Genomic DNA, 72089 nt, shown 5'->3' on the forward strand with positions numbered 1-72089 from the left:
TCATTACAATTTATTCTTGCTCCCTTACAACATCCAGGATGGTCTTTCTCAAATGTTTAACAGATTACATCACTCTTCTGTCCAAAAACTCTGACTTCCAATCTTACTCAGACTAAAATCTCCCCATTCTTTGATATTTGGGTATATGTGGCATATTTACTCTAAAAAGATGAACATCCTTCACCTGAGATGGTTACAGGAAAAGTGGTGTTCTTAGAGAGGGAAATTTTCGAGGCAGTAAAAAAAAGTATTCCGTATAGAAGTTTAGGATAGAAATGAATTCTCTGTCAGGCAGAGTAGAAATGATAGATGGGTCAGAGAAGATACTGGGACCTTGCTCTTGGATTGTGACCACAATGTCAAGAATGTAAAATATGGCAGGAGTCTCTACTAGGAGATTCCATATTTACCTCGCGTGTTAGTTTGGATCAAAGCCCCACAGATTTAGATTCAGGCTGAAAGAATCAAGACGAGGCTGTTTGCATGCCAAAGGAGAGTCCTGGCAACCAGCATATTCATGCCAGTGGAATCATAGAGAACCCAAGAAAGAAAATAAACATCAAGGGGACAGAATTGGTGCCATTTGGTTCAACAGCTGTTTTCTATCTGCTGATTCATCAGCCAATGCCAAGGGTTGGAAGTTCTGGGTTTTACTCAATTTAAAGGGATCAATTCACTTCTAAGATCAATTCTTCATTTATTTTCTTGAACTCTTGTCATATCCATGACTCTTCTAAATTTCTTTCTTTATATTAATGTTTCCTTGTAGTTTTTTCATTTTAGAAATAATTTTAGAAGTTAGAAATTAACGAAACCTTCAATAAATGTAAAAAAAGACAATAGGACAGTTTGATGGATTTTCAAGGTCACGATGGCCCCAGGAATTTACAAGGCTGTAGTATTCTTTCACGTGTGCAAGTGTGTATTTTGGTCAGCTCATAAGTTTTTAAGCCATTAGTGATTTGGGCATTTTAATTTCTTATAACTCACATTTACAAAAAAGATCAATTCTTGTGAATATCTTCAACCCTGTCTCCTAGACAGTAAGTTTTTCAGGGCAAAGTCTTTTTGTTAGTGTGTGATACTGTGACATTTAAATATTCTGTCATACAATCTTCATGCAGAGATCTTATTTCACTTGTACCCTTTTCCAATCTATCTTAATTATAATCTTAAATGTATTATAAGGATTCAACCAATAAAACTTTCTGTATCATAACACCTTAGGTCTATGAAGTGTTTTTCTGATGTACAAATCATCTTTTAATTTTTCTAAACATTTATTTGTTTTTGAGAAAGAGAGAGACAGAATGAAAGCAGGGAAGGGGCGGAGAGAGAGAGAGACAGAATCCAAAGCAAGTTCCAGGCTTTGAGCTGTCAGCACAGACACCAATGCGGGGCTCGAACCCACAAACCATGAGGTCATGACCTGAGCCATGCCAGGTGCTCAACTGACTGAGCCACCCAGGCACCCTTGATGTACAAATCATTTGTACACACATTCTCTCCTTGCTGTTCAGAAGAGCACTGTAAGCTACACCCAGATCACCCCTGTCCTCTTACAAAGAAGAAATAAGGCTCAACAACGTTTAGTAGCTTGCTAATAAGTATCAGCAATAGAACTAGTGCCCAGATCTTCTGATTCTTAAAATTCTTTACACTCTGTAATACAATGACCATTAAATGGTTAGCCAGAAAAATCCATGGGGAGATATAATTTAGGATGTAAACTACATTACATTGCAACTATTATGGCATTCATGTTTTTACCCAATGAGGATTCCTTTGCAATTAATTCATACCCAATCAGAAAATTATTCTTTATGCCAAACTTTGACATAACGTGAGGGAGAATAAAATGACTTCTCATAGCAGAAGCACAGAAAGAACGGAGAACACAGGGGCATCTGGCCAAGGAACAGAAAGCAATCAGTAAGTAGAGAAAAGCACAGAGCCGTAACAGCTTGCCGAAAAAGAGCTTACTTGCAAAACTGGCAACAGGCATTTTGCAAAGTGTAGTGAAGAAAATGAAAGCTTCAGAGACAATACAATGAGTAATGACTCTTTACTTGATATGAACTTTCTGTAGTGGTAGAAGTACAAACCAGTCATTTTCTACAGAGAATTACACCTGATTTCTCCACTGTTCTTTAGATCAAAGATTCTCAAGAGAATAGTTGATACCGGCTGTCTCCAGTTCTCTCCTTGGTATAGAACTAACTGATAGACACATGGGTTTATTTAGTTATTCTGCTGGCCTCTAAAGATTTAGAAGCATCCTGTAGCAACTGTCACTCCATCCAGTGCTGGTGATAATCTCTTCAACATCCCGCTGACTCTGCACATGCTCTCCCAAGGCAGTCCGAGGCAGCAAGTAAAAAGAGAGGGCATATCATTACACTGAATACTTCTACAAACACCAGCTTATGGGGAGTACATTGACAGAGATGTAACAAATATAATCCCTAGCGATGCTTATAGCATATATTATCTACACATCTCATAATAGGATGTGGCGATTGTTCCAAAGTAGTCTAGAATGCCAATTCTTTGTTTCCTTTATTTCCTGAGGCCAAGGAGAAATAGGTTTGTTATTTCTATATCTGTAATGAATAGCAACCCATCAAAGTCTGTGTTCAGGTGGTATTTCAATGCTTTCTAAAAAGAATAGCCAGTTAAATGAATTTGTCTTTCCACTAAAGCAAACACAGAGAGCAGTAGCAAATATTCTTCTACCAGAAAAACTAATATTTGCACTTTGTCTCTAAAGATAATGTTGTTTTCCCTTTTTTTTTTTCTATTTCCTCTGTGTGCTTGGTGACCTAAAGCTGTAATTGACTTTAGTCTGAAGGCTTTTTAGTGAGTGTTTGACAATGAGGTATTTATTCTGAGGAGCCACAGGCCCCAACGCTTCATGTCTCAGAGTTAGTATTTACCATTTCTTTCATACTGGAGAATAGAGACAGCAAAAGTACAAAGAAGTCAGACAAGTCAAGCTAAAAGCAAAATGAATACATGGAAAACTACAAGAGAACATGAAAGAAGATGAGGCAATGAGCAAGAAGTGATTCAGCAACATAAAATCCACTGAGGACAAACAAGCACATGACCTCATAGGGCAACTAAATATTTGATAACAATCAGTTATGAGAGCATCTATCTTTTAGGAGAAAATTCCTACTCCTTTTTTCCCTTCCCATCTCTCTATATCTGATGCCTTTCCCTCTTTCTGACCATGTTTTCTTTAAATTTGATGACTTAACATTTTATTCTCAACATTTTACAACACTATATTTATATTTATATACTATATAAATAAATATAAATTTAATTTATAAATTTAAAATAGAATTTATCTCATTAATAGATTTTTTACATGTTAAAGCATCCTTGCATCCCAGGGATAAATCTCACATGGTTATGGTGTACAATTCTTTTAATGTATTGTTACATTCAATTTTCTAGTATTTTGTTGAGAATTTTTGCATATTTATGCATCAAAGATACTAGCTTATAGTTTTCTTTAAGAGTAGTATCCTCGTCTGGCTTTGGTACCAGGGTAATACTGGCCCTCTAAAATGAATTTGGAAAAATTCTGAATTTTTGAAGAGTTTAAGAAGGATTGGTGTTAATTCTTTAAATGCTTGATAGAATTCACCAGTGAAGTCATCCCGTATTGGATTTCTCTTTGTTTGGGTGTTAGTAGTTAACTCAAATTTTCTACTTCTGCATGATTCAGTCCAGTTAAGTCATATGCTTCTAGGAATTTATTTATTATTTCTAAGGTTGTCCATTTTGTTGATCTATAACTGTTTATAGTAGTCTCTTAAGGTCCTTTTTATATACGTGGCACCAGTTGTAATGTCTCTTCTTTACGTTTCGATTTTACTTATTTGAGTCTGCTTTCTTTTTTCTTGCCTTCTTAGGTTGTGAATTTTGTTAATATTTTCAAGAAATCAACTTAGTTTTGTTGATTTTTAAAACTGTTTTTCTAGTCTCTATTTTTTCAAAATGTTGTCAAATGCTTGTTTGGTACCCATTAAGATGATCATAAAATTTTTATTCTTCACTTTTTTAGTGTACTTTATCACATTTATTGATTTGTAAATGGTGAACCAGTTTTGCAGTTGATAAATTCTACTTGATCATGGTGGATGATTCCTTTAATATGCTGTTGAATTCAGTTTGCTAGTGTTGTGTTGAGAATGCTTGCATCTAAATTCACCAGGGATATTGGCCTGTAATTTTTTTTTTTTCTGATAGTGTCCTTCTCTGGTTTTGCTATCAGAGTAAACCTCGCCTCATAAAATGAGTTTGAAAGTGTTCCTGTCCCTTCAACTGTTTGAAGAATTTGAGAGGGATTGGCACTGATTCTTCTTGGAATGTTTGGTAGAACATTTACCAGTGAAGCCATCTGGTCCTGGGCTTTCTTTTGTTGGGATGTTTTTGATTACTGAATCAATGTTCAAACTTCTTATTTCTTTATGGTTCAGTCTTGGTTGGTTGGATGTTTCTAGGAATCTCCCCCTTTCTTGTAAGTTAGTAGTTTTTATGATTCTTATACTATCATTATGTCATTATGTAATAATGTCTCCTTTTTCATTTCTGATATTTATTTGCATCTCCTCTCTTTTATCCATTAGTGAATTTTTCAGTTCCGTTATTATATTCTTCAGTTCCAGTATTTCTATTTGATCTTTTTTGTATCTTCTTTCTGTTTGCTCAAAGTCTTACAGTGCTCACCTGTTTTTCTTCTGCATGTTTAGCATTTTTATGGTGGTTATTTTGAATTCTCAGGCAATTCATATGTCACTGTTTGATTAGGGTTAGTTACTAAGGCTTTATCTTGTTCCTTTGTTTCAGCCATGTTTCCCTGTTTCTTTATTTTCCTTGACTCTGTGTTGGTATATGTGCAGTAGAAAAAAACAGACACCTCTTGTAGTCGTCACACATTGGTCTTGTATAGGATAAGATAGATAGATAGATAGATAGATAGATAGATAGATAGATAGATAAGGCTCCTGTAGATAAGTGTATGCTAGACCAATCAATCTAGCAAGAGATTCAGGATGCCTCTCAAACCTTTTCTGTGTGTATGTTTTCTCTGGACTTGTGTGTCTAAATTCCCAATAAGAGGAGTTTGCTGGTTCTTCCTCCTACCCCGTCAAGAGGTTATAATCTTGCTTCTTTTTGTGTCTATCTGCTGTACTATGTCAGGATTTTCTAAGTTCTTTTTCTGTTCTCAGTGGCCCTCAGACATCTAGAGTATGTTGGGTCCTGTGCATGCTTTGAGACTGGAGAGGCTAAAGGTATTGACTTGGGGGTTCACCTGAAAAGTCTGAACATTGAGTATATGCTTCAGTCTCCTCTTTTCTTCCTTAGAGATAAGCCAGGGGCTGGAGTCTTGCTGGGGGAGGGGCTCCTGTAGATAAGTGTATGCTAGTCCAAGCTGTCTTTGTTCTCAGTGGCTCCCAGTCATCTAGAGTATGCCTTCTTCCATTAGAGCTCTAAGACAAGCAAAACAGAAAATAGCCTCTTGGGTAGCCCTGGAAAAGATGGAATGTTGAACACATGGCCCAACTCTCCTTTCCCAATGAGAAGGTGGGATCTAGTGTTTTTTAGAAACTTGCTCTGTGCTAGACCAGGGAGAGGGATACTGGTGAATGCTTGCCTGCTGGTACAAACTATCATCTTTGTTTTCAGTGACTCTGAGCCATCAAGAGTATACTGGGTCCTGGCAATGATCTGAAACAGAAAAATTAGAAATCGGCATGTTAAGCTTCCTACTCTTGGTCATGGCTCAGGTCATGATCTCATGGTTTGTGAGTTTGAACCTCAAATCGGGCTCCATGCTGGCAGTACACGGCCTGCTTGGGATTCTCTCTCTGTCCCTCCCCCTGCTCTGTCTCTCTCTCTCTCTCTCTCTCAAAATAAATAAATAACCTTAAAAAAAAAGAAATGAGTTCTTTGGGAAGCCCTCTGAAAACTTTAAATGTTGGATGTAATGTCCACTTCTTTTCTTCTCTCTCCAGGGAGAAGCTGGGAGTTGGGGGGGGTTCTTCCCATTCATATGGTTCTGTGTCAAAGAGTGAAATTATGGTAAGAGGGTGTCTCCGCATTTTTGTTTTGTTTTGTTTTGTTTTATGAGCTTTGATGAGGCTGGTTTCACACTGACCTGGGTTGCAAGAGCTTCTGAACTAGTTTCTGGATTTCTCACAAAGGGATGTGATATTGTTGGATATCTGTGAAAGGGAAAGAATGCCTAGGGCTTTCTATCTTGCTACCTTGCTGATGTCTTCTCCTCCTCAAAATTAATTTTAATAATCCTTTCTTAATGGACATTTTGATTATACTTCTTTAATATACACAATTTTTCATGAGTATCCTATAACTAATTTTAAGTAAATTCCTGATTATTTTCTTAATAGAAAATTTCTTAGAATGCAATTTCTGGATAAAAAGTAAGGCTTTTGAAATATATTTGTAAATTATATCCCTGAAAGTCTGCATGGCTTTATAGACTGTTGAGAAGTATGTAAGAGTTATCGGACAATATTTAAATGATCACTATCCTTTAGAGATTAATAAGTTCAGACACAGAAAAGACACCGACATATGGGAGGAAAAAAACTGAGTTGGTGGGAAGGTGGGCAGTGAGTAATAAGCATTACATTAGTAAGGCATCTAATTGGTCTTCATCATAAACAACACAGACCACGCATACTGTTTACGAATTTGTTGTGTTCTTGAATTCCTGTGAAAAGCTGTTTCTCTTAACATTCCTATCTTGTAACATCATAATAATCAAAATGTAATTATCCTAGAAGCAAGGACATGAGCACTCACTCTTAATTTTTACTCTTAATAAATCAAACTCAGAATCTCAGTCCCCTTTTTTCTAATCTATTCCATCAGTACTGAAGCTATTTAGATAAGATGGCGGTTAAGAGTCCATTTAGCTTTTGGGCAAAAGTAATTTGCTGTTGGAATTTGGTGGAGATTTTGCTATAACATAATCCTTTCCTTAGTGTAGGGAAAATTGGACAATTATCACTTTGGGATGATTTATATAAAGAGCTACCAGGGAGCTAGTGCCTGCTAGCTTTGTAATAATACAGCTGTCACAGGGCCCAAAATGTCTCTTTCATCTAGCTGGAATTTTCTTTGTTTGTTTATCTTTTTTCTCTCTCTTGGACCAGACTGAAATTCTATGATAAAGAGAAAAAGAAAGTACTAATAAGAATGATATACAATGTTGAGAAATGGTTCTGCCTTTTCATCAATAGCTCTTTTTGGTCTAATTTTTTGGTATGTTGGTACAGACGTGGGTAAATATTTTTGGCTCCAATCTTAATATGGAAATTGCAGAACATAAAATAAAGGAAAAAAAGTATTAATCCATGATTGGAAACTGTTTGTGGATGGAAAAGCTCATACATGTCAGGGACACAGTACCACAAATGAAGCTCGGGAGAGAGGAGAACACCATATTGTGTTATTTGTGAGTGTGCCTGTGTATAGGCACCATATGTGAGCTTTTGCCTTCTTTAGTAATAATGAACAAAAATAGGCAATGTGTATACTGAGACTGCAACACCATCATTTAATTTGTAACTTCTTACAGGGTAGCACCTATAGTTTTATAAGTTCTCGGGTTACACCTAATTACATTCAGCCTAAATATTTTGACAGTTAATTTTTTTTTAAAAGAAAGATAGCTCATGTTAACCTAATAATTTCTTGCCAAACTACTCTTCTGAGAATAATTAACTGATCTCGCCATTGCACAAAGTACTTTTAGGAAACACTTCTAACACTTTTATTTAAAAGCTGGTATTGTTCACTTTTCACCAGGACAACATGACCAGTTAAGAAATGGTTAGCAATAGGGACGCCTGGGTGGTTTAGTTGGTTGAGCGTCTGACTTCAGCTCAGGTCATAATCTCATGGCTCATGAATGCCAAGTCCCGCATTGGACTCACTGCTGTCAGTGCAGAGGTTGCTTCAGATACTCTGTCCCCTACCCCTGCTTGTGCTCTCTCTCAAAAATAAATAAAATAAAATAAATAAAAAGGGGGGTGCCTGGGGAGCTTAGTCGGTTAAGTGTCCGACTTCAGCTCAGATCATGATCTCACAGTTCCTGAGTTTGAGCCTTGTGTTGGGCTCTGTGCTGACTGACAACTCAGAGCCTGGAGCTTGCTTCAGATTTTGTGTCTCCCTCTCTCTCTGCCCCTTCCCAGCTCATGCTCTGTCTCTCTTTTTCTCCCCAAAAGTAAATGAAACTTTAAAAAATTAAGGAAAAACTATTTTAAAATAAAAAGAAATGTCTAGCAATAATAAGTCCTCCAGATGTTTGCCTTGCTTTATTACATTTCAGGATACATCACTTCCCTCAAAGCAGGTTGCTAGGGTGATATGTGACCTCTTTCTTTAAAAACTTCCTTTAAGCTGAAAAGCCAAAGAAGTGAACTAAAACCAGCAGGGCTGTTTTTAGAAGAGTGAACACACAGAAACAATTTGGAATGAAAGGCAAAGGAACAACAAGAAAACTCTCATAGAGTAATAGTTGATGCTTTCTTTTCCAAACAGACAAAACATCCACACCGAACGAGAGGCCTTGTGGCAAGCAACTGATTTATGTCTTGAACTTTCGAACTAGATAGTTAGTTTTCAGCCATTATATATTAAATTAAAATGTTAGACATTTTAATCATTTGTGGGCATGCACATTCAAACTCCTATCAATTTCCTCAGAAGAAAAATACTGAAAATAATGTAATAAGGGTGATAAAATATTTGTTTTATGAAACATTAAAATGAAGTTCATTTCTGGGAAAGTCACCTGATAACAATAGAAAGGGAACTAAGACATTTATTTAATTTGTTATGAAAAGTGCATATTCCTCAAGTTTTTAATAAAAGCAATAGAATTCAATACATCTGTATGTTCTATGTTTCTTAGAGAAGAAACAATCCGTTAAAATGAATACATTGGGGTTCCTGGGTGGCTCAGTCAGTGAAGCACCCAACTCTTGACTTCACCTCAGGTCATAATGTCTTGGTTGTGAGATGGGGTCCAGCAGCACAGGGCTCCCTACTCTATGTGGAGACCGCTGGAGAGTCTCTCTCTTCCTCCCCATCTAACCGCCCCCCTCAGTTCTTGCTCTCTCTCTAAAAAAAAAAAATAATATTTTTATTCTATTCAACATAAACAAACAAACATGACACCATCCAAATGAACATAAAAATTTGACTTCCAGTCAAAAATTTCCACATGGCCATCTGTACTTTGAAATCACTTGGAAAGAAAAGTTCCTGACTCTAAAGGACACAGCAGTAAGAGAACTTCTGAAAAGACCAGTAAATGAATAATTTATGTCTATTTATTTATTTCAATTTTCACTGAACACTGGGAAGCCCTGTTCTGGCATCTCTATCATGTGGGGCTAGCTGACATGTTTCGATACTGTAGTGCTTTTGGAGTGCTGGTTTAATCGCCAACATCGCCCATTGCCTCCAGGTTGCTGTCCTTCTATTTAAAGGTGAAGGGTCTTCCCGGTCTTGAATTGATCACTGCAGCAGCAAACTGTGAGCAATAATTAAAGTTATGGAAGGGCAGCTGATAAATACTTTCTACTGTGAGATGAACAGAGAAATTTCAGAGCTTCTGGAATTTGTCAAACATTCTAAAAAGGAAATGACCCTTTATGAAGAATTGTTATGATGATAAAACTTTAGCAAAACTGATGAATAAATAGAGGATCCAAAGGAAACCAGAATAGAGAGATTTTCTAGTTATACATTCCTAATGATGTCACTATTTCTCTTGTAAATAGAATTATTGCTCTTTTTATTGTTGTTGAATTTTTTTAAGTTTTAAAAATTAATTTATTTATAAAAAAAGATACAGAGAGCAAGCAGGGGAAGGGCAGAGAGAGAAGACAGAATCCCAAGCAGGCTCCATGCCGTCAGTGCAGAGCCTTATGGGGGGTTCAAACTCAAGAACCGTAAAATCATGACCTGAGCCGAAACCAAGAGTCAGATGCTTAACTCCCTGAGCCACCCAGGTTCCCTCTTGTTATTGAATTTCACACTGAATATGAACTTGGAGTCCACCTAACTCAGGTTTGGTACAAAGTGAGGTTCAAAGCAGTGCAGTCTAGAAATCCAGAGGTAATAAAAAGGAAATGTTAGCATTTACTAAAGTTCTTTAAAGAACACTAAAGGCAATTATTTAATACCAACAATACCTTTCAACGTCTTTGTTTCTACTCTGTGTGTGTCTGTATAGTGTGTATATAATGTGTGTGTGTGCGCGCATGTGTGTGTGAGCGCGCAGGTGCTACTTTGGAATTTCTCAGGTGTTAAACCCTCTAAATGTTCATCTAAACCCACTTGCATGATTTTGCCTCTCATTCTCCTTCTCCCTCTTCGCTGTGTAGGTCACCTTAGCCTATTTGCCTTGCTTCTTCACCGTCTCTTAGCTCTATTTATTCTGCGAGTTCTGCATCATGCACAAAAACCAGGTAAATACATATTATCATGTAAGGTAAAAATTAGGGCACACACGGAATTGAAGAGATTTCCTCTTAGGGTGAAAGGAGTCTCTAAATTAAATTAACTTGCATCACATTTCCTCAGGCATCTAAAACTTATTGTTTTAGCACATTAAATACGACACAACACCTCAGGAGCACACTTGCAGTAACGCACGGTTGGGTATTGTGTGACTATGATTAGGCTCACATCGTTTACCCGGAACCCATGCTCATAGGTTAATGTGTGGGAGTTATTTGGAAGTGACTACTTTGTGATTATTTGGGATAAAAGCTTCTCAGTTCAAGGTAAGGTCATCTTTGCACACCATAGGCTTTACCACCTTTATTTTTTTGCATTTATGATAATATAGTCTAAATGAAAAATAGCATTTTTTACTTACCTTCTCAGTAATGTGGCATACATTTTAAACAATTGAATTTTGTGGAACTCTTTTATATCATTATGGTAGGAGTTACCTTTATATTGGTTATGTCAATAATGCATGTTCCTTCTAAAGAATTCAAGGAGTACAGAGAGGCAAAACAAGAAAGTAAAAACTTCACCCCACATCTTATCATTTAGATGCAGCTGGCATGAACATTGAACACTGTTCCATACTTCTCTCTGTCCAATACATGTGGCTTTATGTTCCAAATAATAAAAAGATTTTGTAAGGAACATCCTCATATATGAAAAAGAACTATCTGAAATCGATATATCCTAGTGAGTCTTACTAGTCCAAAAAGTAATAAACTCTCATCACAGACTGTCATCCTAAGAAGGGCCTTTCTTTCTGTGTGAACATCATATAAAACTAGAGCACTAAGATCTACATTCACACGTCTGCCCAGCTCAATAAATCTTTTATGTTTTGGTTAAAACTTCAAACTAAGGAATGCATCCAGGTTTAATGTCATGTTAGCAGTACTTCTTTTAAAAGCATTTATAGTTTTGGGGTGTCTGGGTGGTTCAGTCAGTTAAGTGTCCAACTCTTGATTTCAGTTCAGGTCATGATCTCAGGTTGTGGGATTGAGCCCTGCATGGGCTGACACTGTGAGCCTGCCCGGGATTCTCTCCCCGCCTCTCTCTTTGCCCCTCTCCAACTTGCACACACATGCATGCTCCCTTTCTCTCTCAAAATAAATAAACTTAAAAAATAAAAATAAGAATACGTATATGTTTCACAGGCCTCAACTGATAATCACCATACCAGCATACCCAGGAATCAAAACATCAGCTTAACTGCAGCCCTTACAAAGTAGAGTTTGAGTTGACTGTCTTTGGCCTGGGTGGTAAACTCTCCAAATAGTCATCTAAACTCATTTGTATGGGTTCTGGCATGTTCCCCCTGGCATGTGGAGCAGAGTTGAGTGGGATAAGGTTTATTCACCCTCTGCCTATAATCTTTACAGAATTTAATTATCCCTTATGGAGGAAGAGGTGGATAAAGTCACATGTTTATTTAGACAAAGAGATGCCAAGTTTTAAAAAAGAAAGGCACTATAGGATGGAACCAAAAGATGGCAGTGACCTTGAATTTAGACAACTAAGTCTCAAATCCTGCTTCTGCTACTAGCCAACTATTGACATGGGTAAATAATTTCATTTTAACCTCACTTTTCTTATCTCTGAAATGGAAGTAAAACCACATAAAGTTGTAATAATTAGAGCAACAAATGCTAACGTTTTTACAAATGTTAAACAACGTTAGACATGTTTAACAAGTGTTAAAATCCCTAGTTCATCTTCATCTGTTTCTTAATCTCTGTCCTTTTCTTCAGATTTCCAATTAATTCCATTATACCAATAAAAAAATAATATGACATATCACCAGTGAGAAACTTAATCAGATTACTCAGATGATCAGGTAGGTTCCAGAAAAATAAACTCTGTCTCCTACCCCCCAGTCCATTTTCTGTGCCCACAATGTTTCTTTTAAGGGCCAGTGATTCTCCTTCAGTCACTCTTAAGAGTACGCTTTCTTTTAATTTATTGGTAAAAAATAAAAGTCCACATTTAGTTTCACAGCATGAAAGATGAAGAAGTCTTTTGCGGTTCTCTCCAATACCAAACCTAGTTGTTTCTTAGGAAAATAATTCAATGTGTCCTCATGGGTAGAATTCATTCATATGTGTCTACTCCTGTTCAGGAAATGAAGGTCCTAGATCATTAAATAAGAGGCAGGGAAGCTTATTGGAGTCCAGACAATACGATTACCAGCAGGTTAAAGCTGCTGAAAAGAAGAAAATGCAGGGGCTTTCAAATTTCCAACCAGTAACAGTCACAGTCTTGCTGTGTTTTGGTAAGTACACCTAGGTAGCCAGTTTTGAACAGCTTTTTGCAGAAAGCCCAAGTTGTATTTCTGAGATGACAAACATATGAGATCTTGTTTCTGTATAGGGGCTTAAAAACAAAAGAAATGCATTTTGAGAAGATAAGCTTATATCAGTGAAGAGTTAATCACCAGGCTACAGGTAAGTGTGCAGAGACTCTGGAAAATTTGGGGAAGTCTTCTGTCTTATTCACATCCTCCACTCATTGTTCTCATCTGTTCAGTTCTCACCGTTAGAAGTTTGGAATTGCAAAGTCGATCTTAGCAGTGGTGGTGGAGGAGGTAGTAATGGTGGCAACTGCAATGAGGACAATTATAACACTTCCGAGCTCAGGCACCCTGTTATGGGCTCTCTGTGCCCTGGCTCAATCATCACAGTGTTTAACCGCAGCGATAATTCAACAGTTACCATTGATGACAGGCATCTCATGTATAGATTTGTGCTGTTCCTTAATACACACAATCTCCTTTAATTTTCTATTTTAATTCTCTGAGGTTAGTATTATTTCCTACTTTATAAATATGGGATCTTATTTTCAGAGGTGTTAACTTAAGTCATTTCTCAAAGGTTTAGATATATACTGTGTATTTACAGCTTGTGATTGGTGCACTTGTTTTTATCATTATATTACATTGCATTAATTCAGACATATTTTATGATTGCCTTTGCTATTAATAATAGATCGTTTTTATTTGGGACCTAGGCATTATGTCAGGCATTATACTAGAAATTTTATTATGTTATGTTGATTAATACTCATATTTACCTATATCATTGCTCTTAGCCCTTAATAGATGAAGACATTGAGGTTCAGAGAAATGAGTCCCTCAGGCTAAGGCTACACATTAGTTGGATGAGATATTGATCCAGGCCTGTACTGGTCAAAACTCTCTAGTTTCCAATGAACGTGAGTGCAGAACAACCCAGGGAAACCAACAAACTAAAATAATAGTGACAGCATCATCTTTAGGTGTACAGATATCTAGTATGAGGGTTAAAATGAGTATGAGATACATGTCTAAGACTGATTAAAATCAGTAAGCTATACTGACATACAAAGATAAAGAAAATACCAAAATCTGGCACTAATACTTTAATCAAGCCCTGTTCAGTTGACACTAGTCATTAAAACCCTTGTCTGAGTATGTTTGAAATACCTCTCAAATCTCATGTTATAATTCAGGTGAAGTGACTAGAACGTAAATTGTATTTTATCAGAATGATACCCTGGACACTAGGATGTAACAACAGAAGTAATATGGCAAGCTTTCATTTATTCATCTAATTTTAGGATTTGTATGTCCAGCATAGAGTTTGCCATGTACATAGAAAGTAAATATGGATTTTTTCCCCTGAGATTGGCAGCAAGACAGGGATGTTTAATCACTAAATCTATTAAAATTATACTGGAGGACTTAGCCCATGTAATAAGTCAAGGACAATAAACAAAATGTATGAGGATGAGAAAAAAAGAAATAAAACTATTGATACTTGCAGATCAAGTGATCATATTTGTAGAAAATTCAAAGTAATTCACCGATAAATCATTAGAATATATATGCCAAATTAGTACATTTACTGATAAGAAAGTTAGTATAAAAATAATATTCTTATATACTAGCAATGAACATTTTAAAAATGAAATGTTTACAATTTGTAATATCTAAAATAACATTGAAAAACACCAAATACTTAGAAATTAATCTAAAAGATATGCAAAACTGCTATTCTGAAAACTACAGTAGCTGAGAAAATTTAAAGACTATCTAATAAATATCTATAAATTTGAAAATGTAATAATGTTATGTTATGTCAATTTTAATTTCTAACTCAACTAACTTATAGATTGATTGCAAGTCTATTCATTATTCAAAATAGCATAATAAAGTATGTTATTATTATTAATTGTTGTTATTATTGTATTCTAGTGTTGAAATTCTAAAATTTATTATATAAATACAAAGGGGAAATACTAATCAAGACAAAGGACAAATCTGAAGAACTTTCAAAACAGCCACTCTTACCAGAGCTATGGGGAAAGTGTCTAAGAGCCTCATGACCTTAATGAGAAATTTCTCAATCAGACCATGAAAAGCAACTTACTAAAAGGAGAAGATTAAATGATTCAAATTAAGTAAATTAAGAGCCTCTATTAAATAAAAGAGTGAAAAGACAAGCCAGAGTGAGAGAATAAAGAAGGTTATATTCATATGAGGAATATATGAAGAACAATCAATCAATAATAAAAGACAGGACATCCAACATAACAACAAAATACTTGGATAAGCTTTTCACAAAAAATAATATCCAAATAACTAATAAATATATTTAAAAATGTGCAACTCAGGGCACCCAAGTGGTTCAGTTGGGTGAGTGTCCCACTCTTGGTTTCAGCTTAGGTCAGGACCTCACTGTTTATGGGATCCAGCCATGCGTCAGGTTCTACGCTGACAGTGCTGAGCCTATTTGGGATTCTCTCTCCTTCTCTGTCTACCCCTCTCCCTGCTTGCACACACTCTCTCTCTCAAAATAAGTAAACATTTTTTTTTTAATGTGTGACTCTACTAATCAGAGAAAGGCAAATTAAAACCACAAGGTGATACTACATGACACTGTGAGGAATGGCTGAACTTTTAAATAAAAACAGGAGCGCCAGAGTGGTTCAGTTGGTTCAGCGTCTGGCTTCGGCCCAGGTCAGGATCTTGCAGTTCATGGAGTCGAGCTCCGCGTCAGGCTCTGTGCTGACGGCCAGCTCAGAGCCTGGAACCTGTCTTTGGATTCTGTGTCTCACTCTCTCTCTGATCCTCCCCTGCTCACACTCTCTCTCTCTCTCTCTCTCTCTCAAAAATAAAAATAAAACATTAAAAAATTAAAACATAAAAATAAAAAGCCTGACAATATCTAATGCAGACAAGGATATGAAGCAAATAGAACTCTCTACACCGCTGGGCTGGTGAGAATGGACACTTGTGTAATCATTTTGGATGGTAAGAATGGACACTTGTGTAAAAAACTTTTTATTGGAGAACTATTCAGCAATATCGGCTAAGGCTGATCATGGGTACAGCCTATAATCCAGCAATTCTATTTCTAAAATATACCCCTCATTTAATATATTCTTAAAAACTAGACATTTTAAAAAATACTTTTGGGACAAAATATGAATAATCTAAAGCCAGGAAAAAATATCAAAGTTTGTAAAAAGTCAACTTCTTCAAGGGGGTAAAAAATCAGCCCCTTTAAGGATCCTTGTTCTAGATGGATGTATGGTTTTATCCAGCTTAAAGGAGCTGTACAAAATTATTCAAAGTATTATAGAAATTATTCAATTTATAGAGTTATTCAAAGTACTATAACTAATTAATCAATAAATTAATAATATAGCTTATATTATTATAAAAATATCATTTTTATCTTTTAAATATGTTTTCACAGTTCTTTTGCCAAAAATCATATTGATTGAAACAAAAATAAAACTAAAATGGAACTAACATGAGTGTGACAAGCCTAATGAAATGTTAGTAAATCACATTTGGCAATATTAATATGCCATGGTAATGCTGGAAGTGGTCACAAGTTAATAATACAAACTGTAAAGATTTTCTCCAAATGTCACATTTGGATCCTACCACTGGGACTTTCTCACTTGCGAACTATTTCTTTCCTCATCTCTGGATTTACCAATTTGGGACCTTAGGGCAAGATGTGACAGGGACCATATGGAGCCAAAGTTCCTGCTTTTGAGGAAGAGTTTTTCCTTTCACTGACAGAGTATCATTCAACAACTACTGCAATCTTTGAACAATTAAATTAGTGAATTCTCCTCATTTGAAAGGGAATAGGGGAGAATGGGAAGGATTTGAGCTGTGGGGTGCTTGGTGTGAGAAAAAGCAAAAGCGAGCCTTACCCTCTGCAGAGTTCAGAAGGGAATTCTTTCTTTAGAACTTCTTAAAAATGTTTATTTATTTTTGAGAGAAAGAGAGAGAGAGAGAGAGCGACAGAGACAGAGACAGAGAACAAGCTGAGGAAGGGCAGAGCCAAAGGGAGACACAGAATCCAAAGCAGGCTTGATGTTCTGAGCTCTCAGCACAGAGACTTGACGTGCGGCTTGAACTCATGAACCGTGAGATGATGACCTGAGCTGAAGTCAGGACACTTAACCAACTGAGCCACTCAGACACCCCCAGAAAAATTCGTATTTCCAGTCTCATAAAAAAAGCTATAGAGGTAAGTTATGGAGTTCAGCCCGCACTGTCTCATGAAAGCTCATTGTCAAATTTCCATGGGAACTTGCAAGTTGGTTGTTAAAACCAGCCATTTTTTTAAAATAATAAACTCATAATTAAGTAAATCATATTAAAAGCAAATGTAATACATATTCCAAATTCATCACTTTCTAATAATTTTACAATTTGTTCTTGAAGTTATTTGTGCCTTTTGTATCTGTATGGTGAAAATACTATATACACAGTGGTGCGCTACTGTACGTCTCTTCTCAAGTCCACACGCTGATAGCCTGAAATTGACCAAGCGGGTGGTGTCTACACTCCCTAAATCACCCCTTGCAGGAAGACACTTGTTAAACATTTACCAGCATGTTCTGAGAGGCTCTGTCAATAACAAAAGTGTTCTGAGCATAATTCTTGACAGCCATATCATTGGCAATCATTTTGTAGACAAAGTAACTTTACATCACATATACATGTATACTTGACATATATGTGTGGGTATGTATTATATATACATATATATTTGCTACCCCAGCCTTATTATTAATGATGCCCTCTTTTCATTCTAAGAAGTGTTCCAGTTTAGAGGATAAATTATGTGGTTATTCTCTTTATGGAGCAGGCTTGCCCAACCTCAGCACTTTTGATATTTTGGGTTGGATAATTCTTTGTTGTGAGGGATTGTCCTGTGTTCTAAAGAATGGTTAGCAGCTCTAGAGGCCTGTACCCTTCTACTCCAGTTATGACTACTAAAAATGCCTCTAGGTATTTTTAAATAACTCAGGGGTGGGGGCAAATTCCCTTCTGCGAATACTGTCATGCATTGTAAAAGTTAAAACAATTACCTCTCCCACCCAGAAAAGAGTCTTCTTTGATGCCAAAAGAAAAAGAGATCTCATTCTTTTTTCTTAGACCATTTCCTTTAAAAATGTCATTTTAGAGGTCATGGGTGGCTCAGTTGGTTAAGCATCCAACTTCGGCTCGGATCATGATCTCATGGTTCATGAGTTCGAGCCCAGCGTTGGGTTCTGTGCTGACAGCTCAGAACCTGGAACTGGCTTTGGATTCTGTGTCTCCCTCTCTCTCAAAGCCTCCTCTCTCCCCCCCCCCTCAAAGATAAATCATAAAAAACATTTAAAAAATTTTAATGTCATAGTAAATTCTTTCTTTATCCCTTTAATTTGTAAGGCTTTTTAAAAACTGAAAACAAAAACAAAAACAAAAGCCCTTGCCAATTCTACAATGCAGGAAAGTGTCTCTTAAAGACTTTGGAACTGCTTCTTTGAATTGAAACCATCAAGGAAGTTGACACCCTATCAACCATCTCTGTAAGAGTTTACCCCAAGTGCCTGGCTCCAAGTAGTCACTACCTGCATTTTATTTTCTCCTGGTTAAAGACAATTAGCTAACACAGATGTCATCCAATACCAAGTTAATTTAAGATGAACTATGTAGGACTAATGGTTCTGTCAAGTTCTCTTACCTATGAGCAAGTTGTCATTTATATTGAAGTCATATAGGTAATGGATTGCATCTGCCTATTTTTATAAAAGGGTGAGATTTCCTTCTGTCTTTACAATCTTTTTACCATATTGCCTGTGATGCTCATTAAGTCTGGTCTAATGCTTATTCAGTAATAAAACCACTAAATTCTTTTCTGCCTTGTAGAAAGGATTCACTGGGTTGACAGGACATTTTATTTTATTTTGCCCAATAAGAGCAACATCAGGAGTAAAGCAGAATGGAGAAAGCTGAAGCAAACTAGGACAAAGGAGTGACTAAAGTTGCATCAGCTGTCAGAGAGAAACACAAGAAGCATGCAGTCTTACGCATAACCTTTACAAGAGTCAATGTCATCTAATATTTTGGGGGGAAATGTTTGCTTCTTCCCAGTCCTGTCTGCTCCCAAGTTAATACACACTGACCATTGCTCTTCCTTACTATTTGTCTTCTTACCAATGTCCTTTGTTCCTGTCACTTCTATTCTCTTTCTACATCTGGGATCCCCTTGACATGGAATATCATTCCACTTCATCTTCCCCTCTGTGAGCACTTAAGCAAGACTAGTGTTTTGTAGATTTTCCTCAGGATATGGCGAGGTGATAACAAGGAAGAAGACAACAGCACAGCACAGCAGAGCTGGCAATAGAAGCCTGAGAATGATGATCGTTAGCCTACAGTTTCTCATTACCGCAGGGGCTTTCCCACTGGCCACTGTTTACTCTTCTCATCTCTTAACTTACCACTTTGGACCTCCTATCTCTACTCCATGGATAATAAAGGATGTCCAAAACATTGTTTTTGTGTGTGTAGTTAAAGTCAGTCCCTACGGTGTCTAAAAATATTGTGTAGCTAGGCAGGTACTACCTTGATCCCAATTATGAAAAAAATGAAGTATTGCTAAGAGAGTGCAATTGAGAGATGCTAAATATTATATGTGTGATCCTCTAGTGAAACTGGGCTGAGAAGAAGGGAGAATCATAGCAAGTTGAATTTGGAGAAAGCAGTAAGGGAATATGTACAGAAACTGAATGTATATAGAGCTTATAGTTATACAGAGAGAAGTAGACACATGAGATACAGTTGAATCAACTCAGTGACAGAACCCTAGATTGAAGATTTATATTGTCTTGAAGAGAACCCCCCACCCCAGTGCTTCATGAAACCTTTCAATTCTCAAAATATGTTTAATTCTTTGTGAGAACTTGCAATATATCTGTTCATAGATTTAGTCTTTCAACATTTATTTATCACCTGTTCTACATCACTGTAATAGACTCTGGGGATATACTGACCAATAATTTATACTGATATAATTTAGAAAAATCTTTATCGTCAAGGAACTTACACTTTGAAGGAATGTTCTCAAGATTCCCTAGCTCATTCTTGTCATATATATCTTCACATTCAACCCTATAGAGCTTAATATAACTTAGATTTTGTATAGTTAATAAACTTAATTAAAACATTAGGCAAATCTAAAAAAATTTAAGAAAATAAAACTTCTTGGAGATTTGGTCTTAAACCTCTATACGTTGCTGATGTTGGACAGCTTCTGGATTTTTATTTATAGGTCAAAGTTAAGGAATTCACTTTTTGGTAGGTCAAAATGACTGCTGGCAATTTTATGGTTAAACAATATATTTTTCCTTATATCTGAAGACTAGTATATGAAAACATTTCATTTTTAAAACATTGTTAACATTAGGGGTTCCTGTATGGCTCAGCTGGTTAAGCATCCAACTTCAGCTCAGGTGATGAGCTCACAGTTCATGAGTTCGAGCCCTGCATCAGACTCTGTGCTGACAGCTCAGAGCCTGGAGACTGTTTCAGATTCTGTGTCTCCCTCTCTCTCTGTCCTTCCCCCTCTCATGCTCTGTCTCTCTCTCAAAAATAAATAAATATTTAAAAAAATTAACTTTCTTAACATTAAAGTTGGTTTTCATTATAATTATATACTTCTGGCTACATAATCAAAATATGTGAATGAAAGTCGAAATTATCTGAGATAATTAACTATGAAAAGAAAGAGTATTCCTTGGGTTGAAGAATATGGTGATATGAATCAAAATTGTCACAACAATATACAGTATGTTCAAATAACATTTTGACATACAAACTTGATGTTAGGGGGGAAAGCTGTGTGAAAAAAATTATAAGGATAGTGAAAAATTATATGGGACAGCATAATAATCCACTGGTTTCTATATAATAATGAAAACAAGCATCCAGTTCTTTGGATATACGGTTTGCTCACACTTATAAGAAAATCAACTGGCTTTGGACATTCTACTGCTCCCTATATTTAATGGTACTGATTATAAGCTGTGGATTTATAAGTCTAAATTTGAATACTGAAATAAGTAGCACTGTTAAAAGTAAATCCAAACATGTGTTTCTGGGTCCTGGGAAATTCCTCCTTCTCTTGGGGTCTCTGGTTGGTTCAAGGCAGTTCTGTCAATTGCACCTGTTCATGACGTGGTTGACACTGAAGCTTGGAAAGAACTATGACGTTGAAAAAGACAGAAGATTATTTTTGTGTTACACGAATGAGACATCTAGAGTTGAGAGACTTATTTAGTTTGCTGTTCCTGACCTTATCATCACACCAGAAAGGGGGGTTCACCCTGAGCAAGAAGTGATCGTGAAGATTGTTTATGATAACCAGAAAAGAGAAAATGATATGCCTTTGTAACACCTAACTTATCTAAAGCATAAATCAAAGAAAATAACAAAAGATTTAAAAACTAACAATTTTGAAAAGCACTCAGAATTTAGCAATAACATTGTTTCCTAATAAAATGAAATAACAAAAACTGGGGAAAATTGCAAATGTATTAAAATACAGAGAAGAATTTCCTAAAACAAATTTATCATAATACCAATATAGGCATAATAGGAGTTCCAAAAAGAGAAGAGAGAGAAAAATATTCATAGGTAAATGCAAGGATCCAAAACAATTTTTAAAAAGTACAAAGTTGGACAACTTACTTTCTGATTTCAAAACTTACTACAAAGCTACGGTAATCAAGATGGTGTAGTACTAAGTCTAGAATTAAAAATCATTGGAATAGAATTCAGAGTCCGGAAATAAACCCTTATATTTATGGTCAATGGATTTTAACAAGAGTAACAGAAACAATTCAATGGAGAAAAATCATCTTTTTGACAAATGTTGCTAGGACAATTGGATGTATGCATGCAAAATCATGAAGAAGGATCTTTGCCTCACAGCCATACGCAACACAAACTCAAAATGGATCACAGAACAAAATGTAAGATCTAAACCCAGCAAACTCTTAAAAGAAAATTTAGGAATAAATCTTCATGGCCTTGGATTATGCAATTACATGTAAAGCCCAAGTGAAAAGAACCAGGTAAATTGTACTTCATCAAAATTAGAAAACTTTGTGCTTCAAAGAACCCCAACAAGAGAGTGAAAAGATAACCTACGAAATGAAAAAAAAAAGTGCAAATCCTATATTTCATGAGGGATCTTTATCTGGAAAATATAAAGAACTCTTAAAAGTCAACTGAAAGACAAATAATGAATAGACATTAATCCTAAGACTGATTTCTAGTGAGCACATGAAAAGATGCTCAACACAATTGGTCATGAGGAAAATGCAAATTAAAATTACAGGAGATACCATTTCATACCAACAACTTAAATGTCCACCAAAAGATGAATTGATAAAGTGTCATAGAGTAATACAAAAGAATATTAATAGAAGTGAATGAAATACCAACACTTGCTACCACATAGACAGATAAACATTGAAAACATATACTAATGAATGAAACCAATCATTAAAGACTACGTGTATGATTCCATTTATATGAAATGACCAGAAAAGACATATTCACAAAAACAAAAAGTAGATTAGTAGTTGCCAGAGGAAGAGAGGAGTGGGAAAATGCAGAGTGACTAATAGGTACAGGGACTTTAGGATAATGAAAATGCTTGCCAATTAGATAGTGGTCATGTTTGCACAATTCTGTGAATATAAGAAAACCCACTGGATTGTACATTTTTAATTATTTATTTATTTAAAATCCAGTTTTATTTCATTAAAAAACACTTTTTTTTTAATTTTAAGTAGGCTCCACACCTGATGTGGAGCTTGAACTGATGACCCTGTGATCAAGAGTCACGTGCTCTACCTCTACTGACTAAGCCAGCCAGGCACACCGGACTGTACACTTTAAAAGGATGAGTTTTATAGCATGTTAATTATATCTCAAAAATGTTGTCATTAAAAAACATATCTTAATTTGGTGTTGGGATAGGAGTAAAATGAGTATAATGCTGATGAGTTGACTATGTTTCTATCAGGTAGCTATAGCTTTCTGCAGCTACGTGAAAATATCAGGGTCTGGTATTAAACACCACAAACCCTTCATCATCCATTTAAGCAGAAGGACTTCACTTTATCGCTCTTTACTGCTACATGGCAGAACTTACTCAAGTTAATAAACATACCTCTTACCCTCTCAGCTCCTGGTTGCTGCAAGCTGGAGCCGAGCTCTCTGTCAAACGGGTCCTGGAAGTCATCAAGCAGGGGGCTGTCGTGCTGCCCAAAGACAGGCTGAAGAAGTTTCCAGAACCGAAATTCAAATATGTGGAAGAGGAGCAGCCTGAGGAGTTTTTTATCCCCTACGTCTGGTCTCTGGTCTACAACTCAGCAGTAGGCCTCTACTGGAACCCACGGGCCATCCAGCTCTTCATGATGGACTCCGACTGAGGGCAGGCCACCACCTCCCCGCCTTCCCGCCTCCCCACCTTCCCGCCTCCAGCCTCCCTGCCTCCCGCCAAGCAGCTCTTCTAGCTGTTTTCTTCCTGGGAAACAGAAGGAGGCAGATTGCCTGGCGCCTCTTCCATCAAAGAGAATCACACCGGCAGTATTTCCCTTACACACTTGGATTTGGAGAATGGGTGCCCAGTTGGCAATAGATCACTCAGCCTAGATTGTAGTGCAAAAAAAAAAAAAAAAAATGGGGAGGGGGTATCTGACAATAATAAATGTAAAAAAACCTGTTAAAAATAATAAATAAACATACCTATTTTATCAAGAATCTAAGTGAATATATTTAAAAAAAAATAAGTTTTCCAAAGTGAAAAAGGCTTAGCAAAGTCAAGCAGACATGATCTTCGGATTATCTCTGTCTCTATGTCATCCTTCCCCCATCCCTATTACTTTTGATTACATATCAAATTACTATAACTGTTAAAATATCTGCAAATTAGATGAGAAAATTCTGGCTGTTTATGCATGTCTGAAATGATCTGTCTTGTTGAAAGACAGGAAGCAAAGACACTTTGGTTTTGGTTACGTGTAGATAGAAAGAGTGGACATAGATCCTTGAAGCAGGGAGAATCTAAGTTCAGGTGTCTGCTGTTTAAACTCTGAGATCATCAGTATGGCCCTCTCAAAAGTGTTACTGTTTTTGACCAAAATCTTCTATGAAAACAGAGTTAGATTCAATACAAACCAAATCTTTTCATTATCATGTTCTAATAAGTCAAAAAAAGGAAACTTTTTCTGGTAAGAATCCTATTCTTTAGGGAAAATCATCAAAATCAAGGCAGGGAGCAGCCTGTCACCGCTTTAATCAGGGTTCACAATAGAATAAGAGGAAAAGATGTAGGAAGAGTAACAGAAAACAATGAGACAAAAGATGCCTGGCTAACTCTAGGAGAAAAGAAAGGTGAGACAGATTAATTAGGGAAGAGGACTTTAAATCAGTTATTATTGAGTGTAGGAGGCCTGAGTCAGTGGACTTGAATGGAGAAAAAAAGCAAATAATCAAAAAGCACAAGATTATAGTGAGCCACTTTGCCCCTTTCTTTCCCATCTCCTGAATTGCCACCAAAACTCTTAGCTCAGCACTATGTACATATACACAACAGAAGTATTTATAGATACTGCCAAAGCTACTGCTCAAGATCACCTTTTATTATTTCATTTTACTTTATGGGAAAGGAGAGTATTGTTTTGGATGACCTTTAACAATACCCACTGAATCTCTAGAGAGATTTAGATTTTTTTAAATATCTAACACGTATTTTAACTTACTTTAAAATAAGTTAGAATAATGTCACAAATTTACAAATGAAAATTATACTTTTAGCGGTAGATAAATATTAATCTGTAGATTTAAATACAACAAAATGTTTGTGAAGTTAATCATATACCAAAAAATCCCTTGCTTTCATAACCTGATGTTTCAAATTGTCTCAAGTTGCACTTCATAAATTCAACATTTTAATAAAAATATTTCTGCATTCTGATTCTAAGTAATTCTACTGAGACCACTTCACTCCAATGCTTTATCATGGCTTTGGGTAATCTTTATCCCCAATAAATCAAATACCAAATAGGCCCGGTTATTTTCTATTTTAGCGATGTTTTTATTAATTATAGAGACATCTTAATTTGCTACATAAAACTTTTAATTAGATAATGCAACTTCTAAAGCTGTTCAATATCATCTTGAGACAAATTTGCAAAATTTATCATGTTCAGCCCTCATTAACTTGTAGTTTAACACCAGTGTTCCTTATGCTTCCTATGAAATAATAGTCCATATGAAATTACTTGAGTCTTAGACTAAAAAGTTACAAACTTTCTAATGGTGAAAAGTACCACTGTGGTTTACAGTGTTCAGCCGAACATTTTATCAACCGACATTGTTTTACTGGATCCTCTGGCTTGCACTGCCTAACATGAAATTTGGCTCAGTATGCATTTGGGATCTCTCAAAGCTGTCTCTTAAAAGAAAAGGGACAGTGTAATAAATACTACTTTAATAGACACTTAAACAGCACCTGTTTATGTCTTTAGTGATTTCTATGGCCCGAAATACTTCCATGAGTTCCAGGAATGACTATAAGTCATAATAAGGATACACTGGGTCAAAGCAATACCTACCAGATAGCACTGTCCTTGAAGGCAAAGCTGCAAATAAGTCCATTCATGTAAAGTGTCTCCAGTGTGTCTGGCAAATAATAAGCATCTATTGTTGTTGATGATAAAGATGATGATAAATGACCTCTCAGTTTTATAATCTTGTGATTTACTAGCACAGTGCTACAGAAGTGTTGCTTCAGTTCAGTATTTTTTAAGCCGTACTAGAGATTGTGCCTGGATCAGAGAATCAGCTGGAGCATGGTCAACAATAATGCTGCTCTCTGCTCTGGTGTCTCTTCCTCTGCGAATGACGCTGATCCCCAGTCCTTGTACCCTCCCTCCAGAGACCAGAGGAGCTTTCACAACTCCTGCTAGGTGGTGTCTGAGCACCCAAGACTAATTTCTGCTCTGCCTGATAAAAGCTATTGTTATTATAGAGGTTTTATCTCAAGAGCTAGAGAGTTTAAGTGGCAGTAGATTACCTGAGCTAGAAAAGGATGTGAAGTTTAGAACTTGAGAGAACTAGGAAACTTAGAATTGTGACAGACCAATGGTGATTCCTTTTATTTATTTATTTTTTATTCTTTTCTCCTCTCTTATTTATTTATTTATTTATTTATTTTTATTTTTTGAGAGACAGAGAGAGACAGTGTGAGCAGGGGAGGGTCAGAGAGAGAGGGAGACAGAATCCGAAGTCAGGTTCCAGGATCTGCGCTAGCTGTCAGCACAGAACCCTACATGGGGCTCGAACCTATGAACCGTGAGATCATGACCTGAGCCGAAGCCAGATGCTTAACTGACTGAGCCACTCAGGTGCCCCCGGCGATTCCTTTTAAATACATACATATATATATAAGGGTTAAAGAGATTATTAAAAGAAATTATTTACTAAATTGTGGCTATTGGGGAATTAATAAGTAGTATGTATACAAATTATATAACCACAAACCTTTATCCAAAACCCTGAAGTCAAGTGTGTTTAGAAAAATATTGGTATTAGGATATCATTCCATCCATTATCTACTGCCTTCAGTATGGTCTGGGATTGCATTCTACAATCAAAAATATAAATATTTCTACAGAAAAATGCATAAAGACAACTACTAAGTGGTATAAATAAACCCTATACACAGCTTTACGTAAGCTTAGATCATATCCATCAGTAATTGTAGATAAGAATTTGTTGACATGTATTTAGGATGGAATACTAAGAATATGATTTTAGTGTACAATATGTAAGAGTAAAATCATAACATCTTGGCATGTTTTTTTTAATGTTTTAAATGTTTTAATTTATTTTTGAGAGAGACAGAGTGCGAGTGGTGGGGGGAGGGGGGAGGGCAGAGAGGGAGACACAGAATCTGAAGCAGGACCCAGACTCTGAGTTGTCAGCACAGAGCCAGACAGCGGCTCAAACTCACAAGCTGCGAGATCATGACCTGGGTCGAAGTCAGACGCTTAGCCATCTAAGCCACCCAGATGCCCCTTGGCATTCTTTTAATACTGTGAAATAATATGAATATAACATAAAATATATATTTGGTCTCTGCCCCCTGGTCGTAGTTAGTGTCAGGATTGAGTTAAATTATTAAACACTGCGTTATCCCAAGAGTTGGAGAACTGGTGGTTGGCGTGAGGGGAAAACCCACACATTTGGTGTCAAAATGTTCTTTGGGTAGAGAAATGGTTTTCCTTAAACCGCTATCCTCAAAAGCACTTCTGTGGTAAATTTGAGAGTGGCGCAGTCCTCTGGCTACTTAACTGTGAAAAAGTTACTTACTAAATGATCTAAGTACTACATTATACTGCTTAGTGCTTGAAATTCAATGCCTTCGTATACCTTCAGAGAGAAAGGAAGAGAGATTTAAAGTCCCATGGTTGAGAAACTCTGTGCTTTCAAATTTCCTCTTGATAATTTATGATTTAGAATGTGCATAATGGAGTTCCACATCTGATGTGGATGGGTAGCTATTGGAACTGATCTTCCCAATATAACAATTATAAATACTAGATGAAAAAAAAGGATGACTCAGAGCCAATTTGAGGAGGCTTCCATTAGCCAAAGATGAAAGAAACTATTTGAGCTTCTTATCTTGGCAATGTATCCAAACCTATCGAATGGGTTTAAATGAATGGGTTGATCACTTTCTGATATCCAGGAAATAAAGAGGTAGTATTAAGCATTCCTCTTATCTTTCTTGAAAGAACTATACCAATGGGTAGTCAAATGATGGATAAAGGAGAATATGTTTTCATTAATGTATTTCACATAAAAAATGTAAAAGAAATTATGAAATTAAAGCACACACATACACATATATATGATTTTAGGAAACAGGAATACTTAATGTCTCTCTCTTTACACATACATAAATAAGCTTAGTGCCTATATATGCACATATACACACACATACTTCTACTTAATGCCTTAATGTGCATAATCTGCATATAGTCAGTTATCAAGCATTCATGTTTGCTGACATCATAAAAAAAAAAGACAAAGGAACATAGTGTCTTCTCAGAGTTAGAGTGATCCTTTCAAAATGTAAACCATATTATATTCTATCTCTTGTCAAAATCCACAATAGCTCTCAATTTTTTGAAAAGTAAAAATCAACATCCTTCCAAATGCCTGTAAGAACCTATAAGAGCTGTCCTCGAATTAGCTCCTGATATACTGTCTTTCTCTTGACTATACTCCTGGTTTAGTGCTTTCCTTCCTGTTCTTTAACACTTGAAGTGTGCTCCAACTTCAAAGCCTTTGCATTGGCCGTATTTTCTGCCTGGAGTGCTCTTTTCCCTTACTGCCACACAGCTAACTCTCTTGCCTTTTTCAAATCTTTGCACAAAAGTTATCTTCTCAATGAGAATGATAGAGGCATCCCATTAGAAATTACACTCAGGGCACCTGGATGGCTCAGTCAGTTAATCATCCAACTTCGGCTCAGGTCATGATCTCACAGTTCATGAGATGGAGCCCTGGGTCAGGCTCTGTGCTCACAACTAGGAGCCTGGAGTCCATTTTGGATTCTCTGTATGTCTCCCTCTCTCGCTGCCCCTCCCGCCCTCATGCTCTATCTCTCTTTCCTCCAAAAATAATTAGAAACATTAAAAAAATTAAAAAAAAAAAAACTACATCCAAATCTCCTGCTTCTCCTTCCAAATGCACACCCCTTCTGACTCTGCTCTTTGTTGTTCTAAGGCTCTTATTATTACTAATATTCCCTACCATATTGCTAGAAGTTACTCTGTACCCCTTCCACACACAGCCCACAAGAGATATGCTGAAACCCTAACCCTAGGACCTCAGAATGTGACCTTATTTGGAAATAAGATCCTTGCAGATGTAATTAGTTAAATTAAGAGGTCTTACTGGAATGGGGACAGGGGTGGGGACTCCAACATGAGTGGTGTCCTCATAGGAAGAAGGAAATTTGAACACAGAGACACAGGGAGAATATTATGTGATGATGAAGGCTGAGATTAGTTGTATGCCTGCAAAACCCCCCAAAGCCCACTGGCTAACCCTGAAGCTAGGAAGAGGCAAGGAAGGATTCCTCTGTGAGCCTTCATCGGAGCGTTACCCTGCAGACACATTGATTTCAGATTTTTAGTCTTCAGAACTGCCAGACAATAATTTTCTGTTGTTCTAAGCCACCCAGTTTGTAACATTCTGTTAAGGCAGCCTTAGGAAATAAACAAATTTATCTATATATTGTATCATTGTTACCTAATTCACTTTGTATTGTTCTTATTATTTATTGTTTGTCCATGTCCTGCCACTGACCCCCTTCTCCCAGAAGGCAAACATAAAACAGCAGGGATCTCTTTCATGGTTATATCCCAAAGCACCTACAAGAGTTCCTGGCGCACAGTAGGTACTCAATACTGTCTGAATGAAACAATCCTCATGTACATTTCATCATCATTTAATCACTTAGTTGTTCTTTGTGCATTTCTCAGTTTTTGTTTTGTTTTAGTGTTTTATTACCCACAGTAATGAACAAGATACTTAGCAGGAATAATTTAAATAACAACTAAAACTCAACATCTCTTTTTGAAATAAATATTTTAAAATAATTGTTCAGAGAAATGAGATTGACTGTTTATAATGTCATCTCTATTTCCCCTAGCCATGCTTTGTGAAGATGCTGTGGAATAAGTAATCAAGTCAGATACCAGACAACAATAGGAGAATTAAGATAATCTGCTCCAAAGCAACAGAGTTGATTGAATACAAATTGTTTAACTCTCTAACCAAGTCTCCATGGCAGAAATTATTCTTCATAGTAAACTTCCCAAACCATTAATCCCTCCCTTAATGACATCTATCCACCAATCCAGTCAAACTTCTCAACTTCCAATTATTAAGAAACATTCAGAAGCACCTGGGTGACTCAGTCTGTTGAGCATCTGACTTCAGCTCAGGTCATGATATCACGGTTTGTGGGATCAAGCCCTGTGTTGGGCTCTGCGCTGACAGCCTTAGCCTGCTCAGGATTCTCTCTCTCGTCTTTGTCCCTCCCTTGATTTTTCTCTCTCTCTCTCAAAATAAATAAACTCCAGTTTAACTAAACTCATTTCTCAGCAACTATAAAACCTGTGAAGTTTGACAGGTATTGTACATTTACTAATATAATTCACTCCAACATGATAAAATACTTCCCTATACGTTTATATTTGCACTTATTGGTAAGATTCCCCTCCACCCCCATCCCGCTGTAGCCACTAAAATTAAACCTTGAAATTGACTCTCCTAGTGAAAGTGAAAATACCTATTTCTTTTATCTGTTTGTTTTATTTATTTATCCTATTGCTTTTAGAAATAGAAGTCATTCCTCAGCCTAGACATTTTTGGTTTTGGTCTAGGTTTATTGTCTAATACACTTGAATCTAAGCACTGATGAGGAGAAACAGATTTTCAATCACAAAAGCTTCCTTTTCCAAAAGCAAACCTTGATGTTCTGAACATAATTTTTCTGTAAGGCATAGTGAAAAGGAAAATGAAAATATTATAAGTAGGGAACAATCTTTGTAGGCAGAAAGAAACAGAGGCCCTTAGAATTTAAAAAAAAAAAGGGAGAGGAAAAAAGAAAAGCAAAAGTGAACCAAAGTTCTTTCACTTTTTCTATTTGTGGCCATATAAAAACGGGGAGGACACTCACATAGCATGAGAGAGATCAGAGAGAGGCTAAAAGTATAGGGGACTGTAACCAGTTTCATATGTGAAAATCTAGAAAGAGATTGAAAAGCAGAGTGTTCTGTGGTCAGCACAATAACATAGCTATGACAGCTCATAGGGCTTGGGGAGAGAAGACCTCAGGACATCCATGCTGCCTGCTTCAGTTCTCAGTGATCTTTGTAGGGAACAGAATTTCAGAAGCCTGTACAGTTCTTGGTCATGAATTTAAAGTTTTCGCAGCAGTCGCCAGACCTGGCAGGCACAGGACCCAATAGAGCAGACAGCCTAGGCTCAGAACAAAATGGAGGGTGTGGTGGAATCTCCGTGTGACCACACTGTCAATGAAATGTCAGCAGGGGTGGAGGGTTCTGGGGCTGGACTCTCAGCTCCTGACCTTGCTGAGAACAGACCATATAGTTATACAGGCGTCCGTAACATGGAGACCAGGCAACACAATTACTCCTCAGCTGGAGTTCAGTAGGAGTGATCTTGGGGCACCATGTGGACTAGCACCATTTTCAGCTTCCCCCGTGTGTAGACAACATCTAGCGAAAGAGGTGGACAGTGTGTGAAATAAAGTCCCCATAGAGGTTCCGGATTTTCAATAGATTAAAAAACTACCAAAATTACCTACTCGCAAACCTAAAATGTTTCTGGTTTTGTTTTATTTTCCCTTGTGAACAGAAATCAATACGGGGAAGGTTAGATCAGTTGTAGGAACTGAAAACAGCAATGTCATTTTGCACATATGAGCCATATGTGAAGATGTTCAGTTATTTTCAGGGGCTCAGTTGTTTTTTTTTTTTTTAAACTGGCTGAAATAAACAAAAAGTCTCAATTATAAAGGTTTTTATAAAAATAGCATATGAGACCTCGCTATCGAAATAGCACAAAGTATATGAATCATTCTATATCTTGGCCAAAAAAATTAACCTTTTTTTTCTGTGGACACTTTAAGTATTTTTAAAATTGATTAATATTTGGAAATACACGTACCATTTACACTTCACATTTTAGATTATAAAAGACATACATGAAAATAATCTTGCTTTGATAGCGTTAGTGTGGTATAAGACTAGAAGAGATTTAAAATCTACTTTTATTTGGTAAATTAATTGTGTGTTACTAGGATGGTAGGAGTAAGTCAACAATTTGACCAATTATCAGTAACAGGAAATAAGTGTTTTCTTGCCAAAACTGTACCCAATGCTTACCATTATAATCATAACTTGTGCATACATCTGTCATTTATGATAATTTACTGAGCATACTAAATGTTTTTGGTATTCTCACAAACTAAAAATATTAAGAAGCCTGTGAAGTAAAATTGAAGATAAATGGATAGTATGTATTCCTCACATTTGAAATTAAATGATCCTCAGGATAAATATTTTTGCTTATTATAATTTCAACAAAAAATACTGAATTGGTTCGATATAGCTTTTATTTAGTAAAAGGTGAAAGATTTATATGATCTGAAGAGAAATCAGAGTACATAGCTTTAATTTAAATAAATATTACAATTTACTTGTTTACAAGATAAGAGTAAATGAAAGCTAATATAATTACTGTTTAAAATGAAATTACAGAGTGTACTGACCCTGACTTTATGTAACTAAATGAACTCATCATATTATATATAACACATAAAAATTGTCTTCCATATATTATGAACTGACATTCAAATCCAGAACTCTTATACATAAATTAAATTTCATGTTACTAAAATGTGTTTACTATACATAAATAGTTATTGTGAATATGTGTTAGGCGATCCCAGCATTTGTTCTTTCCTTGGTAAACATTCAGGATTATGACATATGAAGACATTGTATAAGGGAAATTAAATCAGCTTTGATCCCATTATTAAGAAATCCATACAGAATAGGATTCAGACAACAGGACATCATGCCTAACAAATGACAGATGCAATACACCAACTTGAAATGCCTATTTGAAATAAGGTTATCATTAAAATCAGTTACCACATGGAAAAGGTGTAGTGGCATCCAGCTAACAGCAAACACCAATATCAATATGGTTAGTCTATAGAAAACACTTCGAGATCTCTTTTTTATCCTCATGATCGAACGGTTTACTCTCATTTCCTGAACATCTGAGTTTTCTTCAGGTTTCACCTCAAAGCAGGTGGGGACTCCTGGTATGAACTTACTGGATGAAGAGGGCTGACTTTTTACGGACCCAAAGTTTTCTGGAAGCATTCTTGAATGGTTCTCTTGAGGAGGTCTTGCTGGAGCAGGTAACACACACGCTGTCTTCTTGCTGTATCTTCTTCTGTGTTTTCTGATGAATGAATAGCTCCATTTATGGCTGTTGGGAAGTTTTACCGGAGGCCCACTCTTTTTGAATGGATGAAGAGTTAAATTGATCATCTCATTTTCTTCTAGTTTGTTTTCTTGGTTGGACAACCCACAGCTTATACTTCTGCAGACACTGGTGTGACTTACAGTTAGGCATACCAAGGGCAGAATATACTGAACTAGCAATAAAGAGATAGTAAAAGCAATTCTGTATGAATCAGATGGCCAAGACTCAACACATAAATACCTGCTGCTCACCAATGCAGAGCCAAATGTTTCCTGAAGTTCCACCAGACTGTGAAACACTGGAAGGGGAGAACAAATGGCAAAACCTAGTGTCCAGACAGTAGCTACCAAGAAGTAGCCATGATTTGCTGTTAAATTGTTAGATATAGGATGTTTTATCATATGATACCTGACAATGGCAATTGATATTAAAATTAAAGTTGAAACCAGAACTGAAACACATTGAAGAAAAGGCATAATATGACACATGACTTTGCCAAACATCCACTGATCCAGCAAGACAGAGGTCAGTGTGAAAGGTGAGCAAAACAGCACAACCAAGATATCAGAGAAGGCCAAATTTCCTATGAGGAAGTTTACTGTAGTCTTCTGATTGCGCTTTCTCATGAGTGCCATTAAAATAAGGAGGTTCCCCATGAAGCCAAGAAGACTTACAAATGTATAAAGTCCAATCAGAAAATACTGCAAGTCATCGACACTGCTTTTATAGTCATCCCACACGGGGAAATCAGAATTCCGAGTGGCAGCAGTATTGTTCTCAGTAGCAAGTGTCTTGTTATAAAAATCCTGGAGCTCTAAATCCATATTACAGTCCTGCTTGGAATAAAAAGACATTAGTTACTAACTTTAAAAAAATTACATGAGCACTACAAATTAACCCACGGAGAGGGAAACTAAATTTTACAATTTGCTCCCGTTACCTTATTAATCTCCTAAAAAGTTCTGTGAGGTCTTTAACTGGTTCTAAGAACAGAGCAAATATCAGCCAATAACAGTTACTTTCAGTCTAAGTCTATCGTCACTTCTGTGGTGTGTTACCTGGTGTTAAAATAGCAGACCTTGCTTTTTAAATTTATGTAGATATGATGAAAGGGAAGGAAAAGGCAAATGTATGTAAGAACTTCAAGATACCTGATTTACAACAGCTCATTACTATTTTTTATCTAGTCACTGTGCCTACTCATGGTGTGGTCACATAATCTTACCTTAAACTTTCCTTTGTTTCCAAACTCAATCAAGGTCAAAGTCACCTATCCTAAAGTATTCCTTAGTTTACTCAATTGGGTGTGATCTCCTCTTTGGAACCCCCATAGTGCTCTGTTTATAGCTGTCTGAGTCTGCATGGCACAATTTGCTTTGCTATGCAATTAAAATGCATAGCAGTCTCCCTATTTATTTATAAGCAACATAAAAGTGGAAAATTGTCCTTTATTCAGTGTGGCATCTACTATACATGGCCCAGTTAACTTCACCACTGTGAGTGCTAAATACATATTTATGGAAAAATGAAAAAAATCAAATAAATGTCTACTATCTTAAATATTATCTAGTTCAAATTTAAGCTTTTCATTACCTCAGGACTTAGGTGTATACAGTTGGCATTTAATAAGTGTTTATCAAGTTGTACTGTTGACTCTGTGTGCACAATACTAGATGGCAAAGTCATTTCATGATCAATTCTTAGTCCTGTAAGATGTGCCAGATTATCATGAATCAGGACAGCCACCGGTCAGCAACCTGCTAGTGTTTAAAACAAATTTTACCTATTTATTTTTTTATTTAAAAATTAAAAATAATTTTCAGCTTTAAAAAGATTGAATACATTTATATGGTTTAAAGAAAATTTATATCTTAAAGTTAAATGTAGAAGTAACACTAATATCATACCCCATAATGAATTTTTTCAGTTCAAACTAAATTAATAATGTAATATTATTAATAGCACAATATTTCTTATTTATTTCTACAAATTAGAGATTTGACACTATTGCCTGATGAAACACAAAATTGTCTATACCAGTAAGAGGCAAGGGGACTTCTTTTTTCTTTTAATTTTTTAAAGGTTTATTTATTTTTCAGAGGCAAAAAGAGACATAGAGTAAGTGGGGGAGGGGCAGAGAGAGAGAAGGAGACACAGAATGCAAAGCAGGGTCCAGGCTCTGAGCTGTCAGCACAGACCCCAACACAGGGCTTAAACTCATAGACCATGAGATCTTGACCTGAATTGAAGTTGGATGCTCAACCAACTGAGCCACCTAGGCGCCCCAACCTCTTTTCCTCTTTAAAAAAGCACTGATACTTTTCTAACAAGAATTTCCTATACAAAACTCAGGACACCAATAGTTAATTAACTTTCTGATAAATATATATTGCTACAGAGATCCTTTAATGTAGCATTTATAAATTCTTTAAAAAGCATTTATACTACATATCAATTTATGTTTATGTACCTATCTTTATATCTATAGTTCGATACCTATAGTTAAAACTATAAACATATGTACAAATTTAATTAATAGTGAATACCATTATCTTCAATTTATAAGGGATGTCTGGATCCTGATCCCAAATATTTCCAAATAGAAAATCCTATCATGAACATACATTCATTAAATATAACTTTAACTTCAGGCTTATATAGAGCAGGCTTCAAATAGGATGATACAGCCATCATTGTTCTTTGAGAAAGTTTGAAAGTTTAGGTTTTCCACAACTTCTACAACTGATTCTATGTTGATTAAATTAATTTTTGGTAGCTAATTACATCCCTTTAAAGATAAATCAATTCAAAAGCTCAGGATCTTATTCATTCATTCTTAGACTCTAGCCAATAATTTATATTGATATTGCCCCAAGCTAAAAGGGGAACTGGTACAAAAGTTACTCACATGACCTACTGAATCATTTTATCCATCATAGTATGACTTAATGGCCTCCCAGTAACTATTCTGGTTAGATTAGTGAGCTTCTAATCAAAGTAGCTTGACTGACCTTTCTGTCTCATTTCCTGAGTTCTGAGAACTCCTGGTTCCATCTACCTTGTTTATAATCCTGTTTGTACCTGTGACATGGAGAGGTTATTCGTTACTGTGTATCCTGCTCAGTTATTCTTTTGACTCACTTTCTTGAGACATTCCTTTTTTGTTGTACATCTGTGGTTACTGATTGCATTTTCTACTACCAAGGTAAGGACAAAAGAGAAATTGGATATATGATTCCACAATGGCTTTGTGCTTTCTAGGGACGTGTAACTGGAGGATGATGCTCCTTTAAAGTAAAATATGACTCCCCAAAATTTTTTGAAGGAAGAAGAAATGCAGCACAATTTGTGGTCATAGAAACAATGTCGTTTTGAGGCTTAACTTCAGATTGTCTCCAATGCAGTGGTCAGTTTTCTCCATTAGACTCTAATGGAGATGAAAGAAAATGTCTTAATTCTTTTTATGATAGTAATGGTGCTTAATAGAGTTATGTTCTACATGGAGGATCCTAATAAGTAAACACTTGTTTCTAATCACTTCAGAAAATAGTTTCATTTTTCCCAACCTTAAAATAATAGAAATGAACCATTTTGGGAATATAGGAAAATTCAGGATAGAGTGTGACTATATGTGTATGCATATAAAAGATATATACCTACATATAGGAACCACTGAAATTAGACAGGTTTTCAAATGGCCCTAAAATGAAACGAGATACATCTATAGACAATGGTGATAGCTTAGCATTTTAAAATTTTAAATGAGATATCTCAGTTATAAAGGCTATCCCATAAGCAATGTAAAACTAAAACAGCTAAAAATATTTACAACATTTTTCATTTAAATGTAAATGAAATACATCAGATTGCAGTGTGTCACTAAAATTTTTCTATAACAATACGTGTCCATAAAATCCTCAATTCATTAAATTATAAAAACTACTAAACCACTGCCCTGTCAGTAAGCAGATGAAGGAAATGCTGTCCAGAGTATTCACTGGATACAGGAAAAACTGAGGGCAACACCTCAGTTTGCCCTCCTTTTTAAAAAGATTTTTTCTAATGTTATTTAGTTTTGAGGGAGAGAGAGAAACAGAGCGCAAGCAGGGGAGGGGCAGAGAGAGAGACGGGAGACACAGACTCTGAAGCAGGCTCCAGGCACAGAGCCCAATTCGGAGCTAGAAACCATGACTATGCGATCATGACCTGAGCCATAGTCAGACGTGTAACCAACTGAGCCACCCCGGCACCCCATTTCTTGCCCTCCTTAAAAAACCCTACTTTAAATACAATTTTAAAGGGGAGGCTCCTTTTATTAATGAATAGCCAAGAGAGATTAGTTGTTCTTTCCTTTGTTCATTCAACTCCCATTTATTGAACATTTGAAGTGCTAGGTGCTCTGCGAGGCTCTGGCATACAGGTAACAAACACGAAGTACTATGTGGTAGTCCTTCCAGGGGTTAACTCCAGGTTACACAATGAGTAATTATAAACTGCAAGTGCCTGAGATAAAAGGCCCTAAATGGATTATGAATGAATGAATGACATTCTCCTGATTGCTAGTGATATACTTACAACTCTTGCTTGAAAATCATAGATACTTACCTGTACCTATTGATAGACTGATAAGTTATCATTTTTTTTGCCCCTCTCCTCACACTCACTTATTTGACATTCATTCATTTTATTTTGGTGTGACTGTGCTACTCTTCCTCTAACCCAATCCAATCCATTCTATCTAAACACAAACATACACATAACACCTAACAATGCCCTGCACTAAATGAGCATTTTGTGAATATTTGCTCCAGTGACTTCCCACAACCAGAGATATTGCAAATGGGGGGAGAAGAGAGAGGATGATGAGCTCTTTCTTTAAAAGTGACCTCTTGTAGTGTGGGGGCCAAGGGTAGGCTACCCAAGATGGGCCACACATTAGCATGCACATTATTTTGAACTGAAAATAATCAAGACCCAAAAGACTCAGAAAGAAACTTTGACCTCCCCACTAACTGACTAAAAAATTTTAGATAGCAGATCTATACCCAGAGAAGTGCTATGTATAGAGATTCCTTTTTACCTAAAAAAACTTATCTACATAACAGGGCAAACTTTTTTAAAAAAATAGTTTATTGCCAAATTGGTTTCCATATAACACCCAGTGCTCTTCCCCACAAGTGCCCTCCTCCATCACCACCACCTCTTTTCCTCCCCCTCCCCCTCCCACCCTCAGTTCATTTTCAGTATTCAATAGTCTCTCAAGTTTTGCTTCTCTCTCTCTCTCCCCAACTCTCTTTCCCCCTTCCCCTCCCCCTGGTCCTCCATGAGGTTTCTCCTGGTCTCCTGTTAGACCTATGAGTGCAAACATATGGTATCTGTCCTTCTCTGCCTGACTTATTTCGCTTAGCATGACACCCTCGAGGTCCATCCACTTTGCTACAAATGACCAGATTTCATTCTTTCTCATTGCCATGTAGTACTCCATTGTGTACATATACCACATCTTCTTGATCCACTCATCAGGTGATGGACATTTAGGCACTTTCCATGTTTTGGCTATTGTTGACATTGCTACTATGAACACTGGGGTACATGCGCTCCTATGCATCAGCACTTCTGTATCCCTTGGGTAAATCCCTAGCAGTGCTATTGCTGGGTCATAAGGGAGTTCTGTGGATAGTTTTTGTTTTCCAAACATCTCCTACCTTCCTGCTAATGGCTTTCCTCCCTTACCCCTCTCCTAAGCCTAGGATGACATATATACCTCATTTTGCCTGTCTTTGGAATTTCCATGTCTGTGTAGATTCCCCGTAGGTAGGAAACTAAATTTGATTTTCTCCTGTTAATATGTCTCAGGGAAATTTTATTCTTGTTCCAACTAGAAGAATTTTGGACAAAGAAAAATGTCTTCCTTCCCGACAGTAGCCAGGGGATATTTTAAACAGTAGGAAATCATTGTTCAATAAGATTTGTCTTGTTTTTTTTTTTAATTGAAAATCAAAGCTAGAGAAACTACTTTCAAATGAAAGAAAAAAACCCCACAAAGGATTTCTTTTCTTAAGTTTACCCCTTCACTTCCCTGAAAAGCACAATAAACAAACCTATAACGGAAATGGAAATCTGTTTAATAATGATCTGCTTTTCAACAAGTGTTATAATGAACACTGTACAATCCTGTGTAACATAAATACTTTCTACTTAATAAAAGCAATGCAACATGTGCACTTTTCTTCATCTCAGAGTGCTAAGGAAATTATGAAACATAACCAGAGATAATGTTTGAAAAACAAACTATTATTTTAGAAAAAACCTGATATTGAATGTGTGAAACCTTTGTTGTGCTTACTTATGAGCTTTCCTTCTCTGTATTTAGTTTTATTTCTCACCATCAGTTTCCAGGCTGCTACATCCAATTTTAACCCTCACGGTAAGAAGTGGGGAAAAAAAATAAAAGTTCTTCCTCAAACCACAGTGACTGAAAAAACAGTGTCTTTGTAGACTCCCTGTAATTTTCTGATATTGTAATTTTCTTATAAAAATTGATCTATCTCTGACAGCAAGGCAAATGAAATCTTTCCAGTAGACTTTAAGTATGTGAGGTAGATAGTTCTTAAAAAGAATAATGGGGAGGGGGTCTGCGGGAAATCAGAAGATTCTAAAAGACAGCTTATGTATTTAAATAAGGTTCTTCTGTTAAGATAATTTCCTGTCTTATGAAAATGCACATCTTTTCACAGAGGATGCCAATCACACACAAAAGAATAAAATACACGAAAAAAATTTTTCCTCTAGCAATGATAGAATATCAACTATTGTCGATTTTGCTATGATCCTGGAACAATGGCGAGATTCCATGTTCTCAAATATTCCCATGATTTATTTTTAAAGCCAGAATCTGGCAAAATTTGAGTTGGAAAGATAAATACAGCTCTGCTCAGCTGACAAACACTCAGGCACGTGCCACCCTCCCCTCTCAAGTCTAACGGCAGAGTTTCTCTTCCCTTGAGAAATCTGAAATTTAAAATTGCATTCCGGCTCAAAATTCTGCTGAGAGCCTCAGGCTATTCCATGATTTGTGGCCAAGTCCTTCGACTTTGATCCAACGCGATGGTTCAGTTCCTTTGAAAGATAAACTTAAGGTCTGTGAACTTGGGGATAGAAATTCCCTGTTTGTGGAATTCAAGGTGTATGGATGTCTGGTATTGCTCGCATTTGTCATATGAGGCCACCTTGCAAACAGGAGCGCAAATCCAGGCGCGCGGCTGCCTCCGGGTCTGCGGCCAGCTGCGGGACCGCGCCGCAGGTGGACTGCCCGTGGGGCGCCCGGTGGACTGCGCCCCGGGACCTTGCCCGAGCCCGGCTAGGGCTGGGCACTACCCGAGCACCCCGCGGGCTGCCGTTTCCCCCACCGCGGACGCCAGCCGGGCTGCACCCGGGGCTCGCCCCCAGGGGAAGCGCTAGGTTCCCGCAGATGCCCCTCCGCCTCCTCCCGACCGAGCTCCAGCTCGGATTCCGGACACTCCTCCTGGGTTCGGCCAGCGCCAGCTCCACCCCGGGTGAGTACTTGCCCCGCACGGAGGAATTCCGCTCGGTCCCTTCCCCGCTCTGCCTGCAAGCCTAGCAGTTGCCTGTTCGGCCACCCCAAATCCCCACTTTGCCACTGCGCTGCCTTTGGCTTCCCCACCCTCCCTCCGACTAAACCCGGGGACCCGGGCCAGGAGTGCGGCGCCCGGGCCCCGAGAGGACTAGCGGCCCGAGCCGGGAACGGCCTCGGCCCCTCCCTGCAGGCCCACCCCCGCGTGGAAGGGAGCGGCGGGGAGAGGCTGAACCCGGTACCTCGGGGCTCCCGGGCCGGTGCTGGTGCCTCGGCTCCCGGGAACGCGGTGGCTCCTGCGCCCGGGCGGCGGCGGCAGCGGGGAAAGGACCTGGAGGTGGCGGTGGGAAAGTGGTGGGGGTAGGGAGGAAGGAGCGGGGAGCAGCGGGGGTTTTGGAGGAGCCTCGGGACCACGTGACTGCTCCCGGGACCCCTGAGACCCTGCTGCAGGGCGCCTGCTCCGCGCCAGCGTCTCCCCAAGCCCGGGGTCGGGGCGTCCCAGCCCCTACCTTGCTGTTTGGGGCCCCTGGGGGAAGCGGTAGGCCCCCGGGAGGGTACCCCGTCACCGTGGCCTCTGGTTGCAGGCCGAGGCCAAGTTAACTTGAAGAGCTGGAAGATTTTCGCCGATTGTGTCCCCAGCCTGGGGAAGTGAACTCGGAGTCTTGAGCTGATGTGGGAGTGCAGGGGTACCTCGAAGAGCTTAGGCTCCCCGAGGAAAAGCTTCAAGGCCCAGGTTTTCTCTTTGTTCAGGGGGGGAAAAAAATGAAAACCCAAACCAAAGCAGAACGCAGCTCTTTTTGCACCTTTCTGGAGCCAGGAAGGGAGAAGTCTGGGCGGAGAGGCTGATCTGGAGGGGCGCGTGACACAAAGGGGTCAGCAATTTGATGCACCGAAAGAATAGGAAAAAGGATGCATTCCCATTGCTAAGGAGAAGTAGTTGTGCGAGTGGGCAATTGGCGTGGAGCAGAGTGAGGGTGAAATGAGATCCACGTTTCCCAGGGCTGTGCCGTAACATAAAGACTAGGGAATAAAAAGAGTTGTCATAGGGTTTTTTCTTAAAAAGAAAAAAAGAAAGAAAATTCAATAACCAGAAAACACAAAACTTAGCCCTCTGTTTCTCCCCAGTGTGATTTCTATCCCCAGTGTTTCCAAGGCTGTGGTGCAGGTTTGCCTTATTTTTTGTCAGTAATTAGTTGGCAGGTATTTTAGGCTTCTCTGTGGTGTGTGTGTGTGTGTGTGTGTGTGTGTGTGTGTGTGTAGGAGGCAGGGAGTGGGGAGAGAGAGAGATGGAGAGACACGCTGGAGAGAGGGATTGGAGACAGAGGTCCCTATGTTTTCGACCATGGCCTTGCAGGAGAAGATTGTATTTGCTGTAGATTTCAAAACTGAAAATGATTATGTGACAATCATAGTATCAAGTGTTCGGTGTTTGGTGTAGTCCAGTGGGACTGGCATTCTGTAAACTGGAAAAGACGTTATCTCTTGGGAGCAAGGCGTTTTGGAAATGTAATTTCTCCAGGCAGCAAACCCTAGCAGTTACCTTAGCAGTCTACCAAAATTTGTGCCTCTTTGCTGAATTTTAACATTTGACACCCAGGGAATCTGTATAAGATTGCCATTGAGTAAGCTAGAGAGCCATCCAAGAGCTTTTAAATACCTCAGGCAAATCCAGTTTCTTTTTCATTCTTACCTGTTTTATTTCTAGAATACGAGTACATTCTCCCCAAATGCTTGACAGGATAGCCAGTCTGAGCAGGCCCATTGGAACTTGTAGTCGGTGAGCTGAGGGATGGTCACGTGAGAAAACAAAGTTTGGTTCTTAGACTTTCTTAACTCCAACGTCTGCACGGTTACTGCACTACACATTGCCACATACATTTCTATGTTTCTATCACTCACACAGTTATCATACACACCTACTTCAAATATGCATTGTCTTTGAAACAACTTTCAAATTGTGACTATCTTCTAAACTATGACTCTATGGTGCAAGCTTTTGCGTGTTAAAAATACACGATGGATTTTATTGTTCTTCTCTTCCACTAATATGTGGGTTTTTTTGAAGATATCAACCCTTAGGCTGAAGTAACTGTTATTATTAGAGTATTAAAAATAAAAGGCCAATATGTGATTGAGATTAACCTTTTGATTAACCCACCGTTCCTTTCCCACTGCACACACAAATATGAAAGCCTCAAAAAGAGAGTCAGAATCTCTTCTTTAAATACACATTCAACATACATGGAATAAACAAATTAAGAATCTTTTTGTTTTTCAAAGATACTGTCAACTTGAAAATCGCAACAGTGTGCTACATAAAGAGGAAGATATAAAGATCAATGTGCTATTGTCTTCAAATTTCCCAGGAGGATTCAAAACTAATCATCATCACTCTTTGTAGAACATAATAAGTAATTTTGTTCCTATTTTATGGAGTCAATTCAAGCAGGTAATGTACTACCTCTGGGAACACAAATAGTAATGTCCACTTCTGCTTTACATATTTTTGCTACTCACTATTTATAAAATACTCATTTGGGAAATTAAGTTGGATTTTATGTGTGCTACCAAATTAAACTGGGTATTTTCCAGTTCTCATGGTTCTTCATCAGTTATCAAAGAACGCATATCTACAAAGGTGAAAGTTAAAATCACTCAGTCTCCTAAGACAAATTATTGAATAATCAAACACTCTCCAAACAATGCTTGGGGTGACATTTTTCTCAGGAACATGTCTATTGTCTTTGTCAACGTTATTGCTGTATTTTAATAACAGCAACCATTTGTGAAGGACAAATACTAAAGTGCTTTGACATAATCTCAAATGATATGTGATCTTGATATAGTAGTTCTAGGAATAGTGGAGACCAGTAAAGTAGAAAAATAGTGTTATTTCATTTGATGCATTTTTTTCTGTGAGGATTTTTGTTATATTCATGAAGAGTAAACATTTCTTTATCCACTGTTTCTATCATGGTAAATTTAAATCTTTAGTTCTTAAAAGATGTTTGGGAAGGGCCATTTCTGGATATTATCAAAAATATTTTTATAATGCTCATTGCTGCATTGATTTCTTTGGAATTGTAATAGTTTGTCATATAATCAATATTTCGGACTTAAAACAAGTAACTAACAGAATTGTGAAATACATGCAATTTTTTTAAAGGAATGAAAACAATTAAAAAAATATTAACCCAAGGTTTTGAGTGCATAGAGCCATTTTCCCAGACAATTCAATATTAATTTTGAGGTCCTAAGGGGGCACTATAAATATAAAATTACCTTCTTCTGACAAGCACAGTCCTACTTAAGCAACACTTTATCTTTCCTTTTGATTTCCTAATGATTAAATCACTAAACAGAAAACAGTGACTGATTTCCAAACAGGATGTACAGTTCTTTTTTTCAAGTAAATTTGCCGTGTTAAAAATGCATACACACATAGGTAGGATACACATGTGTAGAATTATACAATCACAAGTCACAAATGCATTTGGATAATGGACACTTACCAGAACACCTGGATTTCATCCCGTTTTAATCCAAATTATTGGTAAAGCCTTAGACAGAGCACTTGATCATTTGTCTTCACTTTCTTTGTGAAATGAAATGTTTTGATGAGTAGATATGGAATCCCCTTTGAGCTCTGACTATGATTTTATGCCACTAACAAGCATGCATTAGAGATAAATGTGTAGAAAAAGACACTTTTGGATCTTCAGAAAAATTTTATTGACACAGAAATTGTTTCTCTCCTCTCCATATTAGAAAAAAAGAAGAAAAACATACTGTTGATAGTTTCCCATTATTACTGGCACATTCTCTTCTCTTAAGATATAATAACTATATAATGATACTTGATACATTCTTTTAAAAAACTGTGGATGTCTTACATATCAACAAATGAGTCTTTATTTAATTATATCATTTTTAAAATCTCAGCAAAAGATATATAATAAGAACAAGACATAATATTTCTATCATATAAAATCCACATATAGGTTTATATTCTTCTCCTTTGGAAATCAAAACAAAAAGTGGTGATGTTGATAAGCATCCCCCCTTATATATTTGCTTTTTAAAAATAAAATTCCCATTTCTTAGCTAAGTTTTCATGGTTAGTATTTTAAATCATAAGTCTAAATATAGCTATGCTATATTTAAATGGAAATGAAAGAGAAACGGTTTATTTGTTTTTGATATGTTGGTTTGTTTTGAATAGTCTTTAAAAAGAATGTTGAGAAGTGTTCAAAGCAAAAGCTCTGAATCAAAAGTTGATGTAGTTAAATATGCTCTTCAAAAATGTATCTGTTACCATATTCTTATCCTTATCCCACTCACAGGTATTTCAGCTTTCAATATAGTATTCAGAAAGAAAAAAAATTATGAGACACAGTTTTATTAGATATTAAATGCATTTTTAAAGGGAGTAAAATTCATTTTTCAAGCTTATACTTAGTGGAGAAAGCAGAGTCAGCACATAAAGAACATAAAGAATATGAGAAAAATCATCAAGAAAAGTATACACTAAGGTATACATGTATAAAATATATAAAATTTGCAGATATGTAAAATATATGTATCCACGTAATATACGTATGTACAAGATAGCAATAATCCACCATGACTAAAATGCGCAAGACATTTTTAAATGTTGGAGAGGAACAAATGAGTATGGTTTGTGATGTTCATATTTTGTTATCCTACCTTATTCCTTGTTCTTCATTCCTTCCACAGAACTTTTTTTCAGTATCTTCGGATACACACCAGATAGAATTCTGGGGTATAAGTTTAGGGAGATGAAAAAAGTAGTCACTACCTTCCAGAAATCCATACAAATCAATAATTAATTATACATAGTGTACTAAATTCTGTGTTAGAAATAAACTTAAAGCACTGCAGGAATATGGATAAGACACATTCAGCTTATGGGGCATTTTGGGGAAATGGAGAGATATAAAAGAGGGCTTCGTATAGTGGACAAGCTCCTTGAACTGAAGTTTGAGGAGGAATTGGTGGAAGTTAAATCTCCAAATGGCAGGGGTGGGCAAGTAAGAAGTGGAGAAATAGCATGAAGGTGAGAGAGAGTGTCCCAGTCAGAGAAATACAAATAGTTGGGTATGACTGAGTGTGTGGGAAGTGGTGGAGGATGATACTGAAAATGTTGGGTAAAAGGACATTGCACTTGAAGGGTTTAGAGGGCAACTAGACTATTTAAGCTGGAGAGGATATTACGGGACAGTTGTGAAAGCCACTGAGGCAGAGAGACTATTTAGCAAAGTGGAGCTTGATGGATATGAAAGAACTCATTTGAGAGATGTTTAGGAGGTAAAATCAATGGGAATGTGTGAGCAATTGAATTTGAGACTGTGAGACAGAAACACGGGACAATTCTTAGTTTCCGGTTTGAGGGATAGAGACCATCCACTGGCTGAGAAGAGCACTTGCCAAGGAAGCCTGAGAGAGAGATTTAGCATTATAAGCATACAAGCATGTAACTGTTGGCAGAAAGATATGATTATGCATTAAGGGTTAAAAAAAAGAAGAAGATTAAGAATAGGGTCATAATTTTGGGAAGTTCAGGTCAATCAAGAAAGAGACAGGACCACAAAAGGCAGTAAAACACAAGCCTTTCTGGCTGGTGTCTTGGACAGAGTTGCATGATGGGAAGTCGCTCCCAGCAACAGTGCTTCCAGAGACAGCAGCCTACTGCTACCGTCCAGAAAAGAGAGAGGACAAGGGACTCTTGGGGAGAAGGGAAAAGTAGAGAGGGGGCCTACTTATCTAGGTGACATCACTCAGTGGCAAAGTTGGGAGACATGGTTCAGAGAGCTCCAAAAGGCAGCAGCAGTTCGGTATCTGTCGTGGTTATAGGATTTGTTTCATCTCTGGTGTACAGATGACAGATTCAGTTTCTCAGAGTATGATACGTAGATGGATTCTAACTGGGTTAAAATATACATATATGGATTAGTTAAAAGCAATTAGATGTGTGAGAATTTGAGTTTGGTGCTGTCTGGCTAATAGTCCTAGCCTGCTGTGAAGAAGAAAACGATATGGTGGCCACTTTAAGCTAATACTCGTGTGTTATCTCAGACTCGTTTATATAGCAAGGTCCTGGGAAGAAAAACACCTAAAGGAGTAGATAGAGACAGCAGATCCTGGGAGAGGAGACTGAGGAGCATCCAGTAAGGGATCAGAAAAGCCTGCAGTGTGAGTTCATGAAGTAAAAAGGAAAAGAAGATTCTAAGAGCATAGGATGGTCTAGAGAGTCAAATGCAACATGAAGCATAAATATAATAAAGTCTGAATCGTGTCCGTGGGCTTTGGTCATTGGTGTTATGGGCAGAGGTGGGCCATATTTGAGGAGCAAATGAAAGGACAGTAAATGTTCCTTATTTTCAGAGAAGTTACCAGAAAGAGAAGACAACTACAGAAGCTATGGGTGAGAGAGTTACAATGAAAGAGTGAACAATTTTATTTTTGTTTTCATTTTAATGTTGAGCCAAGAAAACGGAGTTGTTGAATAAACAGGTGTTATATTATACCATTGTGTAACCAACCTTCCAAATTTAGTGGAAAAAACAACTCACTCATGGAATTTATGTTCATGGATTGAGTGGGAGGGCACAATGGTCGTGGCTTGTCTCTGTCACATGGTATTTGGGGTGTCAGCTGGGAAAACTCAGTGGGCTTGGCTGACTCAAGGCCTGGGGGCTGAAACAACTGGGAGAATTCACTGCTGAAATTAGGGATATAGAATTTAGGGAGTAAATACTCTATAGTTTTTACTTAATTCAGAAGGAAGAAGGAGGCCACTGAAACTGGGGTGTGAGGCAGGAGACTAGGGGAGAAAAATGACAATTTGAAAGATCTTCTAAAAGGAAAGAAACTGGAAATCACTCAAGCCCAAGAATTTCTGAGCAGTATTTAAGGCTCAACTAAGGCTTTGAGTTTGTAGTTTCAATAATCTGTGCAGTTGCAGTATTTTTATCCATATGCTGTGCTAGTAGAGAGTGGTAGCCAAGCAATTTCCTGGGTTCAGAAGAGTCCAATTATACCTCAGCCCATCTTTGGGTATTTTTTCCTCTTCGTAGATTTATATGCATCTGAAGAAAGAGAAGCAACAACCAGACTTTAAACAAAGGAATGTAGAAGGGATACCTACCGAAGCAAAGCGATACCTGGGAACACTTCCTATCACATCTGCGCCAGCTTGTGATATTACTTATGTGGGCTTAAGGAGTCTTCTTTTTTAACTTTTGGGGGAAATTGCCCTCTCTCAGGGACATGAAATAGCTTTACATCATGGGACCAAGTCTGATCTATTGATGTCACTGCCTGAAGCGCAGTGTTGTGAAAAGGTCTAATGTTAAGCCTGAGATTAGGGGGTGGGGCAAGAGGAACGGTCGGAGACACTTGTCATAGATGACAGCAGGTTCAGAGGTGGCATTCACACTTTCCCTTGTCACCAGCTAGTCCTACTCCATGTCTTTGAGAGGAGATATGAAGTAAATAGTGATAAATATCACCAAAACTAATAATAGTAACAATGGCAAAGCTCTGTTCATTATACCATGTAATAATATATAATGTGTCACTCTTGTAAAAATAACATTACATTTTTGTTGAATGTCTGGAAGGTGTCTGACAAGGTGAGATCTGCAGTAAAATGTTTGGATATTTACTAAGTAATTTTAAGACCCTAGTCCTCTAGAGTCTTATTCTGAGAGATTAAAAAAAATACTCTAAATCGATGGGCTATGTAACGAGAACTTTCTTGAAGTGCATTCCCATTTCAAATCAAGAACAAATCCATAAAGGGGCGCGTGGGTGGCTCGGTCTGTTAAGTGTTCGACTTCGGCTCAGATCATGATCTCACCGCTTGTGGGTTCGAGCCCTGCATCAGGCTCTGTGCTGACAGCTTGGAGCCTGGAGCCTGGAGCCTGCTTCGGATTCTGTGTCTGCCTCTCCCCTGCTCACACTCTGTCTCTTTTTGTCTCACTCTCAAAAATAAAGATTAAAAAAAATTTTTTTAAAAGAACAAATCCATAAGTATTACTTAGCTCCTCTACACAAGGAAGATAATTCAATTGTTTGCCTACATACCTGTATACTAATATTTTAAAGAAATTGTCACTCTTTTCTACTAGTTAAGTCCCCCCCAAAATGAATAATTCTGCCCATTAATACAATTGAATTAAGTGATTGTTTTGACTATTTTATTGTACTAACAAATTTAGTTAAAAGTCTTTATCTCCTACATTTCATTGGTTCTAAGATGAGGATTTAAAAAAAATAGTACTCTAACTTTGAGATCATTTAAAATTGTGTGTCACTCCTTTACTGGAAGCATTTTCTTTCTTTCTCAGTGGTCCATACAATAATGTTGCAATCTGTATTCTGTGACATCATCAGTTCAAATAAATGCAATAGGTAAGTTATGGAAAGAAGGAAAAACTGGCACCTAATTAATGCATAGAATATTAACTAATTCACTGACATGATTCATATTAAGTTTTACTTCAATGGACTTTTCTCCTTCCAATATCATCTACATTCTGGTTATCACATGTAGTGTTAACGCCTATTAAGATTTATCTGAGCAATAATTTATGGCAATTTTCCTATATCAAGGCCTAATAGCATTTTAGAAACTTTAATTAACTCTTGCAGCAGAAATTCATCAAGAGACCAATAAAGTAGTTACAATGGATAAATACCAGCAGCAGGTAGAGTGATACACTTTTATCTAGGCAGTCATTGACTCCTGCAATTTAAAGGGTTAGACCATTTTCTGGATGAGAAAGCTAAGGTCTACAGAGATTCAATGAATAGAGCCTATTCTTCCTTCTGTTTAAATGACAGAACAAAAGACTTGCCCAAGAGAACATGGGAACAGGTCATTAATTTAATTCTTCTAGTCATGGTCTATAGGTGAATGCTATGAAATTTCAGAAGAAAATAACAGAAAATGGAAAACTTCTCTCTCCCTAGCAAAGGTGAGGTTTTATCTAGTTTGAATCCCAAATAGGAAAGTATAAAACTGGCTGTTCATTTAAGAGTAGAAAAAGAAGTTATCTTTATTTCATACATATCTTCTCCTTAGTACACCTTTTGAGGAATTCAGATTACTCTTTAACATATGTCTTCTGAGGAACTCAGATTATGTTATGTTAAACCTTCCATAAGATTACATTATATAAGAGGATCTTATGTTGTATTAGGTTATCATACTATCCTGAATTTTTTACTTTACACTTCTTTAAATTCAATTCAATTAAATTTTATATTTTACACTTTGAACAAGTACTTAGTAAATGATACTCCTAGAGAATGATACAATTTGCTGCTCTTGGTGAGCATTTCCAAACTTGTTTTTGCATCGCAGAATTTGACACAGAAAAATCTTTGAGACCAATGAACTTTCTTTTAATGTTTATTAAAAAATATTTATTTTTGATACAGAGAGAGACAGAGCATGAGAGGGGTGGGGCAGAGAGAGAAGGAGACACAGAACTGGAAGCAGGCTCTAGGATCTGAGCTAGCTGTTAGCACAGAGCCTGACGCAGGGCTCGAACCCATGAACGTGAGATCTGACCTGAGCCGAAGTCGGAGGCTTAACCAACTGAGCCACCCAGGCGCCCCGAGACCAATGAACTTTCAAAGAATGGTATTTGATAGTAATATTTCAAGAATGTAGCTTTATGAAGTTGCCTTATGAGGGACACTTTATGACAATTCACTTAAAAAGATAAACTACAACGTTCACGTTTATTTGGGGTATTCTTGCAGACATGACTTTCTTGGCATTGGTGGGAAACACAGAAAGGAAAGTGTCTAACGAGTCCAGATTATATTTTCAACTCCAGAATATTTGCAGACATGGCACAAATGTTTACATAAAATGTACTCTTCATAGAGAATTAAATTATTTCATTTGTAATTCTTGGAGCAGACGAAAAATAGCCAGTTTGATGATCAAAACCTTGGGCCAAACTTGCTTCTCAGAATATGATTTGAGGGAATGAAGTAGACAGAAGGAGGTTAGAAACCTAGAGTTATTGCTCTTTAAAAGAATTGAAATTCCTAAATTATACCTTATATTTTCATTCCTGGGGAAAAAAAAGAAAAGAATAAAAGAAAATATATATGCCATTTTACTCTGTTTAACCAACAATGGGATTTTGTAAAATGTATGCTCCCATCTATTATTGTAGTTCATTTGTTACATGACCACGATATTTTAATTCTTGATCACAATCCCTTTTCGACTATATAAAAATGTCTAATGACAAATATTTTAGAAAGATTTCCTGGAAAAAAAAACAAGAGATGTTTACATCACTATATAAATAAATGAGTTGTGACTTATACTGAACTTTAAATAGTGTTTATTTTGCCTAATAACCAGAGAAAGAAAACATATTTTAACAGTGTAAAGTTTAGGTCATTCCCTTTGTCTTGGAATTTGGTTTTGTTTTTAGTTTGAAGACAGAATGAAATCGTAGTTGTTATGTAATAAAACTTTTATGCATATTCTAGGCAGTATCCTGTATCTTTATTAGGAGCACTTTTTATTTTTTGGCAGTTTGATTTGGAAGAAGTTTTATTCACGAGTAAATGATTTTTGTGTGCGTGTGTGTTTGTGTGTGTGTGAAATACACAACTTTGGTTTTTCAAAGTGGAATACAACTATGTAAAACATCTGAGATCAGTGTTACCCGTAATGATCCTGAATCACCAGACACTATGATGGCTTTGCTACCGTCAAGGTACTCTGTACATTCCATTCTTTTCTTCATAACGTTCAGTACAGCAGTAGATTAAGCACCGAGGAAATGGCATTGACTCTTTTTGACCACCAGGGAAATGTTCCGTTCAGTGTGCTCCCCTAAAAAAAGGCATCTAGGCACTGGGAACAAACCTGACTGCATTTTCTCACTGGAAAGAAATAAGGACAAAAGGCCAGACTATCTCATCCGAGATTTGCTACTTTTGCTTTTTTAAGGTCTTTTCTTTGTTCGCTTTTAAAATGGGGGAGGGGGAACAACTTCTCTGCACTGGTGTGGGAAATATACAAACGTCACCAAAGAAAGCAAGGAACATATTAGTAACATTGCTGCGGTGAATTTCACATTTCCTTTTCTCCTAAATAACACCCCCGTTCATTCTTGAGTTGGGCTGACGCTCCAGCTTTTCAGCCGGGTAGAAGTTCGGCCACAAGATGGCACTGACCTGCAAACAAAGGAACACACAGTGGCTCTGACTTCGTAAAGCCCTGTAAATTGCCTTCCTGGGAGTCCAGGACCGTGGGGATGCGCGCTTACTTTCCTCTGCACCGTGCGTCTGTGCCTAACAACGTGCGGATAAGTTTAATTTCCTTTCCTTCCAGAATTCCTAGGCAACGCACCCCCGAAGTGCATATCGAAGCTGAGGTGTCTGTGGGGGGGCATCAGGCGCTACTCGCGGGGCGCCGTCACGTGATCTGTGGGGATGAGGTGGAGTTCGGCTTTAAGGGGGCGTCTCTTCCTATCTTCATCAATCTTTAGGATTTGAGCAGGAGAGATACCAGCGGCTCTTTTCTCCCGGCTCTGCTCCCTTCCATTACCGTTCGTCCCGCTTTAACAAACGGGCGAAAAGACGAATCCAACAGTGGGTAAGTTTCAAGTTTACATCTTTTTAGGGACTTTTGAGGAATCTCTCATTGAGGGGGTGGAGGATAAGAGAAAACGACAACAACAACAAAACGTGCCGAGGGCCCGGAATGGACTCTGGGAAACTGAGGTGGGACGTGGAGTCAGCTTTGCAGTCGGGCTCCCGGCGCAGGTGGGTCGCAAGGTGCTGCAGATGACCGGCCGACGCCGAGACTCCTGCCGGTGGGTGTGGGCCGGCGTTGGGGAGCGGGAGTTGGCGGATCGCACACCGCTCCGCCAGGATTTCCGGACGCGGATACGAGTTCGCCCCTCTTTGCGCGTGAGGCCGTCTTCCCTTGGCTTCGCGCATCTTCCGTGGATGGTTGTTTTGTTGTTGTTGTTGTTGTTTTGGTTTGGTTTTTGTTTTTTGGGGTTTTTGTTTTGTTTCGTGTTTTGAGCTGGCTCCGCTGGAGTCTGAGCGGAGGAACCGGTGGCTGGGAGAGTCTGGTCTGAGGAAGGGTGGGTTTGACCACTGGTCCACTTCGGTCCCCGTCCCGCCGCTCATGTCGCGCGGGGGGCGCCCGGACCCCAGGCAGGCACGGCGCCCTCCCAGACGCTGTGGGTTCCCCGCCTCTGGGCTGGAACGGAGCCCCGTTCCGTCGGTGCGGGGCCCTTCCAGGCTGTCGCCGCGCCCCGGTGGACACCCGGAGCCCTAGTCTTTTATTTCTGAGTTTCAATCATCAACTCTTTAGCTCCTTGAGGAACAGCGATGATAGAAACCATCAGGGTTAGGACTGGAGGACCTAAAGCATGTCCTAATGCGTGGACTGGAAGTAGAGGCGGCTCTACCGTTGGTGTCTCCAGGTAGACGGGAGAGAGGCAGATGCTTTAAGAACTGAGGTTGGTCCAGAGAGAACTGGCCCTGCTTCTTTTATTTTTGGTTTGGATGCTTTGTTTGCCAGTCTCATCGTCACGGGTAGAGACCTTGTTCCTGGACAGATAGCTGGCAAATGGAGGAGGAGGCCAGAAGGTTAGGAAAGAGAAACATTGGGGGCAGTTTACTTAGTGACACTGTGTGACAAAAGGTGGGCACGTGAGCCTGGCAACAGGAATTTTGGTTTAACCAGCCCATTTCATTCTTTGGTAACTGCTGGAGCACAGGAAAAAGTTAAGGGAGGGCAAAGGGGGAGTGTGTTTTGACATCTCTTTTATTTTTTTCTTTCTTTCTCTCTCCACCGCCCCCCCCCCCCCCCCCCCCCCCCCCCCCAGCGTTCTGATTTGCCATGCCTACCTGGATCCTAGGAAAAAGTGTATCTCACTAGGTGGCCCCCAGGCAGATGGAAGTGCCCTGGACAGAAACAGAGAAACAGTATCTGTTAGTCCCAAGATTCTAGAATGCTTTCCTGGTAGAGAGCAGAAAGCTCTCCAGCCCAGTACCCCACCTGTGACTTCAGACTGAGTGCTTTTCGGTGGGTGACTACAGCATTATTAGTCTTTCCTTATCGTTGTAAGGCAGCTGTCTGTTGAACCAGCCCTCCTGGGAAAGGAAGGAACAGAGAATTATGTAACTCACGTAGATAAACTAGCAGTAACTTTGGGAGGCTGTATGTAACAAGGCTGATATTTCTTTTCCAAAACAAGTAAGGTGAACAGCCAATTCTGAGTATACAAAAAAATGTATCTGCTGCAGGGTATGACGGGAAACCTGTATTTTCAGGTAGTAACAGCACTAAGAACAGCAAACAGTGGAAGACCAGCATTCCTTGGAAGGAGGCCAGTTTTCCAAGTGGTGATGTATGTTTTGTCTCTAGTTGCTCATAACCACTATATTGAGATTTAACAACCTTGAATTTTTGCAGCGTCTCTAGTTGCATATCTTATTTTAAATATCAGAATACTGAATATCAAACTTATTTTTCTTTGTGCAAAGATAAGGTATGTGAATGCTTTCTCTCTGAGTATTATTTCCTGACAACTATTCTTCCATGAAACTATATTAAGGTAGGCGGAAAATACACATTTTATCCAGTGCAGAGGGTGTAATCAACCTGGAATGACTACCGAGCATAAGATTTAGAAAAGGAGGCTTTGCAAACACTTAAAAAACCGTTTGCATTTAAGTTAGCATCTAGGTATTAGAAAGACTGCTATTCCTCACAGAGCATGTCCATCAAATATAATTTCATGGGGCGCCTGGGTGGCTCAGTCAGTTGAGCGTTCGGCTTCAGCACAGGTCCTGATCTCCCGGTTCATGGGTTCAAGCCCCATGTCAGGCTCTATGCTGACAGCTCAGAGCCTGGAGTCTGCTTCAGATTCTGTGTCTCCCTCTCTCTCTTACCCTCCCCTGCTCGCTCGCTCTCTCTCTCTCTCTCTCTCAAAAAATAAATAAAACACTAAAAAAATGTTTTAATATATATAACCTCAAAGGGATCAGAGTTGAATTTCAGTATGTGCACCTAAAACCATCTGCAGGACACTGCCTTTGTAATCCACACTTCCAATAATTTGATAAATGTTTACATTAATTCAGTTTGTATAGAATTTTGTCAAAATAAGTCAATGGATTTAAAATTTCTATTTTTCTTTCTTTGCACCTTAAACACCTCGGTCTGTGCCTCTGTTATTGAAATAGCCTCTTAATGAATCTCCCTATTTCTTTCCTGTCTTAAGTCTGTGGAAAGCAGCAGCTAGAGTAATATTGTAAACCAACTCCTAGAACTTCACACCTTTACCAAAGACTCCAGTGATTCCCCTTCTTTTTCAGAGAAAAAGTCAGACTGTCTCATGGAATACTTAAGTAATCCGGTCCTCTTCTGCTTTCTCTTCCTAATTATTTTCTTACTAGTCTCCCTCTTACTTATTCCACTTATTATTGCTGTTTAATATGCCAGGTAAACTCCGGTCTTTGTTCTTTCCACATAGGATACAGTCCCTGACATATCAACGTGGCCTCCTCACTTACCACTTTCAGGCTTTAGCTCATATGCCACCTTTCCAGGCAAGCAGGGACCTTCCCTACCACCCACTAATAAAGTACAGATCCCAACAACCCCAGAACCCCTTTCTTGCTTTATTTTTCTGCATAATATTTATCATCTGGCATATGATCCGTTTTACCAGTTTATTTTTTCTTGCGTTCTTTGCCCACAAGACTAGAAACCCCATGAAGTCTCTGTTGTCTCCACTAAAACAATGCCTGGTACAAAATAGGTATTCAAGGGGCACCTGGGTGGCTCAGTTGGTTGAGCATCTGACTTTGGCTCAGGTCATGATCTCAGGGCTTGTGAGTTCGAGCCCCGCATTGGGCTCTGTGCTGACAGCTCAGAGCCTGGAGCCTGTTTCAGATTCTGTGTCTCCCTTTCTCTGCCCTTCCCCTGCTATCACTCTGTCTCTGTCTCAAAAACAAATATAAACATTAAGAACAATTAGAAATTCTCCAAATTCTCCAAAAAAAGAAATGTTAGATTATTATTTCTCCAAGGTTTGTTCTCAGACACTAAGAGACAGAAGTTATTCTCTCTGCCTTTGGTACTCTTAAGAGAAAAATGGTAATTACTGCATTAAGTTTATTTATTTAAAAAATTTTTAATGTTTATTTGTCTTTGAAAAGGAGGAGTGGGAGGGGCAGAAAGAGAGAGGGAGACACAGAACCTGGAGCAGGCTCCAGGCTCTGAGCTGTCAGCACAGAGCCCCATGGAGAGCTCGAACCCACAAACTGCAATATCATCTGAGCCAAAGTCAGATGCTTAAGCAGCTGAGCCACCAGGCGCTCCATTTACTGCATTAAGTTTAGGTGTCATTATTTACTGGTCGTTGCACAGAGGAGGGGAGACCCATGCTTCTAAAAATGTTTACACTTGAAATCACTCCTCATCTTAATAGTTTCATTCTCGCTAAATGTTAGAAATCTTTATTTTTATTCAGTTTTATTTAGCCAAGTTGTGGTTTTATAATAAAAAACACCTCATGTTCTAGAAAACAAAAATACTCAAGAAAAGGTTTATTAGAGGTGTCACTTAAAAGGCAAATGTTTCAATAAATTTCTTGTCTCCTTTGAAATGGAAGTAAATCTGAATGGTCTTCTTTATTCTCACATAAAAAAGAAATAAATGCAATTCCCTTTCTTAACACAACCACAATTGCCTGTAATTAACATAAGAAATGCCTAATCTCATATATTTATTTAACAATCTGGAGGAAATCAGTTTTTTTTTAAAGGAGCTTTTAATCTCTAAGAAAACCATTGTCTGTAATTTGTCCTGTTGGTAAGAAAAGAATCTTTGTATCACAATTACCACTAAGTTGTAGACCCCGGCATTGTGTCAGGATACAGTCTAGTGGGGAGGGAGGATATTTACTTGTATAAAACCTTAGAAATTCTTTGAAAGCTTCTGACATTTTACTAAAATCCTCAAATCTTAAAGTTAGAAGGAACTTCGGTGTTACCCAGTTGACTCTCCTACACTAGGCGAGATCCCCCCAAAAGTCTCTCCTGTAGTTGCTACAGACTCTTGTGTATAGAACACCCCGTGGTTCTGCAGGCAGTTGATTTCATTTGATTAAACTTCTGTTCCTCATAGTGATGTGAAATTTGTTTTGTTTTTCATACACACGGTCATATCCTCTCCTTGGTCCTGTTTCTAGCTTGTCTTAAATATTCTAAGCCCAATTTCCTATAGTGCATGCTAGCCATTCAAATATGAGAAGACATCTATCCACTCCTATTCTTTTCTGTGTTAGAAATCTTCTGTGCCTTCCACAGCCCTTCATATGACAAAGTTTTTTGATGTTTCAGTGAATTCACATCTCCTTTTGAATATATTTGTGCTCAATAATGTCTGCCGTAAAGAGCACAGTGTATGGTAGAGCTCTTAGTACAACTTAATTATTTCATTTCTCTAGTAAAGAGGAAGGATTAGGGAAATGTGGTTTTTGTTGTTTATCTTTGTTTCATATCTTATGTTTTAACCTGTCCATTAAACCTTTTGTTACATGCTCATATGTACATTGTAAGTATGGAAATATTTACAATATTTAGGAATTGTTGACCGTGGTTTATCTAAGACTTTGGGCATGAGATTTACGCATATCTTACTAATTTATAGACTACTGCATTTTGCTGAGTCAAAGTGTAGTAATGTTGTCAATTGCTAGCCCAGTTTAAAATATTAGAAAATTTTTTTTCAAAATGTTTGCACTGTTTCTGCTTTTAAAAAAAAAGGTGTTTATAAAGATTACGTATGTTTCTTTATTTCAGTGTCTTCACTTAAAACAGCACTATGAGTCAGAATTCATTTTGACTGCTTTCCACGAAAGTAGTAATGCCATTGGTCATTTTCTCTTTACAGATTGTTCATCAGTTTAAGGGAATGAAGAATTCAGAATAATTTTGATAAATGGAATGCAATATGGAGAATAAGAATAAGCTGAATGTTTGATCTGCTTTGAAGAAACATATTTTCCATTTGTCTAGAGTAACCTATAAAAACCAAACCAATCAAAATGAACTCAACATTAATTTCCCAGGTCGAAAATCATTCAATCTTGTGTAATTTTTCAGAGAATTCCCAATTTTTGGCTTTTGAAAGTGAAGATTGTCATCTGCCCTTGGCCATGATATTTACATTAGCTCTTGCTTATGGAGCTGTAATAATTCTTGGAGTCTCTGGAAACCTGGCCTTGATCATTATCATCTTGAAACAAAAGGAGATGAGAAACGTTACCAATATCCTGATTGTGAACCTTTCCTTCTCAGACTTGCTTGTTGCCATCATGTGTCTCCCCTTCACATTTGTCTACACATTGATGGACCACTGGGTGTTTGGTGAGGCGATGTGCAAACTGAATCCTTTTGTGCAATGTGTTTCGATCACTGTGTCCATTTTTTCTCTGGTTCTCATCGCCGTGGAGCGACATCAGCTGATAATCAACCCGCGAGGGTGGAGACCAAATAACAGACACGCTTACATAGGTATTGCCATCATTTGGGTCCTTGCCGTGGTTTCTTCTCTACCTTTTCTCATCTATCAAGTGTTGACTGATGAGCCCTTCCAGAATGTGACACTCGACGCGTTCAAGGACAAATACGTGTGCTTTGATAAATTTCCATCAGACTCTCATAGGTTGTCGTACACAACTCTCCTCTTGATGCTGCAGTATTTTGGCCCACTCTGTTTTATATTTATTTGCTACTTCAAGGTAAGAATAATCCCCCCCACCACCATTTCCATTTTAACCTTCTTTCCACAGAATTCCACATTCACTGGGTGGTTCTGTTTGAACTTTGAACTTTTTTTTTTTTTCTCTCCGTAGATCTATATACGCTTAAAAAAGAGAAACAACATGATGGACAAGATGAGAGACAATAAGTACAGGTCCAGTGAAACCAAAAGGATCAACATCATGCTGTTGTCCATTGTGGTAGCATTTGCGGTCTGCTGGCTGCCTCTGACCATCTTTAACACTGTGTTTGACTGGAATCATCAGATCATTGCCACGTGCAACCACAATCTACTCTTCCTGCTGTGCCATCTTACGGCAATGATATCCACGTGTGTCAACCCCATATTTTATGGATTTCTGAACAAAAATTTCCAGAGAGACTTACATTTCTTCTTTAACTTTTGTGATTTCCGGTCTCGGGATGATGACTATGAGACAATAGCCATGTCTACCATGCACACAGATGTTTCTAAGAGTTCTTTGAAACAAGCAAGCCCAGTCGCATTTAAGAAAATCAACAATGATGATAATGAAAAAATCTGAAACTGCTCTAGCATATAGCCCCAGATCACATCTGTCTAAAAACAAGCACAACCCACAACAATACTTTCATTCCCCCAAGGAGTGAGGTTGTAATTGTTTAAGAAAGCCCGAAATTTGCTTGTCTTGCTTTTTACTGCTTTTATTGTAACTGTCATAATTACATTTGGACAAAATGTATGGGCTTTGGAATCTTCTGACTGTAGTTTTGATCGGACATCCTTCAAGTGCTTCTGTAAACTTACATATATAATACAAAGACTTTTATATTCCGCTTGTTAGAATGTAATTGTATTACTGTTGACTGACTTTAGAAACACGGTATTTGATACGCATTTGATTGGGCCATCCTGATTTGCTTAGGTTACATGGCCAATAGATTGGGCCATCTTGATGTAATGATAGACATTGCACTCTTACAGAGGTGACAGTGTGCAAAAGCAGCATTCAACATGTGGAGCTCAGTCTGTGTCTTACATACCTACAGTTTGAAGTCATTCAAGACTGATTTGAATTTTTTAAAAATTTAAGACAAGATTTAATTTGCTCCTGATTTATCACTTAAGATAAAAATGCATAAAAATACTTCTCAGCTGTGAATATCATGGGGAATTGGGCCGCCCACAAGAATTAAGTGGGAAAGCAGTTCTCTAACTTCAAAACTATTTTGGTACCTGACAACCAAAGGGTTTCAGAACAACAAATTTAACAAGCAAACTAGTAGTGCAGCAGATCGTTGAATTATATTCATCTGAACTGTTGGTCAGGAGGCTTTCCATTCTTCACAGTGTTTGTCGAGTTTTTCTAGCCTAAATATATATGTGGCTCAAAAGGCATTTCCAGCTTTCAATATGTAAAACTACAGAGTGTATTTTCCATACATCAGTGCCTATATAGTAACCCATTTTTAACTTTTTCAAAGTCCATTTTTCAAAGGAGGACACCAAAGTATAATGTTAAAAGAATGTTCACCCTGGCTAGCAGGGATAAATACCTGAAAACTGAGAACACTTCATATAGCCCATATTAACTTGTATAAACTGTGTGCCTTGTGGAGTCTTGTAAATAACGTATAGAGTACTAAGTGGTTGTGTTGTGTTAATATGCTTAATTTCATGCATCCTGTAATCATGATTGAGCCTCAAGTCATTTGGAGAGAAGATATTTTAAAGAACAAGATATAACTTCAATGTATTATAAATGTATTAAGCGTGTGTGATTTTAGAAGGGTAGACATTTTCTTTATTAAAATTGTTTTTGCTTTTTTGGAGTCGTCTTCTTTGTCGCTCTCTTCAGCTTAATATTTTTTTTTTTTACTTATGGTTTCCCTCTCATGAAGTTCCCACAGCATCTTATTTCCGCTTACCAGTGAAATGTTTTCTACTCTATGGTATGACCATTGATGGCTCAGTCCCTTTCCTCTGCTTCCTGAAGCTTCTTGGAGGCAGGGGCTATTTTGCGTGACTGTCCCCAATGCATTTAACACAGTACCAGGTACTTAGAAGTTTCTCAAAAGATGTTTCTTAAACAAATGAGTAAATAATAACTAAATCACCTTCTCATTTATGATCACTCGGATGTTACATCTTGACATTTTTGGATTCCTCCTAAGTTCGTATTTATCAAGGAGCTGTTTTCTCTTTTATTATGTTACTTCCCTTTTCAACTAAGCAAAAATGACATTTTAGATTTAGAAACTTGCATGTTTCCTCCTATAAGTCAAACAAATCTCAATTTTTTCAACTGAATGTACGTATGAATTCAAATTCTAGCCTAAGAAAGACTTTTAGTTAACTGAACAAAGAAATTCTAAAACCAACTTTTAATATTTTGATAATGGAATGATACTGGAAAACATCATCTTTCCTTACCAAAACCTGGGATCCTTAACGTTTTTCTGCCTTTACGGGACTAATGGGAAATTTTGTCTTTCTCTACTTAGGTGCTATGGAAACAAATTGCTACCTGAGAACAGTCTTAATACGTAGGTGCATCTTTGTTGAGATGGCCATTTCTAAGATTCTCATTCAGCTGTGTAGGCTGCTGATTCCTTATATTTATGTAAATAATTAGCTGAATATAAAGTTCTTCTCTTTTATGCATAGATATCAGTGACCTAATAGTAAAATCTAGGGTCAAAAATAGATCCAGAGTGATTCAAGAAGAATAAAGAGTGTGCATACTAAACACAAATTATGGCACCATTGGGTTTTCTTAAACTCCAAAACTAAAATCAATCAACCATTTTAGTACAAGAGCATAATTATAATGTAGCTTGTATAAATTTAGAGTAAAATGATAATAGCTAGAATTTTTAAGCACTTAGCATGTTCCAAGTACTATGTCAAGTATTTAAGTACCTGTGAAGATGTGTGACCAATATGACTACTTCACATTGAGGAAACTGAAGCTCAAGTTGTAAAATTTGAGTCCCACACTGAATAACAGGTGGAGTGAGAATCAAACCAAGGTCTGTCTAAACTAAGCGCTACTAAATTAAGCAGTGCACTGGGCCTGTAACAGAGTTTTAGAAAGTAATTTGTCTAGCTCTCTTTACAAGTTAAATTGTTAGGGCCTAATATTACCATTCACCTTCTTTCTGATTTTTAGCTGTAGAAAGGAATGAAGTGAACACAAGTTTAAAAATGGCCATTAGTATCAATATGTAGCCATAATTCCCTTCTGAATTATGAGATAATAATTTATGAATTAGAGAATTCTACATAAAAATGTATTTTGATTTTTCAGATTAGTTTTTCTTTACAGTTAGCTGGGTATTCTCAACCCTTTCCTATTCCACAAATTTCCAAGGAAATAAAAACCCATGTTATATTATAATTTCAAAATTTGACAGCCAAAGAAGTGTATATTTTGATGAAACTATTTTGCCACACACAGTAAAAGGGGTGGGAAGAGGCAAATTTAAGTTGGAGTTACAGGGCTAATGGCCTTGTTCCCTCACTGCAAAAAATGTGACTTTATGGGCACCGGTAGATCTTTCCTCACAGCCAGGATTGCTTTTTCTCAGCAATCAAGAATTGTTCCTTAGTTTCTCAGTGAGATGTGATCTCTTTCACACACTCATTATTTTCTTCATCTACTCATCCTATGGCCCAGCAAATAGCATGTTGAACTTAAGAGTCTGAGCCCATGAGAATAAGAGCATTGCTTCCTAGATCAAGTTAATAAGTTTTCACAAATTAATTTAATGATTCCCTTAATATATCATGTGTAAGTATGTGTGCACATGCAACACATTGAGTATGAATATATATTCTACAATACATTTATTTTCATTGCTCTTCATTTCTTGATTTCTTATAAAAACTGTCACATATATAGCACTAATCACAAACTACAAAGTAGTACTATGGCTGTCCTCATTTCATAGACAAGGAAACTGAGGCATAGAGAGGCTATATAACTTACCCAGTATCACCCAGTTAGTATTGGTTTTTTAGTTGGCAATTTTTCTTCTGCGGCTTCTTCACCTCTCCCAGCCTTCATAGAACTGAAGAGTTAGGGCCTTGCTCTGGATGAGCCTTTGGCTTAAGGCAATGTTGTGGCCGGTTTAGTCTTCTATCCAGCCCACTTGACCTTTTATATCAGCAATAAAACTGTTTCTTAGGCATGTGTTTGTTGGGGTAATACTTTTAATTTCCTTCAAGAACTTTTTCTGTGCGTTCACACCTTGGCCAACTGTTTGGTACAGGAGGCTTACCTTTTGGCCTAGCTTGGCTTTTGCAATGCCATCTCACTAAGCTTAATCATTTCTAGCTTTTGCTTTAAAGTGACGGACCTATGACTCTTCCTTTTACTTGTCACTTAGAGGCCATTGTAGGGTTACTAATTGTCTTAGTCTCAGTATTATTGTATTTCAGGGAATAGGGAGTTCAGAGGAGAAAAAGAGACAGGAACAGCTCTAGTCAGGAAAGCAGTCAGAATACACACCACATGTGTTGATTAAGTTCTCCATTGAATATGGACACAGTCTCCTGGTGCCCCCAAATAATTACAATAGTAACATCAGAGTCTACTGATCACAGATCACTCACTGTAACAAATATTGTAAGAATTACAGGGATATCTGGATGGCTCAGTCAGTTGAGTGTCCAACTCTTTTTTTTTTTTACATTTATTTATTTTCTTGAGAGATAGAGTGAGACAGAACATGAGTGGGGAGGGTCAGAGAGAGAAGGAAACACAGAATCTGAAGCAGGCTTCGGGCTTGGAGCAAGCATTCAGCATAGAGCCTGATGTGGGGCTCGAACCCACCAACCATGAGATCATGACTTGAGTTGAAGTTGGATGCTTAACCAACTGAGCCACTCAGGTGCCCCAAGCATCCAACTCTCCATTTCAGCTCGGGTCATGATCCTAGGATTGTGCAATCAAGCCCTGCGATAAGCTCCACACTGAACGTGGAAACTGTTTGGGATTCTTTCTCTCTTTCTCTCTCTCCTCTCTCTCTCTCCCCTTTCCTCCCTCCTTCTGCCTCTCTCCCACACTCATGCTCTATCTCTCTCCCTAAAATAAAATAAAATAAAATAAAATAAAATAAAATAAAAACTTAAAAAAAAGAATGACAAAATTTGAGGTATTGTGAGAATTGGCAAAATGTAACATAGAGACAAGAGGTGAGCAAATACCATTGGAAAATGGCACCAGGGCGACAGTGGTCGCCAGGGGATAGGGTGGAGAGGGATGAAGAGGCAGAGCACAATGAACTGTCCAAACAGTGAGACTACTCTGTATGACACTATATTGATGGATACAGGTCATATTATATTTGTCCAAACCAAAAGAACGTATAATACTGAAAGTGAACCCTCATGTAAGTTATGGACTTTGGATGATGATATTGTGTTAATGTAGACTCTTTGTAACAAATACACTGCTTTTTTGTGGGATTTTGATAGTGAGGGGAGATTGTGAGTATGTAGGTCAAGGGGCCTATGGGTAATTTCTATACTTTTGCTGAATTTTGCTGTGAATCTTACACTAGTCTAAAAATTAAAGTCTTTAAAAAAAAAAGAAAAAAACCTCATACTTTTTAGCAGTCACTTCTTATTCCTTTTTCCTTCCTCCCACTGGCAACCACTCATCCAGTTTCTGTATCTATGAATTTGACAATTTTAGGCATTTTATTAGGTGGCAGTATCCAATACATGGACTTTTATTATTTGATTCTTTCACTTAACATGAGGTTCTCAAAGTTCATCCATAATGTAATATGTATCAATACTTCATTTCTATCCAGCAATTGCACAATTAGGTATTTACCCAAAGGATACAGAAGTACAGATTCACAGGGATACATGCACCCCAGTGTTTATAGCCACACTATCAACAATAGCCAAACTATAGAGAGAGCCCAAATACCCACCAACTGATGAATGGATAAAGAAGGTGTGGTATATATATATATACACACATATACATATACAATGGAATATTACTCAGCCACTAAAAAGAATGAAATCTTGCCATTTGAAACAGTGTGGATGGAGCTAGAATATACTATGCTAAGCAAAATAGGTCAATCGGAGAAAGACAAATACCGTACAATTTCACTCATATGTGGAATTTAAGGAACAAAACAGACGAACATAAGGAAGGGGTGGGGGAAGAGAGGGAAACAAACTACAAGAGACTTTTAACTATAGAGAGCAAAATGAGCTTTGATGGAGCGAGGGAGATGAGAGATGGGCTAGATGGGTGGTAGTCATTAAGGAAGGCACTTGTGATGAGCACTGAGTGTTGAGTGTAAGTGATGAATCACTGAATTCTGCTCCTAAAACCAATATTGCCCTGTGTGTTAGCTAACTAAATTTTAAATTAAAAACAAGAAAGCAAAACAAAACAAAAGACCTCGAAAATAGATAAATAGCCACTGACTTAAATATTAAAGCAACTTCATTTCTTTTTCTATTACAAATAATATTCCAATGTATAGATACACCATATTTTGTTGGTCTCCTCATATGTTGGTGGACATTTGGGCCACCCTCATTTTTTTGGTTTTTATGAATACTTCTGCTATGAACATTCATGTATAAGTTTTTATGTGAACATACACTTCCATTTCTCTTGGATATATACCTAAGAGTGGGTCATCTCTTAACTCTATGTATAGGTTTTTGAAGAACTGTCAAACTATTTTCCAAAGCAGCTGCATATTTTACATCCCTACCATAATGTATGAGGTTTCCAATTTCTCCACTCTTGCCTGTCAGTTTGATCATGTTCCTCTTAGAGTTTGTAAAGTAGTATTTCATTGTGGTTTTTGAGTTGCATCCCCTTAATGTAATGTTGTGGAGCATTGTTTCTTGTGTCTAAGGGGCATTTATATACCTCTTTGGTAGAAATGACTACTCAAGCCCTTTACATATTTTTAAATTGGGTTCTTTCTCTTTTTATTTTTGAGTTGTAACAGTTCTTTATATATTCTGGATGCTAGTCCCTTATGAGATATATACTGTGCAAATAGTTTCTGTTTCTTTATTTAATTTTAAAATGTAACTTCCTTAGAAGAAAATTAACAAAAGAGGTACTTGAATGATTATGAAAATCTAGTTTCATTTTCACAATGATTCCTAAAGGGGAGAAAAAGGCCCAGAAGGCCAGAAGGGAGACAATGGCTATATATTTGCTGTGTGCCAGAAATTTCATATATATTGTCTCATTTGATCTTCACAAACTCTCTGCAAGTAGTTTCTTTTATCTTCATTTTATAAGTAAGGAAACAGGCTCAAACATTAAAAAGTATTCCAAACTCACTCGAGTCCATAAAGGGCAAAGCAAGGATTTAATTGTATGTTTGACTCTAAGACTTATGTCGGTTCTAGTCTATCTGATTACCTCCCTCATTTTTTTGTCTAGGAAAAATAATCAAATGATTACTGTTTGCTATTAAGGAGAAAATTCTGTGCAGTGCTCTAGCTTCTTCCAATGAAAGCTGCTGTATTAATGTTCGTACGGATTCACTGGATATGCACAAAATATCCGCCAGAGACAAAGTCACTGATTTACAGACTTGTACTGATGTCAGGCTTTGCATTTACATCTCATGCTCCTAATGGAGAGAGAAGAAAAACATCTGTTGATTAAAGCTGCCTCTTGGGAATGTTGTATTAAGATATGTATCTGACTTACGATCTTTTACCAGATGCTTTTATTTCTACATTAACTCATGATAATTACTAAATTGATGTCCATAAGAGGTTATAGGAATCAAACTCAGATGTATGTGATTGCAAAATCCATGAATTGTTCTTTCATACCTCTACACCACCAAATATTGGAATGACATCATACGGTTTATTTTCTTTATTTTTCATACAATTTGTATTACTGGTTGAAAAATGAGGGAAAGTAATTAAGCAAAATATTGTGCTTTTTCCAAATGACCCCCCAAAAAAGTGTGCTTATTTTTCTTTTTCTAAATTAAATTTTGCTAGTTGTTTTGTTTCCCACTTTTTTGCTTTCTTTTTTATCCTGAGCCTTAGTATTTTATGACTTTTTAAAAAAACTAATGAAATGAGTAAGCACCCATATAAAACATTTTTTCTCATTCTGTTAGTTTTGTTTTATTGCTTATTTCCTTCTGAAAGACTACTATGAAGACTGTTGTATCTATCCTATACATGTATCCCTTCTAGGCAATATTAATAGATTTAAAGGCAGGGTGCCTTGGTGGCTCAGTCAGTTAAGCATCTGACTTTGGCTCAAATCATGATCTCATGGTTAGTGAGTTCGAGCCCTGCATCAGTCTGTCTGCTGTCAGCACAGAACCTGCTTTGGATCCTCTCTCTGTCTCTGCCTCTCCCCTGCTTGCTTTCTCTTTCTCTCAAAAGTAAATAAATATTCATAAACTTAAAGGCAATGCCCTGTCTCTCTGGGACTCAGCACTCTCATTTGTAAAATGAAGAAATTAGACTAAATAATACCTATATTTTATATTGATCCATCGTACATCTACATCTTATGTATGATATATCTAAACTAACTAATTCTAGCTGATATCTGAGATGGATCTAAGCTCCAAAATTATGTGATTCCATTTAAATCTAAGAATGAGTTAACAGAAAGGAGATACCTGGTTAGGGACTGTTTGCAGGTGAAATATTCTATCTGTAACCAAGCTTGTCAGTGGAGGTATCCTGAAAAATAAGGAAAGACTCGGTATAGCAAAGTAAGAGAGAAGCCTGTGCCATACATAAGGACAGACTGGGGACAGATGCAGAAACTAAAATACATGACCAAAGGGAAATAAGTTTGGCTGGAAAAGAATGTAAGATTGAAGTAGTCTGGGCAGGGGAGGATCGAGTGTGTGAAGGAGCTAACTAGGGAAATGCACTTGATTTTCCAAATGGACAATATTTTTAAAGGTCATATAAAAGACATTTTGAAACTGGGAACAGAATAAGATATTTAGAAATATATTTAGGTATGAATGAAGTGAGAGAGAGGAAAGCAAATTGGCCCAACAAACAGACGGTGCACTGCACAAGGTGGAATTCGGATGCAACATGGACCAACATGAACATGGGATCACAGAGGCCAGAGATTGTGCTGTGGGCCAAGCAAATAGTGAAAATCAGCAATTAGTAAGTGTTGCAAGGAAGACACATGATCTGTCTTTTCAATAAAATGTTTAAAATTGGAAAACATTCCATTAGAAAGGATAATGGAGGAGTGCCTGGGTGGCTTAGTTGGTTGAGTATCTGACTCTTGATCTCACCATTGTGAGATGGAGCCCTGCATCAGGCTCCGTGCTGAGCAAGAAACCTGCTTAAGATTCTCTCTCCCCCCTCCCCCCCCTCTCCTGCTCTCCCTCTCTGTCTCAAAAAAGAAAAAAAAATAAAATACTAATGCAATATGACAACAAACAACAAAAACAAATGCAATAAAACAACCTCATTATGAATGAAGGAAAGGGGCTTATGGAGAAAGAAATCTTTTGCCATCAAGTGACTAGTGCTACAAATTATTTCATAGAGGCTTTACCAATAGTTACCAATTAAGCATTTTAGAACCCCAAAAGCCATAAAGCAGTAAGTTAGATAGTGTTGTGATTTTAGATAAGGAAGGTATAGCTCACCAAGATTACATAACATTCCCCAAATCACAGTCATGTGCAAAGGCTGCATTTAATCCCACATCTGGGTGATTCCAGAAAGTGTCTACTTAAACACTGGGTTATTATACTTTCCACTAGCAGCCAAATGGAAGTTTTAAAAATTGTATACATAGCCTTCGGATTGAGCACATCCATACAACTAGTCTTTTTTTTTTTTAAGGACATGTTATTTTCCCATTTAAGTACTTTTTGAAGGGAAAGATTGTACCTGAGTATAAATAAATAAAATTTCTTAATAATATCTTGAATGAAATTATAATTTATAATTAAATAGCCATTATAATACTCTAAATATCTCAGCATTACTAGAGTGCCTCAAAGAAGTTACCCAAATAAGAAAAACAGGATGAAAATAAAATATGCTAATATACTAGACTGTGGCTCTCAGTAAAAGGCAGAATCAGTTCAGTTCCATTCAACTAATATTTAATGAGTAACCAAAATAGTGTCAAGTTCTGTGGAAGATGCTGGCAATAAAACAAGACTGCCCTTACTCTTGACAGACATTAAATTCATGGAAGGCATGTACAGAAATGTATCATTTTAACATACACAGGTGGTGACTATAACCCTAACTGTATATTTACAGTTTTCTGGGTAATACTTAACTCAGTCAGACTGAAGGAAGCTTCTTGAAGACATCTAAACCAAGCCTGGAAAGTGAGTAAGAGAATTAGTTATGTTAAGGCTATCACATGACAGAGAATCTTAATCTGGCCAGGTCATATAGCCTATAACACAATTATTGAAGGTTTTTTGATTTTTTTCTCCCCTTGACTATGTTACACATAATTTATGCATTCAAGAAAAAAGTTATTTTTAAACATTTAGTAAGAAGAAATATTTTAGCTGAGAAAGGAGCTAACATTAAACAAAGATAGGGGTTAATATAATCTCAGCTAATGTTTATAGTGCTGGAATAATAATTAACATATTCAAGAATTATTCTTTTTCACTTATTGGTTTCAATTGTTTATAGGATGCTTTGTCCTTGAATACAGCTGTTAGCACATGAGCAGCACTAGGGAAAGTGCTGGAGACTCAGAATTTATTAAATATACGTAGGCTGCTTGAAGAAGGTGTGGTTTTACTGTGGGTATCTATGGTGCAAGTTAGAAGTTTGGAAGTGACAGGTACATGTGACACCCATGTGCACTTGTGTTTGCTTTAAGCAGAAATTTGTTTTTATTCAAACAGTCAGCTTTGGGAGCAAAAGCCATTAGGATGAAGAGGCTCTCTTGGGGACCTCTGTGGGTATGCAGCTAATTATTATTTCTAACTATACCGACCTTCACTTTCTCCTAACTTTTGTTTGATAAGGCTATTCCATTCCAGTTTGCCGTTCAAGTCACTTTGACTACCAAATAATAACTAAGTAAACTAAGTGGAGTTGGAGTGGGTGTAACTTACAAGTGAGCTGCATTAGCGAGACCCAGTAGTGTGGTTGACTAGGTATTAAGGCTCATGAAATATTGGCTACTCCTCCCATAGCTATTTCTATTACCTGACAAATGACCACACACACAAGAAGTGTCCCAGAAGAAGCATAAAAGGGCATTTTCAGTGTCTCTTAAAGTCTGACACTAAATCTCTTCAAGTTTTCATTCATATTTCATATTAAGTAAATTCACTCTCCCTTGTTGCCTATCCCTTCTTAGATCTGATAGCGTTTTAGCTGAAAATACTTCATATTTAAATAATGCTTTGCAGTTCACAAACCAGGTCAATATAATTTGCTTCTTTTAGATACTTTCATCAATTATTTGTAATAAACACTTATTAGCTCCACTTTACAGGTCAGGAAGCCAAGATTAAAAGAGAAAAAGAGATGAAATCCATCGATGCCTACAAGTCTTTAAAAACCCTTTTATGTAGGTATCCTCATTTTACAGTCAAGAAAACCAAAAGTTTATGTAACATAACTTAAAGTCATAAAGCTAGTAAGTGGTGGATCTCTCACTTGAAGTCAACTTTTTGACTCTTTGGAGTAATTATTAACATGAATGATGATTGGAATCACATTTTTCAATCAAAATATACATGCCTCACTTATATCTCAGACTTCCTGGGGACTAAGCAGCCATATGTCAATTCTGAACCTTCCATAACTTATTTTGATGTGCATCCCTGATTAAGATCCACTGTTTCCCCATTTGACTCTTTATTATAAATTATCTTAAATTAGATTCAGATCATCAAGAATCATTCCTCATCTTTTTAAAATGCCTTCTTGGCTTAACTAAATTTAAACATCCGATGTGGATTCTGACCATGCAGACATTAATAACTGACCATTAGTAATTATGAAACCTGACTAAAAGATACCTAGTTTTTACTATCCTGTACTACCTTCAATATGTGTCTATAGTATAATTACTTAAAACATTTTAAGCACTTATGAAGTTTTAACAACTAAGATAATATTGGTACAGGAATAGATAAAGATATAAACAATGGAACAAAAGAGTCCACATTTTTATTAAATGAGTATGTACCATATTCTGTATCATTATTATAGTTGTTGTTGTTGTTGTTGTTTGTAGAAGTTACTAGAAAGTGCAGTGAGGTAACTCTCAATATAGTTACCTCTATGAAGTATGGCACCCTCCCCCACCAAAAGAAATTGTACCCCTACCTCAGACCACACAAAGAACACCAGTTCCAGGTAGATTATGTAAAAGACAAAATTTTTCTCCTAAATCTTTTAGAAGATACTATAAGGAACCATCTTCATAACCTTGAGGTTAAGGTAAGATTTTCTTCTTAAATGAGACACAAAAAAGCATATTTAAGAAACAGATTAGTAAATCTGACTACATTAAAACAAGAACCCCTGTCCATTAAAAGACATAATTATGACAGAGTGAAAATACGAGTCACAGAATGGAAAAAAATGTTTGTAAGCTTATATCAAAGTATTGGTATCCAATTGGGAAAACTGGACAACCACATGCAAAAGAATGAAACTGATCATTTTTCCAAAGAAGACATTCAAATGGACAACAGGTACATGAAAAAATGCTCAATGACACTAGTCATCAGGGAAATGCAAGTCAAAACCCCAATGAGATATCACCTCATGTCTGTTGGAATGGTTGTTATCAAAAAGACAAGAGATATGAAATTTTGAAGATGTGAAGAAAAGAGAACACTTATTTGTGGGAATGTAAAGTGGTGCAGCCACCATGAAACATAGTATGGAGGTTCCTCAAAACCTTAAAAATAGAACTTCCATCTTTTCCAACAATCCTACTTCTGGGTGTACAGCCAAAGGAAATGAAACCAGTATCTTGAAGAGAGAGCTGCACCTCCATGTTCATTGCAGCATTATTCATAACAGCCAAAGTATGGACACAACCTAAGTATTGACTTTTAAAAATGTGGCATGCAAACACACACACACACACACACACACATGAATATTATTCATCCTTGAGAGAGAAAAATCCTGTCATTTGCAACTACATGGATAAACCTAGAGGACATTATATGCCAAGCAAAATAAGCCAGAAAAAGACAAGTGAAAAGTCACATGTGGAATCTGACAAAGAAAGTAAAATTCATAAAAACGGAGAGTAGAAAAGTAGTTGCCAACAGCTGGGGGATGAGAGAAATTCAGGAAGAGGTTAGTAAAAGAGTACATGCTTTCAGTTGTAGGGTGAAAGTCTGAAAATCAGTGTATCATATGGTGACTATAATTGATAATACTGCATTATATAATTAAAATTTGCTAAGAAAGTAGAATTTAAATGTTTTGACCCCTCAAAAAAGGTAAATATGTGAGGTGATAGATGTGTACATTAATTCAAAGGGGGAGTGTTTTCAACTGTTTACCTGTATCAAATCATTGCCGGAGTCCAACTCCAGCAGGTCCAGGGTTCCCTTGAAGGATGGCCGGTGTCTGCACCAAAGAGATGGGAATCTGCGAAAGGG

The 72089-nt window shown here is 37.4% G+C and overlaps 2 protein-coding genes across 4 annotated transcripts; one reads left to right on the top strand and one right to left on the bottom strand.

The window, feature by feature from the left end:
- Window positions 1-32266: 32266 nt before the first annotated feature.
- On the bottom strand, window positions 32267-41182 carry NPY5R (neuropeptide Y receptor Y5). Of its 2 annotated transcripts, none has more exons than XM_029939267.1 (2): window positions 41126-41182; window positions 32267-33855 (listed from the first exon to the last, which is right to left on the bottom strand). In XM_029939267.1, the coding sequence occupies exon 2, from the start codon at window positions 33844-33846 to the stop codon at window positions 32506-32508; it is 1341 nt and encodes a 446-aa protein (XP_029795127.1). In that variant the 5' UTR covers window positions 33847-33855; window positions 41126-41182; the 3' UTR covers window positions 32267-32505. The 2 variants fall into 2 exon arrangements, with proteins under 2 accessions (XP_029795127.1, XP_029795119.1); XM_029939259.1 differs by lacking the exon at window positions 41126-41182 and adding an exon at window positions 40859-40927.
- NPY1R (neuropeptide Y receptor Y1) lies at window positions 40423-60284 on the top strand. Of its 2 annotated transcripts, none has more exons than XM_029939288.1 (3): window positions 40423-40578; window positions 57601-58450; window positions 58565-60284. In XM_029939288.1, the coding sequence occupies exons 2-3, from the start codon at window positions 57755-57757 to the stop codon at window positions 59015-59017; spliced, it is 1149 nt and encodes a 382-aa protein (XP_029795148.1). In that variant the 5' UTR covers window positions 40423-40578; window positions 57601-57754; the 3' UTR covers window positions 59018-60284. The 2 variants fall into 2 exon arrangements, with proteins under 2 accessions (XP_029795148.1, XP_029795141.1); XM_029939281.1 differs by lacking the exon at window positions 40423-40578 and adding an exon at window positions 52135-52275.
- The last annotated feature ends 11805 nt before the right edge of the window (window positions 60285-72089 follow it).

This window comes from Suricata suricatta, chromosome 1 (assembly GCF_006229205.1).
Source record: "Suricata suricatta isolate VVHF042 chromosome 1, meerkat_22Aug2017_6uvM2_HiC, whole genome shotgun sequence".
Taxonomy (NCBI): domain Eukaryota; kingdom Metazoa; phylum Chordata; class Mammalia; order Carnivora; family Herpestidae; genus Suricata; species Suricata suricatta.

Excerpts from the sequence above, each read along its gene's own strand:
- NPY5R (XM_029939267.1), bottom strand. The coding sequence starts at position 33,846 with ATGGATTTAGAGCTCCAGGATTTTTATAACAAGACACTTGCTACTGAG.
- NPY1R (XM_029939288.1), top strand. The coding sequence starts at position 57,755 with ATGAACTCAACATTAATTTCCCAGGTCGAAAATCATTCAATCTTGTGT. Across the intron at positions 58,451-58,564 it reads TATTTATTTGCTACTTCAAG|ATCTATATACGCTTAAAAAA; the intron begins GTAAGAATAATC and ends TTCTCTCCGTAG.